The sequence below is a fragment of the Hyperolius riggenbachi genome, chromosome 6, assembly GCF_040937935.1.
Source record: "Hyperolius riggenbachi isolate aHypRig1 chromosome 6, aHypRig1.pri, whole genome shotgun sequence".
Lineage (NCBI taxonomy): Eukaryota > Metazoa > Chordata > Amphibia > Anura > Hyperoliidae > Hyperolius > Hyperolius riggenbachi.
In genome coordinates this window covers 79,562,589-79,634,677 of record NC_090651.1, presented here as the reverse complement: position 1 = coordinate 79,634,677, position 72,089 = coordinate 79,562,589, and the positions used below count along the sequence as shown (strand labels likewise).

At 45.8% G+C, this 72,089-nt stretch overlaps 1 protein-coding gene across 1 annotated transcript; it reads left to right on the top strand.

Moving 5' to 3' along the window:
• Positions 1-11,799: 11,799 nt before the first annotated feature.
• POMGNT1 (protein O-linked mannose N-acetylglucosaminyltransferase 1 (beta 1,2-)) lies at positions 11,800-67,212 on the top strand. The gene is made up of 21 exons (XM_068239580.1): positions 11,800-12,121; positions 15,019-15,121; positions 17,419-17,534; positions 17,988-18,053; positions 18,174-18,287; positions 20,217-20,334; positions 23,317-23,415; positions 30,568-30,695; positions 36,213-36,283; positions 37,410-37,485; positions 38,781-38,864; positions 38,985-39,026; positions 47,005-47,063; positions 49,479-49,551; positions 49,905-50,033; positions 50,116-50,241; positions 54,235-54,299; positions 55,106-55,150; positions 55,227-55,362; positions 57,650-57,759; positions 60,934-67,212. The coding sequence occupies exons 1-21, from the start codon at positions 11,939-11,941 to the stop codon at positions 61,019-61,021; spliced, it is 2,031 nt and encodes a 676-aa protein (XP_068095681.1). The 5' UTR covers positions 11,800-11,938; the 3' UTR covers positions 61,022-67,212.
• Positions 67,213-72,089: the final 4,877 nt, after the last annotated feature.

Here is a 72,089-nt window from a genome sequence, read left to right as displayed (position 1 = left end):
CGGAAAAGATATCCCACCCAGATCATTTGGGTTTTGTAGAAGGGAGCAGCGCAATTTGGCTCTGCCATTGTTCCAGATGAAGGCGAGCAACACCGACCTGAGGTGTTTAAAGAACCTCTGTGGGATGTATATGGGTGAATGATGTAGCATATATAAGATTTTTGGGAGCAGTACCATCTTAATTAGGTTTGTTCGACCAATCACAGAGGGGGGGGGGGGGGGAGTTTAGACCAGGCCTTGCACCGCGACTGCACAAGGGGGATTAGGCCGTAGATTTCGTGGGTAAGATCGTTTTTAGGGTCCCTATTTACTTGTACGCCTAAATATTTAAACGATTCTACTGTTTGTAAATGAAGGTGAGTTTGAGGGGAGGAGTTGGGGTGAGTGTCCAGTAGCATTATTACTGATTTAGACCTATTGACACACAGGCCAGAATAGTAGCTGGCCTCATCAATGATTTCTAGCGCAGAGGAAAAAGAGGCACCGCTATCTGCTAAGTATAAAATTGTGTCGTCTGTGTACATGCTGACTTTATCTTCCGTACACTGAGTTTGAAAGCCTATCACACCAGGGTGCATTCTAAGCCTGTGTGCCAAGGGTTCTGCTACTGGGGCGTATAGTAGAGGGGGATAAAGGGCAGCCCTGCCTAGTCCCACGTTCCAATACAAAGCATCTGATATCCAAGCGTTAGTGCATATGTGTGCAGTTGGGTTTGTATATAGAATTTTAACCCACATACAAAAATTTTCCACCTTTTAACGCTTTGCTCCAGGCAGAGCAATACATTTCTCTTATACACAGATACAGATATGCCTTGCCAGCACATCAGCCACTGTTTAAAGGAAATATGAAGCCAGGAACAAACATAAAAAAATAGATACCACAGGAGAGGGAAGTCTGTGGATGCTCCAGAGGCTTCCCACCCAGATTCTCATCGACCCCTCTTTATTGATTTGGAAGAGAAATCTTGCCACAACATGGCAGCCCAAAGGAGGTTTTAATTGATTTCCGTCCGAAATCAGTCCAATGAATCAATTGGGAATGGTGGAAAATGTCACAAGGGTGCACAGTGACCAGTGGACTGTTGGCTGGTGTCTTCCTTGGTGAATAAGGATCCTCATTCCACCCCCCCCCCCCCCCCCCCAACCCACGACCAGTGTATAGTCTCACTGCCATCACCGTGAGCACCTGTACCATGAGAGCCTGGTGCATGTGTGACATCACTACATGCGCCAAGTCACATGGTACCGGTACTTTCAGTGCAGGAGGCAAGGAGTGACGTTGGCAGACATGGGGGGGATTGGCCTGGCAGGAGGTGGTGGCATGGTGATTTCTCAGAGATTTCATGCTGAAATCTATTGTAAATTGCTATGCAGTATGTGGCCATGCAATAGATCAGATTTGATCAGAGAGGGATCTAATGATCAGTCACTCAATGTATGGTCAGCTAAAGGCTCTGAGAGAGAAATGCTGGGAGAAATACTGTGAATGAGGCCAAAGACATCCCAGTGGTTTCCCTTTTTGCTCTGGCAACTTGTGCTATTTATCCTGTACTAGAAAAAAAAACGAACAAGGGAGCCATCTACTGGACAAATTCTGTGATATCAATTTGCCTTTTTTGTGATAATTAGCACTGGGAAAATGATCATAAACCTGGAAAGGTTTCAGAGTTCTGCCCCAAACCCATACACAAGTATATCTGTCGTTTTACACTTCTATACATAGCAGAAGAGCTTAGGATGGATGTGATAGGCTGTCTCAGTAAGAGTGACATACACAGGGCCGGCCTTAGGTTTCACAGCGCCCTGAGCGAAACCTGATTTTTGTGCCCCCCTTCATCCTCTTCACGCATACGCACACACACACGCACTCACACAGGCCCATATGCAATTCACCTTTTCTCCTGAGATATCTCCTAGGACAGGGTTCCCAACCTTTTTGACGTCATGACACATCACGCCAAATGCTCAGATCTCTTTGACACGTCACATATGTATAATAGGAAAAATACTATTAACAACCACGAATGGATGGAAAGAGTGCATTATCCTGAATAGACTTAAAAATGAAGGCTAGAACCTTTCAGGAATATTAATAAAAATAATCAAACAATCAGTGGGAAAGTTAGCCCCCCCCCCCCCATTTAGAATGATAGCACAGCAACAACAATTTGCACCAGGCGTTATAGCCGCAGTGCGCCCCCCCCAAAAAACCGCCCCCCGATCTCATGTGTAGGTGGCCTTAATATAGGTTGCCAAGCTTAGGTGCCCCCAATATAGGAAGTCAGTTGAAGGTCTCCATCGCCCCCATAGGTAGCCAGGCATAGCTGCCTCCAGTATAGGTAGCCAGGTGTTGATGCTCTCAGTAAAGGTAACCAGCTATAGGTGCCCCCAGTATAGGAAATCAGGTGTAGATGCCCTCAGTATAGGTAACCAGCTATTAGGCGCCCCCTTAGAAGCCGTGCCCTGAGCGACCGCTCTGGTCGCACAGGTCAAAGGCCGGCTATGGACATACATGGCCTTTTTATTACATAGCAGTGGTGTAGGAATTACCATACTGACTAGTATGTGATGCATCAGTAAGGACTGTTTCACACCAAAAGCACATTTAAAGCTAACCTGAGACAAGGGGAGTAAAAGAAGTCATACTTACCTGGGGCTTCCTCCAGCCCCACAACCAACATTGCCTCGCTAGCCATCCTCTCAGGTGCCTCCATTCGCCTATCAAACCCAGTAATCCACCTTCAGTCAGGCTGCTCTGCACATGCGTGGCCCAACTACGCGTGCGCTACGCGTTTACGTTGCCAGGAGCATTCTGCGCAGGTAGTACTATGCAGGCACAGAGCACTCAAAAGGACATGACCACAGCAGGCGCATGCGCAGAAATGCCCATATGATGCGACTGAAGGCGGATTACCAGGACCGATAGCAGGCGAACGGAGGCAGCCGGGAGGGCAGTGAGAGGGGCAATGGTGGTCACGGGGCTGGAGGAAGCCCCAAGTATGAATTATTTTACCCTCCTCGTCTCAGGTTCTCTTTAACCGCTTTCTTGATTGCCATTGTTCTTGAAAAATGCTTAAAAATGAAATCCAATAGGCTTTTTCACACCAAAGAGAATTGTTTTTATCAAAACCTCAAAAGCCCTGCTTGTAACATTATCAGGGACTGCAAGTGAGTTATAAGTATAGAAAAGCAAAATTAACCCTCCTGGCGGTTTGTAAAAATCCGCCAGGGGGCAGCAAATACGTTTTTTTTTTTTAATTTTTTTTTTTTTTCATGTAGCGAGACGAGGTCTCGCTACATGATAGCCGCTGCTCGGCGGCATCCCCCCAGCCCCTCCGATCGCCGCCGGCGATCGGAGATCAAGAGATCCCGTTCAAAGAACGGGATCTCTTGGAGGGCTTCCCCCGTCGCCATGGCGACGGGGCGGGATGACGTCACCGACGTCATCGACGTCGTGACGTCAAAGGGGACTCCGATCCACCCCACGGCGCTGCCTGGCACTGATTGGCCAGGCAGCGCACTAGGTCTGGGAGGGGGGGCAGCTGCGGCGACGCGTATAGCGGCGGATCGGCGGGTAGCGGCGGCGATCGGACACTGCACGCAGCTAGCAAAGTGCTAGCTGCGTGCAGCAAAAAAAAAATTATGCAAATCGGCCCAGCGGGGCCTGAGCGGTGCCTCCCGGCGGCATAGCCCGTGCTCAGCACGGGCTTACCGCCAGGGAGGTTAATGGGAAAATCACCCTCACAACACTTAGCGATTATGATTACAGAAGCCCTAAAAGCCACTTCTGGAGATCTGGAACTGTGAGGATTCCTTGGGCTAGATTTGCAATGAATGTGCTGTGTCGGCGTAGGGCAGATGTGTCGCCGACACATATTGGCAACCCATCAGTTGCAGCACATTGCTGCATGCATTTTCAGAGTCTGTCCAGAAACAGATCTGCTGAAGCGCTTTTTAAAGCGCTAGTGCTATAAAACCCTATGGGCCTGTTCTTACTTGGGCGATTTACGTTAATCGCTGGTGATTAACGCAAATCGCCAAACGCAAACGTGTAGCCTGCACCATTTTCAGGCGATTTCCCGGCGATCGCATTTCAGTGCTATAGAAGCGCTAAACGTGATCACAGGAAAATCACTGCCGTGTCCATTTATTTTTCCGCTGCAAATCGCAGAAAAATCACTCCCGCAAAACGCCGGTGGTAATTGCCGGCGTTTTGCGCTTTCAAGTGTGAATGGGGCCTTACTCACCCCTACACACAGTTTTCCATCCTCCTGGTTTCTGCTCCAGCCCCCATGTCTGTGAATTCCTAGAGAGTGAGAGTGGCAGTGTATCCATACAGATGCACTACACCACTCCGGCAGTCTGTGGCAGTCCCACTACACTTGGGAGCTGTTGTGAAACATTCCTTCTTTCACCTAAGGAATATTGCAAAAATTAAGCACCTCATTCCTTCAGAGGATCCTCCAAACCTAGTTGACGTCTTCATCACATCATGGCTGGACTATTGCAATGCCCTCTATGCAGGCTTGCCACATAACACCAATCCTTTGCTCACTACACTGGCTACCCATAAAATGGAGAATCCTTTTCAAAATTGGGAATACACGATGCGTTTTTGCGGTCGATTTGCCGTTCGATCGTGTTTCAATTCATTTTTCCACTCGATTCTCTTATCAATTTCCATTCACTTCTATCAGAAATCGAGTGTTAAAACGATCGAAAGTGAGATCGGACATGTCAGAAATTATCTATCGAACCATCTATCTGCCTCAAAAACGTATTGTGTATTCCCAGCATTACATTCAAATCCCTACACGACCTAGGCCCAGGATACCTGAAAGGTTGTTTGCAACTGTGTCACATCTCCTACAACCTCAGATCAAAAGGATCCAATAACTTGACTACCCCCAGAGTCCAACTAAAAACTTTTGGAGTCAGAGCTTTCTGTCATGCTGCCCCTACCCTTTGGAATGCCTTGCCAAACTTAATCAAGACAGCTCCAACCCTGGACACATTTAAATCAAAACTAAAGCCACTTGTTTAGTCTGGCATTTATGATCACATCACTATGTACTGATCTAAGACAAGCTATTCGCTTTGGATCCTCGGGGAAAAAAGCACTTTACAAATGTTTTGTGGTTGTTGTTGTTGTTGTTGGAAGCAGCTACATAAATGTGTGCACAGGTCCATGCTTCCCATAGAGGAGTATGGGGTCTGTTCTGCATGTCCGTTGGTTCAGTAGCATTCAGTCTTGGACATGGTCCAGCAGTGGATCTAATGTGAACAGGGCATTATATTTCTAATCCTTTCCCATACATCCAGGGAGAACTAGGCCGAAAACGCCTTGAACTAGCCTTAGAAAACCTCTGCTAGTGGGTCAGAGGCCTTAGAAGAAATAGTGAGCTTCTAAGAGTAATTGACGGCAAGGTAGTCCTGATGGGCGGGGAGTAGTCACTGGGACCATTGGTCTGCACATGCGCGCCACGCTCCCATCTTGCACACTGTCTGTCTGCAGACTGCCTGATGTTGTCGTTGAGAATCCTCATGTATTGCTCTGTAAATAAAAGCTGAGAATTTTTTTTCCCACAATAATGCCTCTTGTACATTGTCTTTTTATCTATTGGGAGACACCTATGTCATTTCCCATCAAAAAATTACTTGCCGGTTAAATAAAAGTAACTTTAAGTCAAAATTTGCCGGGGTATGAATAATTATGGGCAGCACTGTAACCATTCACTTAAAGACACACTAAACCGAAAAAGAAAATGATATAATGAGTTGGTTGTGTAGTACAGATAATTACTAGAAGATTAGCAGCTAAGAAAATATTCTCATAGTTTTATTTTCAGTTATATAGTGTTTTTTATAACATTGCATCATTCTCTATATTTGCAGTTTACACCCTACTCAGCATTCGAAATATTTTTACACAGCAGTCTTGTGAACTATTGACCTGCCCTGTGGAGAGAAAAAGAAAATACTGCAAGGGCCCTTTTACACTTAATCAGTTGGGCTCAGTTATAACTGAAAGGAACCTGATTTTCAAAGTAATGTCCATTTTTCCCTATGGCCTCTTTTACACTATACGCCAGGGGTGCCCACACTTTTTCGGGTCGTGAGCTGCTTTACAATTTGCCAAGGCCAGGAGATCTACCAACGTTTCAAATGCTAAGCTTAGCGCCCCCCCCCCCCCCCCCTGTATAGGTTAGCCAGGTATATGTGCCTTCAGTATAGGTTAGCCAGGTATATGTGCCTGCAGTATAGGTTAGCCAGGTATATGTGCCCGCAGTATAGGTTAGCCAGGTATATGTGCCCGCAGTATAGGTTAGCCAGGTATATGTGCTTTCAGTATAGGTTAACCAGGTATATGTGCCCACAGTATAGGTTAGCCAGGTATATGTGCCTGCAGTATAGGTTAACCAGGTATATGTGCCCACAGTATAGGCTAGCCAGGTATATGTGCCTGCAGTATAGGTTAACCAGGTATATGTGCCCGCAGTATAGGTTTGCCAGGTATATGTGCCTGCAGTATAGGTTGGCCATGTACATGTGCCCGCAGTATAGGAGGTAGTATATAGCTACCTCAATCCGGCGGCTCAGGGTCCAGGAGCACTCTGGCAGGCTATGGGGCAGTGGGCAGTATGCTTGTAAGGTGCCCTCCAGCTGCTGAGGGTTCAGGGGTGCTCTGGCGGGCTAAGGGGCAGCGGGCAGCATCATCGCTGGGGGTGGTGCCGGTCACGTTACAAGCACGCACTGCTTGTAACGTGTGAGCTATGACGCAGCGGCCGCGCCGCCTCTCTCCCCTTTCTCTCCTTGCTGCCTCTCTCCTCCCCGCATCCTTATTGGCCAGCAGCCGGCAGCAAAACGTGATGATATACAGCTGCCGGCCGCAACATTTAATGAGACGCGGCCATGAGACCGCAATCTACCGGGAAGGCGGACGCGATCTACCGGTAGATCACAATCGACCTATTGGGCAGCCCTGCGGTACGTGTTTTAACTGAAAGCGTTTTCTTAATGCACTGCTATGGAAAAAAAAAATGCATACAAATCAGGGGAGTAGCTAGAAATGACTGGGCCCCATAGCAAAGAAAAAAAAAATTATGGACCCCCCCCCCCCCCCCGACCTTCCAACCCCACGGACCTCGGACCTCCCACCCAAACATTTTCTGGAGAAATCTGATTCCCCCACAAAATGCAACCAGATTGTCGGCAGATTTCCCAACAAAATGCAACCAGATTTTTGGCAGATTTCCCCACAAAATGCAACCAGATAGTCGGCAGATTTCCCTACAATATGCAACCAGATTGTCGGCAGATTTCCCTACAAATTGCAACCAGATTGTCGGCAGATTTCTCCACAAATTGCAACCAGATTGTCGGCAGATTTTCCCACAAAATGCAACCAGATTGTTGGCAGATTTCCCCACAAATTGGAATCAGATTGTCGCCAAATGTCCCCACAAAATGCAATCAGATTGTCACCAGATTTCCTCACAAAATGTAGTATATGTAGCCAGGTCTATAGTGGTCTAACATTAATTACCTGGAGGGAGGGAGGGTGGTTGGGCAGGCTGGCATACTATTTGCGGTGCAGGCACTGCACTAGGTAGGCAGTTAGGTAGCCGGGTGGGAGGGTAGGCAGATAGGTAGACGGGTGGGAGGGTAGGCAGATAGGTAGACGGGTGGGCAGATAGGTAGCTGGTGGCAGGGTAAGCAGATGGGTAGACGGGTGGGAGGGTAGGCAGATAGGTAGACGGGTGGAGGGTAGGCAGTTAGGTAGCAGGGTAGGGCAGATAGGTAGCTTGCTGGCAGGGTAGGCAGATAGGTAGCCAGGTGGGCAGCTAGGTAGCTGGGTAGATAGATAGGTAGACGGGTGGGAGGGTAGGCAGTTAGGAGCAGGATAGACAGTTAGGTAGCTGGGTGGGCAGTTAAGTAGCTGGATGGGAGGGTGAGCAGTTAGGTAGCTGGGTGGGAGGGTAGGAAGTTAGGTATCCGGGTGGGAGGGTGGGCAGTTAGGTAGCTGGGTGGGAGGGTAGGTAGCCGGGTAGTTTAGTGGGGTAGGGGCCCGACTCCTATCCCCCCTGCCTCACCTGGGGTCCCCCTTTCATCGGCGGCGGGAGAGCGGCATATACAGCAGGGGCCGGCGGGGTAATCAGGCGCTAGAGGTCCAGCTGCCTCCCAGGCTTGCTCGCAATAAACCAGGAAGCAGTGCGAGCAGCAATACAGAGGAGACAGCGTAGCCCGAAGGCAGCTGGACCTCTAGCGCCTGATTACCCCGCCGGAGCCTGCTGTATATGCCGCTCTCCCGCCGCTGATAAAGGGGGGGGGGCGCTGAGGTGAGGGAGAGGGGCCCGGGCCGGCATAATTAAAAAAAAAAAGTCCTCTCAGCTGCAGGCCCCCTGTGACGTAGGGCTGCCGTGTGCCCCATAGCAACACTATGGTTGCTATACCATTGCTACGCCGTTGATGTAGGAACCGGCCGCGGCACGCCTGCGTATACGGTTCCGACTGCGGGTTTGACCAGATTAAGCGGGGAACAGCCTTATTTAAGCTACAAGCAAGGCTGGAACCCCTCAACACTTCCCACTGCCACCACTAGCGTGCTAGACATGTCCCCTCAGCTGTCGAGGGCTAAACACGCAATCTGCGTTTTCGTATTTGGGTCAGCTTTGCGCTTAGGCCGAATACGAGAACGCCACGCACCACACACACAGTACAGTTGTACAGTAACACAGCACAATCAGACACTGACTTGTAATGCAAGTTACACTGTCCGTGCGGCAAAACCACTACAGTCGTTCCGAACGATACTGTTAGCTACTCGCACTGGCGTTTCGTAACGTTGGGTCAGCTGCGCGCTTTAGGCCAACGTATGACAAACGCCCCCCCCACACACAATACAATTACAACTTCATATGGTAGTGTTGCTCAAGCATACAATTAGGCACGGACTTATACACAGCTACACTGCAGTCTCCTCTAGGCTGTGAGTGTTAGTTTAGTACGGCAGAAGTCAAGCTTATTAAATAATAATTTAATATTCCAGAAAAACATGGAACAATGCAGAACAGAATATATACAAAAGATTACAAAAACAAAGTAAAAAAGTTACAAAATTAAGAGTTACAAAGATACACACAAAAGCGATTTGCTTACCAAATACAGGGATCCAGATAGAAGAATCTTGGACTTTTGTGGACGGACACAGTTCTGGCTTTGACCAGGAGTCCACTAGCTTGGGCCAGGAGACCGGCTGCCACTACCGTCAGGAGGGGACTGATTTGAGGTAGCTGTCCCTGGTTTTTATAATGAAATATTCGCCTCGAGGCTGAAAGCCTGTGTGGACGGGGGGGAAGCTAGATTTAATTACATCCTCAGTCATAATTGGATTTCCAGAGATCCAACATCCACTATAGTACACACACCCAACAAAAGTGGCTGGATAGTGTAATGGTTAAGGGCTCTGCCTCTGATGTAGGAGTCCTGGGTTCAAATCCTGGCTCTTCCTACTCAGTAAGCCAGCACCTATTCAGTAAGGAGTTCATTGGCAAGACTCCCTAACACTGCTACTGCCTACTGAGTGCGCTCTTGTGGCTGCCTCGCAAGCGCTTTGAGTCTGACAGGAGAAAGGCGCTATACAAAAAAGGGAATTATTATTATTAAAAGACTTCTTAGCCCAATTTCCCCAGGTTACAATGTCCTATACATCAAGAGATTGTTAAGTGAGGCTTTTCAACTCCACCAATAATTCAATTTCCACAGGTCTAGTCCATACATAACGCAGCGTCATATCCTTTCCTGTGATATGCCACTTCAAACCTTTCCTTGTCTCAGTTTCAGATCAGCAAAAAGGTCTCCCCCCCCCCCCCCCCCCCCCTCCAGGTGACAATTGATTAAGGCTTCCTCCACCTTCCAGCAGGCTTGCCAGATGTAAATTCTGGATTTTATGTTAGCTTTTGAAGTTCCCTGACTCTGGATTTGTATAATGGGACAATGGGGCTTCTAATAGCTCCCTGCCCCCAGAGGAACTGAGGGTAATTGTATTCCACACTGTCATACAGACAAGTACAGCTTCCCCAAAGCCAGATGACCACCCATACATACGCATCTGAAGTACCTAGCAGACAGGAAAATGGAAAATATTATCCTTACATCATAAGCACCCCAATATATCACCACAGTTGATACTAACGCCTACAAATACATAAGTGTAAAAGGACCGTTACTGACAGTTGAGATAATAAGCTTCAGAAGACAGAGCTCTCTGCGACTTGAAAGTCGTGGAGCTCAAAGCTTTTTTGCATAGATAATAACTGGAGTCCTTAAAGGGACTCCGAGCTCACCCAAAAAAAAGAAAGTTGTACTCACCAGGGCTTTCCTCCAGTCCAGTGCTGGTCGGGAGGTCCCACGCCGGCGTCCTGCTCTCTCCTTCTCCCCGCTCCGGAATGGCTGACAGGCCGCAGCCCGGGCGACACTCGGCAGAGTGTCGGGCTGCTCCTTCCGCGTATGACGCGGCTGACGTCACACGCCGGCCGCCTCGCGTCATCACGGCGGCCGGCGTGAAAGTACTGCGCATGCGTATTTCTGCTGAACTGTGCCCTAATTGCGTTTTATTTCTGCTGAACTGTGCCCTAATTGCATTTGATTTCTGCTGAAAATGTGGCCCTAATTGCGTGTGATTTCTGCTGAAAATGTGGTCCAAATTGCGTTTGATTTCTGCTGAAAATGTGCCCAAATTGCGTTTGATTTCTGCTGAAAATGTGCCGTAATTGCGTTTGATTTCTGCTGAAAATGTGCCCAAATTGCGTTTGATTTCTGCTGAAATGTGGCCCTAATTGCGTTTGATTTCTGCTGAAAATGTGCCATAATTGCGTTTGATTTCTGCTGAAAATGTGCCCAAATTGCGTTTGATTTCTGCTGAAATGTGGCCCAAATTGCATTTGATTTCTGCTGAAATGTGGCCCAAATTCTGTTTGTTTTCTGTTGAAATGTTGCACAAATTGCGTTTGTTTTCTGCTGAAATGTTGCACAAATTGCATTTTTATTTTCTGGTGTCTGGGGTAACTGTTGCTGCATTTATTATTTAATGATCATAGTTGGCTAGAATTGCTGTGCTACGGTTAAGCTCCGCCCATACAATGTCATGGCCAAATCCATCTTTCGCCTCAATCACCCTCACATCCATTTTCCCCGCAAACAGCCACGCCCCAATCCGCCCTCCAGCTCCACCCACATGCCATGGCCACACCCACTTATGCAGGATAGCCACACCCATTTTTCGCCGCGGATAGGGCCACTTCTTACAGTCCGCTTGGGGCCACAAAAACCTTAGCTGCACCCCTGGAGGCCGCGCATGTGCAGTTATGTACACTCCGTACAGCGAAAGTTGCAAAATCTGCTTGTGGTGCAGCTGTGGCTCTCATCTGTAGGTAGATTCTACCTGGTAGATAGATCAAGTTAAATCATATTGGTAGATCATTTTCAATTTGAAATGTATGGACTTAGCTCGCAAACTGAATGTGTGGGTACCACTATGCTAATAGCCTGGCTGTAGCTGCTCATTAACATGTGACTGTCTGCAAACCATAACTAGGCAAAGTGCCCTCCAAGTCATTGGTGTCAATAGGCACCTGGAAATAAAACCAACATCCCCCCGCCAAGCTTTCAGACCAGATAGCAAACTCTTGTCTGTATTCTGTAATGAATCTCCCGCGCCAGCCATCCAGGCTGAACTACAATATAGCGCCGGGAGATGCGGCTGCAGCACATATCACTCCGCCTCACCCCACACTCAGTCACTACAGACAGCCTGGCATGTGTGTGATCTCTCCGCCCCTCCACTTCCTCCAGCCCAGCTGACGGCATCACTACAGTGATGGCGACACCCGGTGCGACGCGCACCCCCCTAGGGACACCGCTGAGGGGCACTCTGGATGCCTATGACAAGAGGCCATAGACTAATGCAGCCTCCTGGGCCCCGGCCTGCCCACGGAAACATGGAGACGTGGGACCCTGGAAACCATGGGAAGCCCCCTCTGCCACAGATGAAGCGTAGTTGGTACTTAGCCTGGAAATACAAGCTGAGCAATCACAGGACTGTGCGGCGGATGTGCCAGGTAACCCAGCAGCATCTGGGGAGCCTTCTCTGTGCATGTATGGGATTCTATCCTCATGCAGCCCATGGAACACTGAGCTGTTATAGCAGACTGTGTGTGGATTATTGGGTACTGGGGACTTAGCTGATTTCTGGCAATAGGAGGAGAAGCAATGCCAAAGGATTGGACACCATATGCTTTATTAACTGCAAAAGCATTCTAGCCAAATACATGCATGTTACCAGTTTTAAAGGCGGTGTGTCTGATAATGTTGCTGGACACAAGTTGACAGTGGGCAATTCTGCACAGGAAAGCAGCTACTCTACCTAATGTGCAATATGGTACACAGTGGGCAGTCACAGCTTGGGGGCTATCTGCCATTTTAAAAGATTGAGACACTAGTCTAGTTTAGGTATCACAGTGTAGTGTCTGATTACGCTGCCTGCTGATTTGCGCTGCCCCACATGCGCAGTAGGAGACTGTGCGGCCACATTTCCTATAGAATGATGCTGCTGGAGGTAAAATACTACATATATCCGCTCCCACACCTCTTACACTCCCCAAATTTTCAGGGTAGGGAGGGAACCCCCAGAACTACCTCTATGCCAACTTGCAGCCCCCGAGACCCGCTGGTTCCCGAGATAGGTTTCTGTAATCTATCTCTTGAACCAGCGGGGCTCGGGGGCTGCAATTTGGCATAGAGGTAGTTCGGGGGGTCCTCTCCCTTCCCTGAAAATTTTGGGAGTGTGGGAGCGAAGACATTTAGTATTTTACCTCCAGCAGCATCATTAACTTCACACTGAGCATGCGTGCCACTCAGTGTGGAAGGGAGCTTCTGGGCAGTGCAATCAGACATTACACCGGCAAGAAAACTCATAGATAAACCCTGCTAATGTGATTGGGTGGACAGCACCCTCTCAAATTGCTAGGTTTATTGGTTGTTAAACTACGCCTTCACTATTCCGCCAATCACAACACTTTGTTCCGTAAAGGGTGCTGTGATTGGAGAATTGTTCCCTATGAGGTTTCTTGCTGGGTCCACTAAATTTAGACTAGCGCCAAGTTTGCTACCTGAAGTGAAGGGGCACAGAGTGGAGATTAGTGTTAGGCAGAGGAGATGGGAGGTTAGTGTTGGGCACAGGAAAAGGGGCGGTTAGTGTTAGGCAGAGATTAGGAGAGATTAGCGTGAAAGAGAAAAGATTAGCGTGAAAGAGAAACGCATACGGAGAGGGAAGCCTCTGCATCCTAATGAGGACGCTGTCTTCTGCTTCCCCGTTGCCGCTCACATACCCTCCAGCAGATCGGGGCAAAACTCCTCTTCTGTCATGAGCTCAGCCATGCCTGTGCCATGCAGAATTGCATGCTATATTGAGAATTGTGACCCCCCTGATCACCGTGATTAACCATCAAGAACTCCTGATCACTGATTTTATTAAGTCTTTAGACAGCTTCACAGGTGAAGTCATTAGACTTCATTTGAATTCCAATGTCAAGTAGTAAACTACTCGAAAGCCCATCCCTGACAGAGGCCTCCAACTACAGCTGAGCGACTGCCGAGAGCATTGTTCTCCCCACTCACCTTGCCTACTGTGTGAAGTCACTTGGCAGCCTTGGCCCTGCAAGGTTGCCTAATGCTAGGTACACACGATACAATTTTCTTGCAGATTTACCTGCCAGATCGAAAGTGCGGCCCATGCATGGCCACTGTACAGACACTAGATTCTTGGTAGAGTCAGCCGTTATTGGCCGCCCTGTCTTAATGTGATTTAGTGTATGTAAGAGGCTTAAAGCCCCGTCTACACGAAGCGATCCGGCGGATCGCCTCTTCCGCATCCCCGCTCGCTCGTGCGTCGGATTCGATCCCCCGCCGGTGCCGCTTATCTTCCGCTCGATTCCCTGCCATTGTCCCCTCGTGGGAACGAGCAGGTAATCGGCGGTGGTGAAATCCGACCTGACGGATCTTATCAATCGAGCCGCATCAGCGGCTCGATTGATAAGTCACATCGCCTCATCTTTATGTTGGGCATACACTGCTCGATTTTGCTGCTCGATTTCGCGGCCCCGATCGTTTTCTACGCTCCCTTCTGCAGTCGATTCATTTATCTTCCGCTCATTTTTCTTATCTTTTCCCATTGTCCTCTGTGCAGAATGAGTGCAGAAACGATCAGGCGGGAGATCAGACATATAAGAAATTATCTATCAAGCCATCTAAATGGCTCAGAATCGAGCCGTGTATTCCCAGCATTAGGCCCCTTTACCATGAGCAGTTGATAGGCAGGGAAAAGCCTCAAAACCCTAACAACTGCTTGCTGCTGCCTGGTAACTGCTTACTGAGCACACAGATCAACTGCTCGTGGCAATGATTCCTTAGGGGACACTGGTAATCAGAGGACAGCATGAACAGTTGTTCTCTGTGCACAAATAAATCCACTGTATTCATGGCTGGCAGAATGTGCAGACCAGTAGACAGTGCTGCTCTGTTACACTTTCTTTTCATTGTTCTGTAGGGTGTGGAAGGGGAATATCCCCTAATATGGAGTACAGGTGTCTCATAAGTCCTACCTTCAATACCTACCTCCCCTATTTAGGAATCTTGAGCAGCAAGTGGGGGAACATATTGGAGACAGACACTGGAATTAAAGCCTGGTACACCTATCCAACTTTGGCCAATATTACTGCTTCCATGTAGTAGAAGAGATCACCTGCATAAAGTCTGTTGGACCTCTTACTGCATGGAGGAAGTAAAGTTGATAAGTGATTGCCAGTCAAAATTGGATATGTGTATGCAGTTTAAGAAATGTGTAAGTTTCTTTATGAAAATGGTGTGTTTTTATTTTTTTATTTTTATTTAATTGTGGACATTTTGATTTGTGAACATCTATTTTCTGTATAAAAACGTTATGTCTCTTCTTCCACAGTCTGTAGCCGTTCTCTTTCTTCTTGTCACTGTCATTGTGAACATCAAGCTTATCTTAGACACACGACGAGCCGTGAATGAGGAAGAAACTGACCAGGACTATGGTGAGTGTAAAGCTATGTGCCCTATTTTTCGGACTATAAGACACTCCTGACCATAAGACGCACCTAGGTTTAGAGGACAAAAAAACAAGCATACATTTGAAATCGGCGCGGGAGACTTGGGCGCAGGACACAGCCGGTATATGGCTAATCCTGCTTCTGCACAAGTCCGGCCGTGTTAATTACTATTTCCCCCTCCAGGCCGTCATGGATAGTGGGGGAATTATTGTGTTTTAAAAGCAACTTCGGCTCCGTCTTCTGACGGAGTCTCTCTCTCTCTCTCTCTCTCTCTCTCTCTCTCTCTCTCCTCTCTCTCTCTCTCTCTCTCTCTCTCTCTCTCTCTCTCTCTCTCTCTCTCTCTCGAAAAAGTGAGTCTTATAGTCCAAAAAATACAGTACTCACTCTTCTTTATTTCTAAAACTAATGTTGGAGATCAGTTTCATCAGCAGTTTAGGGCACAAAAATATTCCATAGCTTTTGACAAAGCAGTGTTCTTTTACATCTAGAGGTGATGAGGGAGCTGTACCCCTCTGCATGAATGTCTACGGAAATTCCCACAGCAAGTATAGATGTTCAGTGAAAGTGATTGAGTTCTCTGGAGGGGAGTCCAACCAGTGTGTGTGTGTTACACACCTATGTGTACGTCAGGGGAGGATTGGCTCGCAGTGTGTGCACAATAGGTGTCTTTTTGGGCTTTCCAACAGTGTGGCGCAGCTAGGACATTGTGGGGCCATCACAATCTAGACACTCTTGATCAATGCTACCTGCCCTTACCCTGTGAATATGGGTTGATTGGTCAGTTTGCATTCCCATGCAATGCACACTGTACAGAGTCCATGAGCACTGGGACAAAAAGTCAGAGGGTGGGTGGAGCTACAAAGCAAAGTTAGTGCTCAATCCCACTAGCAGCTTGTTCTAAGCGCTAGTGATTTGAAAAGCTCTTGCTAATGCAATGCTATGGGGGATTTTTATAAAATCACATCGTTTAAGTGGGATCACACCTGCAGCATTACATTAGCAACAGCTTTTCAAATCTCAAGCGCTTAGAAACTTACTGCTAGTGAGTTCCAGGCCTTAATAGGGACCCATCTGGGCCCCCTCTTCTCCAAGGCCCCATAGCAGTTACTTTGGCTATTGTTACACCTTTTGCTTTGCAGTGTCTCCTTTGGCGTGTCCCTAGTTTCTCAGCGCCCATGTATAGTTTTTCCCAGAATTCCAACGTATTTTTCCATAGTTTACCCCAATATCGGTATCCTCCTAGTGTATTCCAGCTTTCCTGTGTTTCCTTAAAGAACAAGTGACACAGATGCTAACCTAGAAATAAAAATCGCATATATAAGTAGATAAATACTACTTCTACTTACATAACAGATGTATTGTGCTATCCACGTAATGATTCCTGTGAATTTTATAAAGGAATAGCAGAAAATCCTTTTCTAGGCAGTGGCCATCTTGCCAAGCTAATGCTGACATCATATGCTCCCTGACACTCCCCCCCCCCCCCCCCCCCCCTTTTCTCTTGCTCATTGTGTATTCATTAGCTGCCCTCCTTCCAGAGTCTTTTTTTTTTTTTTTTTTTTTTTTTCCAGCCTTGCTTGTAAACACAAGTGATAGCTAGGCAGGGAAATAAATGGAAGAGGAGGAATATATTATAGCTAAAAAGAACTCCCAGCATTCAACTTTTTGGCACTGTTTTGCACTAGGGCCAGTGCTCCTAAAGTATGTGATAACTCCAAACCATAACAGCAGAAAAAGTTTTGAATGCAGAATTAGCATCTTTATCACTTAATACACTCAGACCAGTTGCTGTTAAAATTTGATTTTTATGGTGACAATACCGCTTTAAAACCTTGACAGATACCATCGTAGTTTCAGGAGCAGGGTTCCTCCTGCTTATCTTACCGCTTCCCTCTCTATAGTATGTACTGTATGTAGGGGGGGGGGGGGGGGGGGGGGGTCAGGCTAAAGCTTGCAGAATAACAAGGATTCAGCCAAATATTGGATAGCAAGATTGCTGCAGCTCAGGACAATCCTATCCTGGCTTTTCCATTGCTCTGTGTCTTTCCCTGTGCAATCCCCTGACAGGTGTGATTGAGGTAGATACCTGCCAGATTGCTGAGTGTGGATGGCCAGCAGCTAGTGAACTGGAGAGAGCTCCACCTGCTGGACATGTAGGTTTTTAATGTGGCTTTTATCATTGTAGTGCAATAGAGGATTGTTATACTTTCCAATGTGCAACCAGTTTGATATTGCACGACATGCCTATTTTGCTTTACTTTCTCCCTTTCCTTTTCTTCTAGATGACACTGCGCAGAATGTTGAATTTCCTCGCCGAGCAGCCGGTAGTAAGAGAATATTGGATATTGAAGTTTACTCCAGTCGATCCAAGGTCTATATTGCAGTGGATGGGACAACAGTAAGTGGGGATAGGATTTTATGTTGCACCACTTTTTTCTGCTTCCTTCTAACCTGTCTCCATTAATAACTTAATGCAAACCTTTACTACAGAAATACATTTCTGCATATTGGGTAAACAACACAGCCATGCTTAGTACAGCATGATTGTTGTTTTAAAGGATAACTAAAGCAACTTGCTTTGTGGAAACGGAGAGAGCAGGCATTTATGTGCAGGAGTCCTCATGCCCACTGCTCACCTGCACCCCCTCTGTTTACTTGTAAAAGCCCCCGTAAGTATTCCAAGTCAACCAGGTCGTACACTACTGCAGAAGTGCTGGCTCGACAGCTTGCTTTCTTGAGTGCTTTGCTCATGTGCACTACGTAACAACAAATTCTTATATCCACTTTCTAAGTAGTGATTTTCCCAGCAGTGATTGTGTATCTGTGCTCATGTGATGTTTGTGTTTGATAGGTGCTGGAAGATGAGGTCAGAGAGCAAGGACGAGGAATCCACGTCATTGTGCTTAACCAAGCCACGGTAATTATTATGATGCCTGTTTTGATTGTGTCCTTGGTTGCCTTTAATCATTGTACAATATGTATTGTGACTTTAGCTACTGATAGTCAATGTAATGGAGTGTGGCTGTATTTTGTTAAGGGTCACGTTATGGCAAAGAGAGTATTCGACACATATTCCCCGCATGAGGATGAAGCGATGGTTCTCTTCCTGAACATGGTGGCACGTGGCCGAATCTTGATCTTTACTGTCAAGGTTTGTTCTGTTATAATGTGAATTAGAAACACACACACCACACACGTGTGTGTGTGTGTAAGGATGTTCCTGTTTTCTTAAATATCACTGTATGATTGGCTGTATGAAGCAAACTTAGCTTCCATTCACTGCATATCTTTTTTTTTTTTTTTTTAATAAAATTGTGTGTGTTGCCTTATAATTTACACATCCCCGACGAGCGTTTAACTGCCTCCTTAGCACATCTTTGTGCAGTGGTGTAGATGGCTTGCCAATGAAATGGGACCATGTTCTCTGACCACAGTTCAGCCTGCTGGAGGCTCTGACAGAAATGAATAGTAACATCTCCTGCTGTCCTGTTGAGTGAGCAGATTGTCATTGTCATGACTTTACACTGCCTTGGGGTGGATGGGTTTGCTCTGAGGCCTGGTGCACACAAGAGGAGTTTTTCTGAGCATTTTGAGTGTTTGAAACCTTCTGCTAATGTTATCCTATGTGTCTGTGCACACTGGAGCAATGAGGTTTTGTAAAAAAAAACAAAACCCATAGCATTACATTGGGAAGAGCTTTTGAAACCTAGCGTTTGGGGAGCTTTTCTGGTGTCTCAGCCCTGAGTCCTGCTTACTGTAATGAAGTGGCTTTACACACAGCCTAGAAAGAAAGGAATAGACATTTAAAGGGATACTGTAGGGGGGTCGGGGGAAAATGAGCTGAACTTACCCGGGGCTTCTAATGGTCCCCCGCAGACATCCTGTGTTGGCGCAGCCACTCCCCAATGCTCCGGCCCTGCCTCCGATTCACTTCTGGAATTTCTGACTTTAAAGTCAGAAAACCACTGCGCCTGCGTTGCCGTGTCCTCACTCCCGCTGATGTCACCAGGAGTGTACTGCGCAGACACAGACCATACTGGGCCTGCGCTGTGCGCTCTTGATGACATCAGCGGGATCGAGGACACAGCAACGCAGGCGCAGTGGTTTTCTGACTTTAAAGTCAGAAATTCCAGAAGTGAACTGGAGGTGGGGCCGGAGCATCAGTGAGCGGCTGCGCGGGCACAGGATGTCTGCGGGGGACCATTAGAAGCCCCGGGTAAGTTCAGCTCATTTTCCCCCGACCCCCCCCCCCCCCTACAGTATCCCTTTAAGCAGCAGTTGAATAAGTGAACAACAGATCTCTGAGAAGTAATCTATTCAGACTGATCTTCATTATGTCATGACTTACTGATTTGTTATGAATAAAAGTAAGAAACTTCAGTAGAAAAAAAGCTTCCTACCCTACAAAATGCAGCACAAATAATCGCCCTACAGTGATAAGCTACAATGCATAGTTTTAATATACACCCATCAACAGCCTAATCCTATCGTTTGCACTGATTCAGCTATGCAGCAAGAAAGTAGTCCTGAACTGGGTATATACTGCCATAAGGATCAGAGGCTCCGCCCAAATGAGATTATACGTACTATTTACATGAAATTCAAGTAGTAAAAAGCCTTAAGCCCCATCTACACAATACAAATGCAATCGATCGAATTCGATCAGATCGATTAAATCCAACATGTCTAATCGAGATTTGATCAATAGTGTGGTCAATTTGCATTGATAACCAAAATCGACCACACTATCGATCAAATCCCGATTGGACATGTTGGATTTAATCGATCTGATCGAATTCGGTCGATCGCACATTAAATTGTATTGTGTAGATGGGGCTTTATATAGACATGCCTATAGCTAATATACAGTCATGGTCTTTAATGGTGCCTTTTTACTTTTGATCGTGGAATACCACTTTAAATTATGCTGCTGCCGGTTTACAGACCGAATGGCGTAAAATGACCACCTTTTGCTTGTCAGCCGCACTGAGATGGCGGCATATGATATTTTGGGCCTCTTAGGGTCTGTCCAATGAGGAATGAAATGTGTGGACTGTTTTCTTCTTGTGATGTTTTCCAGGATGAGGGTTCCTTCCATCTTAAAGACACAGCAAAGAACCTGCTGAAGAGTTTGGGCAGCCAGGTTGCCCCTACGCTGAGCTGGAGGGACATGTGGACGTTTGTAGTGAAGAAAGGAGGTCATTATTTTCTGCTTTTCTGTCTGGAATAAACCAATAAACTTCTCTTCCCTGTACTGGCGTAGCTAGGGCTTTCAACGCCCGGGGACAAAGACAGGTTATGTGCCCCCCCATGGTGGCAAAGTGCAAAATAGGGGCGCGGCCCCGCATCAGAATAGGAGCGTGATCATCGGTGCTGCTATACAAATACATAATAATATGGGAGGACATTAGACTATGGCTATGGTAGGATTAGATTGTGAGCTCCTCTGAGGACAGTCAGTGACATGACTATGTACTCTGTAATGTGTTGCAGAAGATGTCAGTGCTGTATAAATACATAATAATGATATGGTAGGACATTAGACTATGACTATGGTAAGATTAGAGTGTGAGCTCCTCTGAGGACAGTCTGTGACATGACTGTGCACTCTGTAAAGTGCTGCAGAAGATGTCAGTGCTATATAAATACATAATAATAATATGGTAGGGCATTAGACTATGACTATGGTAGGATTATATTGTGAGCTCCTCTGAGGACAGTCAGTGACATGACTATGTACTCTGTAATGTGCTGCAGAAGATGTTAGTGCTATATAAATACATAATAATAATATGGTAGGACATTAGACTATGACTATGGTAGGATTAGAGTGTGAGCTTCTCTGAGAACAGTCAGTGACATGACCATGTACTCTATAAAGAGCTGCAGACGATGTCAGTGCTATATAAATACATTATAATAATATGGTAGGACATTAGACTATGATAGGGATTAGAGTGTGAGCTACTCTGAGGACAGTCAGTGACATGACTATGTACTCTGTAATGTGCTGCAGAAGATGTCAGTGCTATATAAATACATAATAATAATAATATGGTAGGACATTAGACTATGATAGGGATTAGAGTGTGAGCTCCTCTGAGGACAGTCAGTGACATGACTATGTACTCTGTAATGTGCTGCAGAAGATGTCAGTGCTATATAAATACATAATAATAATATGGTAGGACATTAGACTATGATAGGGATTAGAGTGTGAGCTCCTCTGAGGACAGTCAGTGACATGACTATGTACTCTGTAATGTGCTGCAGGAGATGTCAGTGCTATATAAAAACATAATAATAATAATATGGTAGGACATTAGACTATGGTAGGATTAGATTGTGAGCTCCTCTGAGGACAGTCAGTGACATGACTATGTACTCTGTAATGTGCTGCAGGAGATGTCAGTGCTATATAAATACATAATAATAATATGGAAGGACATTAGACTATGACTATGGTAGGATTAGATTGTGAGCTCCTCTGAGGACAGTCAGTGACATGATTATGTACTCTGTAATGTGCTGCAGAAGATGTCAGTGCTATATAAATACATAATAATAATATGGTAGGACATTAGACTATAACTATGGTAGGATTAGATTGTGAGCTCCTCTGAGGACAGTCAGTGACATGATTATGTACTCTGTAATGTGCTGCAGAAGATGTCAGTGCTATATAAATACATAATAATAATATGGTAGGACATTAGACTATGACTATGGTAGGATTAGAGTGTGAGCTCCTCTGAGGACAGTCAGTGACATGATTATGTACTCTGTAATGTGCTGCAGAAGATGTCAGTGCTATAGATACAGAGACATGACAGAGAACATTTATATGGCGCTTTTTCCTGTTGGACTCACAGCGACAGAGCTGCGACCCCTGGGACGCGTTCTATAGGTCTCCTACTGAATAGGTGCTGGCTTACTGAATAGGGGGAGGAAAGATTTATTTGAACCAAAGTCTCCTAGTAGCAGTGGGGTTAAGGGAATAGGAAGGTTCTTTGTGCTATTGAGATTGAATGATATGAATCCCCAGAGGGATACAAGTACTGCGCATGAGTCTACAGGGCATAAATATGTGCTAGGCATTATGCAATTGCAATAAAACAGTAAAATACACACTAAAAAAGTGCTAGTGCAAACTACTAAGTAACAAGATGACCAGTAGTGAAAGGGTTTCTGGTGAACGCTGCCCACATTACGATTTTCTGTCCCACATTACGATATTCTGGTGAACGCTGCGTAATATGTTGGCGCTTTATAAATACAATAAATAATAATAATAATAAAAAAGGGTTAGTGCCAAAGAATTAGGGACGCTGAACTAAGTCTTAATAGAAGAAGCAGGCCTGGCCTGGCATACCATAGCAGAGAAGAGGAGTGAAGGAAGGAGTTAACATCAGGAATGCTATAGAAGCAGGGAGAGTAAGGAGAGCCATCCTTCCGTGGCTGAAAGGGAAAGCAAGCAAGTGACAGTTAGGCAGCGAGCGGACAGCTTACTCTGGGAGGCAGCTGAAGTCAGTAAGAATATCCCAGGCTGTCCCGGACTTGCTCTACAGTTTGCGGTGCTTGTATAAGCCAATCATAAGAGATGCGGGGCCATTACACTTCCCGGGTCTCCACTCTCCAGCTGCAGCATCCAGCATGTGCACAACACTTCCCCAGCTCACATGCAAAAGCGCAGCTCCTCTCCCTCCCTCTTCACTTGTGTCTCCACACGCGGCTCCCTCTGACAGCTCCCGGGGCTCCCTCCAATCCATTCCACCACACAGCATACTCAGCTCCATCTGGATAGCATGCACGGCTCCCTCTGCTCTATGTGGATTCCGCACACAGCCCGATCAGCACTCCAGTGACAGTCCACACTGATAAGTCCCTGCGCGATCCAGCCAGGCCTCCACTACTGACTCAAACTTCCCGGGGCTCCAGTGACAGCATCCTGCACGTGGAAGTTGCGTGCACAGCACGTAATGACGTGCGCTGGCACCGCAGCTACTCTCTGCATAGTCTGCAGACTCGGGCAGAGAGGAGATTGAAAAAAAACAAAAGGCACATGGGCGCCCTTAGGGAGTCGGCGCCCGGGGGCATTTGTCCTACCCCGCCCACCCCTAGCTACGCCTCTGGTCACACTGCAAGGTGTTTATTCTCTGCCTGATCTTTTATTCCTGCAGGGCAAATCTATGGAGAAAAACACTCCAAGTCACCAGCACTGTCCACCTGGGGGGACCCGGTCCTGCTGAAGACAGATGTACAGCTGGTTCCACCAGAGGGTGAGTCGAGAAAGATGCTGATGCTACTCATTACTAGTTCATCAGTCATTGAATATAAGCAAAGCTTTTACCTAATTGGCTATTGGCTAATATAGGTAGTGGCTTCTCATCGTTTACTTTTTTAGGGCTCATTCACATGTATGTGCGGTGCTGTCTCTCATGACGCACAGCACATAATGTCCGCAAGGCATGTAACATGAAAGTCTTGAGACGTTTGTCACCATTCACACTACAGTGTGCATAGCCGTGCGCTGTGTTTTATTCTAGTGTATGATGCATGCATTTTCCCACCAGGTCAATATGTTCCAAGCTGCCGATGTATAAAATCTAGTGCACTGCATTATGTGCAACGCATGCATGATATCGCATTTGTGCATGCCTCGCCCAGTGTGAAAGAGCCCTTATGAAAGTATAGGTATTGCCTGTAATCTTGACTGATCTGTATGCTACTGACAGATGTGTGGTCTGTTAGGATGGTAGCTTCTTCTATGTGACACATCTTGTATGAATGGGGTGTATGAACATATTTTAACACATTTTCTTAGATTCTAGTGAAGGATGTAATTTATTCAGGGCATGGTATATCCAGAAAAACATGAGTTATGCTAGGTACACACAATGCAATTTTCTGGCTGATTTACCTGCCAGATTTATTTTTTTTCCCCAACATGTCCGTTCTGAATTTCAATCGTTTTTTTCCGATCGTTTTCCATAAAAGTGAATGGAAATCGACTGGAAAATCGATTAAAATTCAGATCGGACATGTTGGAAAATATCGATCTGGCTGGTAAGTCAGACAGAAAATCGTGTGTACCTAGAATTAGCCTCGGCTGGATGGCCTTTTCCTGTGCTAAAAACTCCTTCGAAAACTTCTTAAATTTACTCTACATGTCGTTGTCCTGCTTTTTGGAAGGAGCCGGGTCGCATCATTTGTAGCAGCACCTGTGCAGCTGTGAATCCGAATACCCCCTGCTGTGGCAACTGGGATTCAGACACTGACCAAAAAAAAGCAGCAGATGTGTGGTTCTTTTTTTCCTGCACGCAAATCGGATGCAGCCCATTGCTTTCAGTAGGTTGCCATCTCGTCTTTCATGTATGGGAAAACAGAGTAATTCGCCTAATGGAAATGAGCTGTAATTGGTGGTGCTTGGGGGGAAGAGTTTGGACAGCTCATAGACTGCAGTATTATCACCCAGGCAATATCTTTTTGGTAGAAGAAACTTGTTTTGCAAACCCAGCCAAAAATCAGTGGCGTGCCTACCATAAGGCTGCAGGTGCTCACAGCATTGGGTGTTGCCATGGCTACGGGTGCCGCTGCGGTGCTCAGTCACTGTGTTCTTCCACCTGGGACCTTTTCTCATAGTTTGAGCAACATTCAAGAAAAATGCAGCAGACAGTGCATGAGATTGTACTACTTCCTGCACTACATGTATCAGAATCAGAATCAGAATCTTTATTATCGCCAAGCACGACTGGGTCGTGCCCGGAATTGGTCTTGGCACGTACAGGGTACTGATACAGGATATAGGTACAGATAACAGGACAAGTCAAGTAGTCAGAAAGGAACAGAACATTATACCAGATGCAGAGAAAAGACAATGTAGCATAAGTTATAACACAAAGAAACACTCAAAAAGCGCCCAAAAAAGAGTCAGCTTGAGCTAGGGCGCGTCTATCCACGTGCAGAGTGCCTCAGTGCAGACATGGTGTTGTGGTGTGGGGATGGGCAGTTACGTGGAGAGAGTTCAGAAGGTTGACAGCCGAGGGAAAGAAACTGTTTTTATGCCTTGAGGTCTTGGTGAAGATGGACCGGAACCGGAGCCTCCGGCTCGAAGGGAGCTGACTAAAGAAGCGGTGGCCTGGGTGTGAGGGATCGCTGGTGATCTTTAATGCTCTGGAGTACAGCCTGGAGTGGTAAAGGAGGTCCAGTGAGGGAAGGGATCTCCCGATGATCCTCTCCGCTGATCTGATGACCCTCTGCAGTTTGAGTCTGTCGCTGGCAGAGGAGCTGGCGTACCAGACCAGGATGGAAGAGCATAGGACAGATTCGATTGTAGCAGAGTAGAAGTTTGTCAGAAGTTTTTGGGCCATACCAAACTTTTTTAGTTGGCGGAGAAAGAAAGTTCTCTGTTGGGCTTTCCTCTGTGTGGAGGCAGTGTTGGCCTTCCACCTCAGGTCATTGGAGATGGTTGTGCCCAGAAGGCGGACGCTGGTGACTCTTTCCACCTCCTTGCCATCGATGCAGATTGGGGGCGGGGTGGGGGCGCATCTCCTGAAATCAACAATCATCTCCACAGTTTTCGCTGTATTTAGAACCAATCTGTTCTCTCTGCACCAGTGACAGACGCCTTCGACCTGGTGGCGGTACTCCTTCTCATCGTTATTGGTGATGAGACCGACAATGGTCGTGTCGTCAGCGAATTTGATTACTTTTACAGAGTCCGACGTGGATTTGCAGTTGTTCGTATATAGAGAGAACAGAAATGGCGACAGGACGCAGCCTTGTGGGGCTCCTGTGTTGGTGATCCTAGGTTGTGAGGAGATAGTGCCCAGCCTGACAACCTGGGACCTGTTGGAGAGGAAGTCTGTGATCCACAGGCGTAGGGTGGGGTGGACTCCTAGCGCGGCAAGATTGTCTTGCAGTATTTTGGGGCTGATGGTATTGAATGCCGAGCTGAAGTCCAGTAGGAGGATCCTGGCGTAGGAGTCCGGTCTGTCCAGGTGATCATAGACTAGCTCCAGGCAGATGTTAATGGCATCGTCAGTGGACCTGTTCGCTCTGTACGCGAACTGGTGTGGGTCTAGCAGTCCCACTGTGGAGTGCTTAAGGAGGGGTAACACCATGCTTTCAAAGGCTTTCATGATCACGGATGTAAGTGCCACGGGCCTGAAGTTGTTGAGGTCGAGGATTCCCTGCTTTTTGGGGACAGGGATAATGGTGGACCTTTTGAAGCACGCGGGTACTTTGCCTCCCTGGAGGGACCTCGTGAAGATGGAAGAGAGGGTGGGAGCAAGCTGACGAGCGCAAGTTTTCAGGCAGGCTGGTGACACTCCGTCCGGACCAGAGGCTTTCCTAGCATTTAATCTTAGCAAGTGTTTCAGCACATCTGCCTCTCTCACTGATGGTGGGGGCGAGTTTGGGCCCAGGGCGTCAATGTCAGAGGATTGTGCAGGCGGCTGTGGGAGTCCTGCAGGTGTTGGCTGGTTCTCAAATCTGCAGTAGAAGTCGCTGAGACTCTCTGCAAGCTCATTGCTGGGTGTAGCATGCTGAGGGGGAGGCTTGTAGTTGGTGGCAGCCTTAAGCCCTTTCCATACAGCTCGTGAGTCATTTGAGGAGAGGTTTTGTTCCAGCTTTTCCGCGTAGTCTTTCTTTGCGGACCTCAGTGCCCTGTTTAGGTCGTTTCTTGCCCTCTTGTAGTCCTCCTGGTTGCCAGACTTGTGTGCGGCTTCTTTGCTGCGTCGCAGTTGTCGTAGTCTTTTTGAGAACCACGGTTTGTCGTTTGGATATAGTTTGAAGGATTTTGTAGGGATGCAGGAATTCTCGCAGAAGCCAATGTACGACGATACGTTGTCTGCCCACTCGTCCAGGTTAGGCGATTCCAGAGCCTCCCAGTCTGTGCAGTCAAAGCAGGCCTGAAGTTGAAGTTTAGCCTCACTTGACCACACTTTGGAGGACTTAGTGACCGGTTTTGAGGTTTCCAGGCGCCTTTTATAAGTAGGTACCAGGTGGATGATGCAGTGGTCAGATGAGCCTAGGGCTGCCCACGGTGTCGCTTTGTACGCATCTTTCAGGACCGTGTAGCAATGGTCGAGGGTGTTGGCACTCCTGGTGGGGCAGGTGATGTGCTGATGGAAGCGGGGCAGCTCTTGGCGGAGGTTGGCCTTGTTAAAATCCCCCAAGATAATGAACAGCGAGTCCGGGAGGGCCGTCTCCCACTGCATGATAGTGTCACTGAGAACACGCAGAGCAGCATTTACCTCTGCATCAGGAGGGATATACACACCCGCGAGGACGTAGGAGGAGAACTCCCTGGGCGAGTAGGTTGGCCTGCAATTGATGAGGAGGAGTTCTAGTTCTGGGGTGCATTTCTTGGCCAGTACAGAGGTGTTTGAGCACCAGGCGGAGCTGATGTAGAAGCAGATGCCTCCCCCTTTCTTTTTCCCAGAGAGGGTGCTGTCACGGTCTGCTCGGATGAGGCTGAAGCCTGGGAGCTGGAGGGCACTCTCAGGGATGTCGTCATGGAGCCACGTTTCAGTAAAGCAAAAGACTGGGGTGTTGTTACCGAGTTCCCTCTTGTCGCTGAGGAGTCTCAGTTCATCTAGCTTGTTGGGGAGGGAGCGGACGTTAGCGAGGAGGACCGCAGGGATGGCTGACCGCAGGCCCCTCCTCTTCAGCCTCGCCCGGACGCCTGACCGACAGCCCCTGCGGCGATGGTTAGTGCGAGGCCAGGGCGTAGAAGCGGTGATTTCTTGGATGTGGTTCCAGACAGAGTTGGTCAGGAACCTGTCCTCCGGGTGTAGGGCTGAGATATGTTCCCATTTGAGGAGCTGTGCTCTGGAGTAGGAGGTACGAGGGGGGTGGAGTAGCGTGGGAGGCATGGATGGTAGCCCAGCACAGTGCGACACAGATGCAGAAGCATGTGCAATAACAGTCCATCCGTAGTGTGACACAGATGTAAGGGGCATGTGCAATAACAGTCCATCAGCAGTGTGACTCGGGTGCAAACAGCATGTGCAATAACAGTTCATCTGCAGTGCGACACAGATGTAAGGGGCATGTGCAATAACAGTCCATCAGCAGCGTGACGCAGGTGTAAGGAGCATGTGCAGTAAACAGTCCATCAGCAGTGTGACACAGGTGTAAGGGGCATGTGCAATAACAGTCTATCCGCAGTGTGACACAGATGTAAGGGGCATGTGCAATAAAAGTCCATCAGCAGCGTGACGCAGGTGTAAGGGGCATGTGCAATAACAGTCCATAAGCAGTGTGACACAGGTGTAAGGGGCATGTGCAATAACAGTCTATCCGCAGAGTGACACAGATGTAGGGGGCATGTGCAATAAAAGACCATCCGCAGTGTGACACAGATGCAAAAAGCATGTGCAATAACAGTCCATCAGCAGTGTGACTTGGGTGCGAACAGCATGTGCAATAACAGTCCATCAGCAGTGTGACACGGACGTAAGGGGCATGTGCAATAATAGTCCATCCGCAGTGTGACACAGATGTAAGGGGCATGTGCAGTAACAGTCTATCAGTACTGTGACACAATGTACAATACAGTCCATCCGCGGTGTAGAAAACAAAGCCTGTGCAGTAGACAGTCCATCTGCGGTGTGACCCAGATGCAAGATGCATGTGCAGCAGACATTCAGCAGTGTGGCGCAGGCACAATAACAGGCCATCAGTAGCGGTGTAAAGCAGGCCGCAAGCTGGAAGCGAAAGGCATTTTATGCGCAAGGCAGACTAAAAAACATCAGCAGTGCTCAGCCAGTGCAAGGGCTCCAGGTAGTGCACACATTTCCCAGGGCAGTGAGAGTGTCCTAGGCCGTAACCCTGTATCAATATGGCTCCGGCACCCAGCAGCATCAGCAAGGCCATGTGGCAGAGGCCAGAAAAATAGGGATCTCACCTGGTGGAAGATGGAGGGTGGGATCGGAGTCCTGGTTCAGTGGAAGAACTGGATCTGGTGTGGGGCAGCCTCCATTTCTACTCAGCAGCCTCCGAGCAGTGCTGTGGCCATGTCCTTGGGACTAGCAGGCTGCGGGAAACAGAGGGCCGTTAGGATGGCCCGATGTCGGCTGAGGTGCAGTCCAGGGCTGGGGCACTGCGTTCGCAACTAGAGCGGTGACGTCTGGCTGCGGCTGAGCTCTGCGCTGTGGATCCGGCAGAGGCAGCCGCCGTCCGTGGTGCAGGGCCCTGCAGGTGGGAGCCGGTCTACTGCAGGCGAGCGTGGCTGGTGCGGGAATGCGGCCGGGGATGCGCATCTGGCTTGAGTTATCTCACGTGGGCTCTGGGGTACTGGCGGAGGGAGCAGATCCGCAGTGCCTGCAGTGGATCCGATCCAGGGCTGAGGCACACGTGCCTGTGCGGGTTGTTTCTCCACGTGGGTGGCCCTCCTCTGTTCCGAGCCGGCTCTGCTCGGGGTCGCTGGGGCACTCTGCACGCTGGGCTAGAGAAACCAGCCCTCACTCTAAGCTCTAGCTCACTCTCAGCTAAAGTTGAACATAAAGAAAAAAACTAAAAAAACGAGCGCTAAAAAGGAGAAGAAAACTGAAAAAATACAGAATAGCATCAGAGCCCTGTGTGCCGAGGCAGCCTAGTCAGCGCCATCTCTGTGTGCCAGTTGCGGCGGTGTAGCACCCCTTCCTGTCCCGTGGGTAATGTCGCTCGCGCGATCTCTCTCTATCTCTCTCTATCTCTATCTCTCTCTATCTCTATCTCTCTCTCTCTATCTCTCTCTCTCTATCTATCTATCTCTCTATCTCTCGCTCTCGCTCTCTCTCTCTCTCTCTCTCTCTCTCTCTCTCTCTCTCTCTCTCTCTCTCCACCTCTCTCTCTCTCTCCACATAGCCTGCAGTGAGTGAATGTGCAGAGCAGCAGGGTGAGTTGAGAGAATGATTGCTGTGCTGCATCTGGGACAGAGGTGGCAAGATGTGTTTAGTGCTTCAGAAGTTGCCTGTCATTAGTAGCCATGTGCACTGGCTGCTGTAATACCCGAGTGCCCTGGACTATTGATTATTTACCCTAATCAGAGTAATCAATAATACTGGGCAGTCTACTGTTGCAGAAGCCAGTGATACAGTTTTTTTTTGTTTGTTCGTTTTTGTTTTGTTTTGTTTTTTTTGGGGGGGGGGGGGGGGGGGGAATTTGTCTGTTAATAATCAGCACTGGGTGTCAAATTCCCTGGGTACGCCACTGCCAAACATACAAAAAGATGCTTTATGTGCAATGTAAAAACTTAATTGAAAATTATGATCTATTCCACACAGTGTGCGTTAAAAAAAACGCATAAGTCAAAACTGAGGCAATTATAGGGAATTGATAATCACTGTTTTAGACACATCACAATATTTGCTTGCTGTAGGGAATAATAAAGAGGTCTTTTTATGTTAGTTTCTATTGACTTAGAAAGCGTGCCTTCTCTTCAGACGCAGAATGCCACTGGCCAGATACAGAGCTGAACAGGAGGAGGAAACGCTTCTGCAGTAAAGTGGAGGGATACGGCAGTGTCTGCAGCTGTAAGGATCCTACTCCTATTGAGTTTAACCCCATGCCTGTGAGTATTGCCCTGATGTATCCAGCTCTAGAGGGCAGCAAGTTTTCTGTAGTCAAAGATCAGTGTTGTGCCTGTAAAATTCTGCTGTTAAGTCGACCAAAACTTGAAGGCTACCTTAAACCATGAAGTTGATTATAAGATCCTAGATTAGGGCGATGTAACCTTTAATGGAGGGTTCACACATTTCATTGTGAAAAACGAAACCTTTTACGCTTGCGGATTTCGCGTTAACACTTGCATTTGTATGTGTGACGTACCTCCAGAGTAGGATACCGTTGAGCTGAGAGCAGCAACCCTTGCAACTAGTCAACTGTTCACCCTGGAGTTGGAACAGGGATTCCCAGTAGACAAGGGGCAGGAGTGCTCGCGACACTGATGGCGTGGCGCCGAAACGCGTGACCAAGTTAGCGACGTGGCACTCCCGCGGACCAAGTCGGGTGGTGCAATGACTTGGTGATCCGAGGAACCTGTAAGTGAGGCAAGCAGAGAGGTTAGTTCCACCGGCGAAGGTCGGCAACAAGACAGGTCTTGGGACAGGCAGAGAGTCGGCAACAGGACAGGTTCTCAGACAAGCAGTGGTCGGCAACAGAGCGGGTAGTCGTACGGAGCAATAGTCGGCAACAGAGCGGGCAGTCAGACAAGCCAGGATCAGCATCCAAGAGGTTAACGGGCAGAACAAAGTTCACACACAGGAGTACATACAACAAGCTGCAATACTACAGCACTGGTCGCTTGCACTCTCCAGACTGAAATAGGCCGTTTGGCGCGAATGGCATGACGCGTCACGCACGCACGCGCACACGCAAGCGTGCCCGCGCGCATGCGCAACGCACCCGCAACCCGGAAATGCACATAACAGACCCCTAATGCGCGCGCGAGCCTTCGCCGCCAACGCTTGCGCCGCGCCACGCAACGCACATAGGCACTGAACGCCAGACCCCCATTCCTGGGACCCCGACGACCCCCGCCAGGATGTCTGCCGGCATTCGTGTGTACCAGCCGCCACGTCTGGACAGGTAACTGACCGTGACAGTATGTGAATTTTCACACACGTTTTTTACAACAGTTAATGAAAGTCGATGTGAATTTGATTCCCCAATGACTTTCATGCGATATGCAGCAAATGTGTGAACCCTGCCTTTTATATATGCAGTAACAATCTCTTGCCACTTTAAGCGCCTTGTTTCACTAGTGCGGAAATCGGGCAGAATCCGCATAGTTTCCCAGATAATCGCACGAGGGAAACTGTCATGGAGATAACGCTGCCGCCGTCCGAATCGCTTGCCATAGTGATTTGGCCGACATGGCAGCGAATCCCATAGCCGTGCATGGCACGGCTTCCGGGATTCGGTTGAGTACTTGCACAACAGGAAGTGCCCCCACATCTCGTATGGTGAGTGGTGGCTAGTGGAAACAAACCTTTACAGTGGTATTCTGCATTGCTTCATTTCCTGTTCTAACCCTTAGGGCCCGTTTCCACTAGAGCGAATCTACATGCGTTTCCTGCATGCAGATTCGCATAGACAACACAAGTGGATGGGCCTGTTTCCACTTGTACGGTTTGTCGTACAGAAAAAATCTGCACAGCAGACCCATCAGAATTCGCACGCCGTACACCCGCACGCGATTCGTCGGTAATGTAACTAAATAGGAAAACCACAAGCATTTTAGTCTTGCGGTTTTCCCGGCGTTTCCGCTTAAAAACCCATTGACATGGTTAAAATCGCGTCGTGCAAACCGCGAGCGATTCCGCATGAAAATCCGCATAGAAACTGCAACAAAACTGCAACCGCATGCGGGTTCGTTGCTGCGATTTTCCTGTCGAAATCGCGCCGCATTAGTGGAAACTGGCCCTTAGGCTCCCTGCACACTGCAAATCCGTTTTCCGATTCCGATTTGCAATTCTGACTTTCCCTGAATGCAATCAACAGAAAAACGGAGGAAAAAACGCGGCATGCAGTAACGATTAAAAATCAAAATCTGATGTAAAAACCGATTAAATATCGGAATCGTGTGCAGTAACTCCTTGCACTGTTGTCAGCACAGAGAATGCAAATTGAATTTCTGTTGATTGAAATTTAATTGAAGCAGGAAATTGAGTACTTCTGAATTGTTCTGACTTCCTTTTACACTTAGGGTTGCCAGGTGTCCGGTTTTACACCGGACAGTCCGGTTTTTGTGCGCTGTGTCCGGTGCAAAAAGGCATGCTAAACCGGACAATTAAGTTGTCCGGTTTAGAGCCCCCCCCCCCGCAGCGCAGGAGGAGAACAGCGCAGCAGAGAGAGAGCTGGGAGCAGCGGTGGAGAAGGGGGGCAATCTCCCCCCCCCCCCTTCCCTCACCTTAGGGTGCTCTCTCTCCCCCGCTGTCTCCTCCAGGATGATGTGCAGGCTGGCGAGTGGCTGCAGGCGGAACTTACCTCTGTGTCGCTCCAGCGCCGGAAGTTCGGGTCCCGCAGCCGCTGAGATTCGACTCAAAAAAGATCTGGATCAAAGATCCGAATCATTCATGAGCCGGACAACACTAATCAGACTGAATAGTGTTGTCCGGCTCATGAATGATTCGAATCTTTGATCCGGATCTTTTTTGAGTCGAATCTCAGCGGCTGCGGGACCCGAACTTCCGGCGCCTGCGACACAGAGGTAAGTTCCGCCCGCAGCCACCCGCCAGCCTGCACATCATATTGGAGGAGACAGCGGGGGAGAGAGAGCACCCTAAGGTGAGGGAAGGGGGGGGAGATTGCCCCCCTTCTCCACCGCTGCTCCCAGCTCTCTCTCTGCTGCACTGTTCTCCTCCTGCTGGGGGGTGGGGGGGGGGGTCACCTGGCTACCTATTCTGGGCACATATAGCCCCTGGCTACCTATTCCGGGCACATATACCCCCTGGCTACCTATTCTGGGCACATATACCCCCTGGCTACCTATTCTGGGCACATATACCCCCTGGCTACCTATTCCGGGCACATATAGCCCCTGGCTACCTATTCCGGGCACATATAGCCCCTGGCTACCTATTCTGGGCACATATAGCCCCTGGCTACCTATTCTGGGCACATATAGCCCCTGGCTACCTATTCTGGGCACATATAGCCCCTGGCTACCTATTCTGGGCACATATAGCCCCTGGCTACCTATTCTGGGCACATATAGCTCCTGGCTACCTATTCTGGGCACATATACCCCCTGGCTACCTATTCTGGGCACATATACCCCCTGGCTACCTATTCTGGGCACATATACCCCCTGGCTACCTATTCTGGGACATTTACACCCCTGCCTACATATACTGGGACATATATACCCCCTGGCTACATATACTGGGCACATATATCCCTGGCTACATATACTGGGAACACTGGCTGTTTGTCATTATGTGCATTTAGTGGTGAAAAGCTGTCTCTTTTGTGCATTTACTGGTGAAAAGCTGTCTCTTATTATGTGCATTTACTGGTGAAAAGCTGTGTCTTATTATGTGCATTTACTGGTGAAAAGCTGTCTCTTGTGCATTTACTGGGGAAAAGCTGTCTCTTATTATGTGCATTTACTGGCGAAAAGGTGTCTCTTATAATGTGCATTTACTGGTGAAAAGCTGTCTCTTATGTGCAGTTACTGGTGAAAAACTGTCTCTTATGTGCACTGGACCAGTACTACTGGTGAGGACAGTTAGTGACATGGCTATGTACTCTGTAATGTGCTGCACAAGATGTCAGTGCGATATAAATACTATAATTTTTTTTTTTAAAAAAGCCCATTGCTTAGCCCCACTCTACATAAAAGTGCGCTTCTGACTCCGCCCCTAACTCCACCCCCTGTCCGGTTTTCTCCATCAGCCGACCTGGCAACCCTATTTACACTTGGTTTCCAACTAAAAATGCCATGAACAGGGTAGAGAAAACTACTTAATGCTAATGGACCAAGTTAAAAAAAAAAAAAAAATTGCTGCAAAAAATCTTCGGAGATCTGCGATAGCAGTCATGTGTACACTTGCTTGAGCCTTCTGTGCAGGAGTACAAAGCAATTCAGTTTTGTTTTTTTGTTTTTTTTTGTTTTTTTATGTGGGTTTCTTTGAGTGTCTTTAATCCAAGTGGGTTAGTATTCTAAATGTCCTAGTTTAGTGAGGCAAGCAGTAAAGGACTTGGGCTAACTTTTATTAGACAAGGGTTGTAAGAAGATAGGTTAGGGTTACACGTCTCTTAAAGAGACTCTGAAGTGAGAATAAATCTCGCTTCAGAGCTCAAAGTTAGCAGGGGCACGTGTGCCCCTGCTAAACCGCCGCTATTGCGCCGCTAAACGGGGGTCCCTTCACCCCAAACCCCCCACTGCAACACTTGGTCGCAGACTTGGTCGCTCCTGGAGGCAGGGCTAACCGCCGCAGCCCTGCCTCCAGTCGCGTCTATCAGCGGCACATCGCCGCCTCTCCCCCGCCCCTCTCAGTGAAGGAAGACTGAGAGGGGCGGGGGAGAGGCGGAGATACGCACTGACAGACCGGCGTGGGGCAGGGCTGCGGCGGTTAGCCCTGCCCCAACCAGGAAGCGCTCCCCCGCTGCACCGAGGGGGTTTGGGGGATCAGGGACCCCCGTTAAGCCGCGGGATAGCGGCGGTTTAGCAGGGGCACACATACCCCTGCTATTTATGAGGTCTGAAGCGAGATTTATTCTCACTTCAGACTCTCTTTAAAGGGGAACTTCAGCCTAAACAAACATACTGTCATCAAGTTACATTAGTTATGTTAAATAGAATTGATAGGTAATATAATCTCTTACCCACCCTGTTTTAAAAGAACAGGCAAATGTTTGTGATTTTATGGGGGCTGCCATCTTTGTCATGGGGGCAGCCATCTTTTTGGTTGAAAGGAGGTGACAGGGAGCAGCAGACACAGTTCCAACTGTCCTGTGTCCTGATCACCCCTCCCAGCTACATGCACTAGGCTTCAAATGTCAAATTCAAAATGTAAAAAAATTGCACCAAAACAGCAGAACGAGAACAACAACATCAGCAATCCCATCATGCTTTGCACAGCATCAGGGGAAAAAAGCCCGGGCAGTTTTCTTCTGTGCAGCTAAAAATGAGGCTTGTATAAGAGAAACAAAGTTTTGATGCTGTGAAACTGTTAAAGAAACACCAGGTCTTTTCAGTGCTGCCGAGTCGATTTTTAGTCCGGAGGTTCACTTTAAGTAGTGGAGGTGATGGTTAGTTGTGCGGTAGTAATAATCCTGGCATTCAAACACTGTAAATTTTGGTTCCATAGGGACCAGTGTTTGTGGGGATTGACGGGCTACACTGGGATGTGATTTGGGGCTAATAATATTTCAGAGCTGCCAAATAATTATTGAAGCTGCCAGTTAAGGAACTGTTTTCATGTTCCCTTTTCTTGATAGAATTCGGGTATGAATATTTTAGATCTCATTACACCACCCTTCCTCATCCTCCCTTAGGTGTTTAAGCCTTCTAGGGAAAAAAATCTTAAGTAAAATATGGTTTGTTGTACAGATAATTTCCAATGCAGTTTTTTCTGTTTAGTTAAAGGATAATAAAGTGTGGAATGTACCAGTGGCAGTGATAGCTGGGAACAGACCAAATTATCTTTACAGGTAAGCTGTGGTGTGTTCATGTACCCATTAATGTTATGCTGTTATGTAACCATTGTAACATATGCATTTCATTTTCTGAAATACTGTCTTCAACCTAACAAAAAGGGGATCACTGCCTTCCAAATTCCTCAGCTATTTGAGGAAGGATTATACTGCTCTCCAAGTACACCGTGCTGCTTCTGCCACATCTGTGCTGCTTTCCTGTGTCCAGACGCTGCCCCAGACCCCCAGGCCACTCTTTCCGCCTTTTCTGACTTTGTGTCCAGACCCCCTCGCCATTCTTTTCTTCCATGATGTGCAAGGAGGAATAGATTTAGTGGTAGACCAGCTTTGCCCCTTTCCATAATACCCCCCTATGCTGCATTCAATATACTCCCGTGTTGCTTCCAACAAGGCTGTATTACCTCCACCTTAGTCATTTTACTTCCGCATACTAGATTGGAAGAGGGTTAGAAGCGGAAGCAGCCAAACAGCTCCTTGTCAGTATTGCATAGGTTGGGGGACACATGTGCCATACTGCTTTCCAAAAGCATTGTGGGGTGATGTTGTTGAACAGCTCTTATCTGCAAGACATTGGAAAGCCTGCCAGAATATAAGGTAGATTTGATAAGCATATGGGGGGGGGGGGGATTGGAGGTGTTGGGTTGGTGGTCCCCCTTTGTGGTAAGGTGTAGGTTGTAAGAAAATGTACATGGTATAGCCTTCATTACTTGTGTCAGTTGAGGGATCTGAGGCCCTGTATGATGAGCTGCAGCTACAAGTCATAAATACAAATTGTAATTTATGAATTTAAAATGTATCTTTCTGCACAGAAAAATAGTTTTTAAATGTTTTGTACTGTGTTGGCTCTTTATCACAGAATCATCATGGAGATTATATGTGCAATAAAGTGTTATTAACTTCTGTATCACTTAAAGAGGAAGGGCGTAGACCTAATTTTTTCAGATTTTTGAACATTGCTATGACACAGTTGCACTGAAGCTGGTGAGCAAAGAAGTATTGTATCATAAAATAGCACTTGATATTTGCCTGACCATTAGATGTTCACAAATTCTTGATTTCATATATACAAATTGTGTCTGTCCTGGGATTGGATGCTGAGCTGACCACAAAGTCTGTCTTGCAGAATGCTGAGATCGGTTCTGTCAGCGCAAGGTGTCAGCCCACAGATGATCACAGTCTTTATTGATGGCTACTATGAGGTAAGGTTTCTATGCTACTGGATGAGCAATGTTTTATGTGCAAGGTGCTGTTCTCAGCAGCTGTGTTTAAAAAATTGATTGTGAAGGACCTTTGTTTTTGCTTTGTACTGCATTGATTGGTACAAAGCTAGTGGCTGTGGTATTTACATGAGTTTTTAAATAGATTTCTGGTGAAATCTGATGAATTAATTCTTAGGGCTGGTTTACTGTTATGCATTGCTGAGAGTTTTAAGGGCTAGTTCACAGTGCTCAGTTGCGTTGCGGATCATTCTGCATGTCAACTCACTGCCCATACCATCCTATGGGCCTGTTCACAATACTGTGTTGTAAAGGAGTGTGTTATTTTAACTCGCTGCATGCAGGATTTGAATTAACATCCATGTCCAGTCTCCATTGCAGTTCACACACATTTTAACACGTACATTATGCAACTGACCGCTGTGAATCCAGTCTAATGCAAAACACAACTGATACGCAGTGCAAGTGAAGGAAATGTCTGTGTTTCCCTATGGGTCATTTTACATCTATGCATCAGAATGCACTGCTGCATGCATTTTTAGTGCTATGGAACTAGTACATACAAAAGTGCATGGCAACTAGTGCAGTAAAGCTCATGCATTAAAGGGAATCTGAAGTGAAAATAAACTTATGATATTTGTATGTGTAGTACATCTAAGAAATAAAACAATAGCAGCAAAGATATGAGTCTAATATTGTTTCCAGTACTGGAAGAGTTTAAAAAAAAAATCTCCACTTATCTATGCAAAAGAGCTTATCTGAGCTCCAGGACTTTCAAAGTACCAGAGAGCTCTGTTTTCCATAGCTTATTATCTCATAGTCTGTCACTGTATTTTTGTTTTTCTGCAGATTAAAGTTCAAAAGTTCACTAGCCTGCTCTGTGACATCATTTAGAATGCTGAGTAGTGTGTAAACTGCAAATATTAGAGAATTACGCAATGTTATAAAGAAAAAAACGATATAACTGAAAACAAAAATGAGACTATTTTCTTTGCTGCTTATGTTCTATTAATTATCCGTACTACACATACATAGCTTTTTTTTTGCCTAACAGTTACTCTTTAAGTAAAAATGGAATAGCATATGCCAATATTAAGTGCTGCCTCCGTGGTTTGTTTGAAGCAGCAAATCGGGCATTTATTCAGCAACCTATTGGTAAAGTTCTTTTTGGGAGCTTTTTTTAAATGTTGGCAAATTTGGATTGACTGTGGCAGTCCAAGTGAGTAGGAGTTATTTCCACTAGATGTCATGTGTTTCCCTCATTTTTCTCTCTTCAGGAGCCAATGGACGTGGTGGAGTTGTATGGACTGAAGGGGATCCAGCACACACCAATTAGTATAAAGAATGCTCGGGTAGCACAGGTAATATTAACCAAGATGGTGTTCTTCCAAAATGTGCCTACTGTTCAGATCATAGGACTGTTGTGGTAATTCTGCGCTGTATTAGTACTGCTTGATGACAATCAATTTGCTTTTTCACAGCATTATAAAGCCAGCCTGACTGCCAGCTTCAACCTGCACCCGGTGAGTCCTCCTCATCTAATGACTTTCCAGCATGCACCAGTGCTTCTACTATATTCTGGTAGTGTAACAACTTCTAAACGTAGGAAGTGAAATGTACTAAAGTAAAATCTTGCTATAGTAAACTCTGATGTACTAAACCTCTGGCTATAGTAAACTCAGTCCCCAGGTCCCAGCAAATGCAGTTGTGTAAATATACAATGTATGACCAATTCTGATATAGTAAACTGCTTTTCATGTTCCTTTGGAGTTTACTATAAAGGGATTCTACTGTATATGTACTAAAAGTAGTAAATTGATTATTTTTTCTTTTGTAATGAAAAATGGCATAGTGTATTAAGTTACTTACATACGTAGAGCACGGTAACACTAAAACTCTTCAACAGTTCTCATTTATACTTCAGTGTGTTAGTTTTTTAGTTGGAGTGGATTCTTGCCTGGGAAGCCAGCGATCTTTATTTAAAAGGGAGAAGTTTGGGTTCTGTAAGACAGTTCCTGCTAACTTGACCACAGTTGCTGCATGTAAATACAAGCATTTTAAAATAGCAAGGCTAGTGCTGATGCTTCGGCACTGCTCTGCAAGTCTTATTTGTCAGAGCTGTCAATTTCCTGAGCATAGTCAGTAAAGGTGTGACTTCCTCCCCTCTCCCATCTAACACAGAGGTTGATTCTTTAAAGGGAACCTAAACCGTATGCAGGAGGAAGAGTTTCACTTACCTGGGGTTCTGCCAGACCCCTGCAGCCATCCTGTGTCGGTCCTCTATGATCTTCCAGTACTGCGCCTGGGTGGCTTTGGCCACACGCATCCTCATTTGCACTCCTGTCGGCAAGAGCGTCCTACGCAGGTGCAGTAAGAGAAAACATCGTACTGCAGTAGGAGAAAACATCGTACTGCGCTGTACGCTCATGCTGACGGGAGTGTGAACGAGCACATGCGCGGCTCCTTCCAAATTACTGTTGCTCCAATGATCCTTCCCCGAGCCCCGTTGGGTCCAGTGTGCGTAAGATGCCAGCACACGCTATGCTGTACTACCACACGTAGCATGCGCACAACTCGCCCTGCTCACATTAGCAGTGCAGCTTAATGAATCAACCTCAAAGGGCACTGCATATACTGTATGTTCACCACCTGTTGTTAACCTTAGGGAGATCTGACTGGCTAGCTAGATATGGTAGTAGCTGCAATCAGAACTCCAAGCTGGTCAATCGCTTGCACGGCAGTACCTGCATGCGTTACCTTGACAAGTGATGGACCCCAAGCTGCTGCCCATCCCCCCCCCCCATGTAAATCTCCCCACCCCGGGGTCGCACGTATTGTAAATCTCAGCTGCCACGGCTCCTGGTTTCCTCCGCTGTCGCCCCGAGTGGCAACAGGTGTATGTGATGGGGGAGGCAGCGAAACTGGGCTGGACAGGTGAATGGTACAATGCACGGAGGGGGTGAAATTGGTGGTGTTACAAGGCCGATTCCTGATAGCCTGACAGTTTTAGTGCTGAATTCTATCAGTAGTTGAGTTGTGGTGTATGGGCGGCCAACAAGTCTCTTTCCGATCGGATTTGTTCAGAGAGAGATCTGTTTCTTGCTGTGTTTTATGTATGGACACCATAAGTCTCATCGGGAGCAACTATGCAGATCAGATTTTTTCCAGTAACCCTCCAGGACAGGTATACTACGAGATTTGGCCCCTCCCAGGAAACAGGAAACATCCACTTGGTCTCTCTATAAGTTTAGACCCACCGCAGGTGTCCGGCAGTATGGATGTTTCCTGTTCCCTGGAACAGGTCTCTCTGTAAGGTGTCCGAGTCCTGGAGAGCCTGGGTGGCTAAGGGCTTTGGGCATGCTGCTGGGGATTTATGCTGGCCGATAAATGCGGAGATCAGTAGTGTGGAACCAGTGGCTTACCTCCCTCAAACACATGGTGTTCAGGTGATGGCGGCAGGGGGAAGGCTGTAGCGAAGACGCTCTTTTGGCAGAGGCCGCTGGCACGGTTGTTGGACGCTGGGGGAGACAAAGCGGTAGGCAGAGGCCGTGCGCATGGTTTCCCTCAACCAAGATGGCGGCACGGACGTTTCCGGTGTCGCCGTGACGTTACTTCCGCACGCCAGAATTGAAGAGCTACAGCGGTTCGGCGTTCACTCTCACTATCCATTAAACTGTGTGAGAGATGAACGCTGCTCAGGAGGCTGGGATTCAAGGCAGGAGGCCAAGAAGGATACCAAAGCCGACAAGCCTGAGACTGATCCAAACAAACAAGACGCAGGAGCGGTGAGATAAAACTGATTTGGATTCGTTTTTACAGCTAGCCTTAGCTGTTGGGGCAAAGTTTGGCTAATAATTGTTTGTTTTAGCTAAAATGGCTTCTTTGACTAGGGTTGTTTTGTCTGTTTTTCTTTCAGAGTAAATACTGCTGTTTAAACTGACAGGCCCAGGTCCAAACGTTGCCCTATATGCAATATTAAATTGCCACATGTATGTGCTAAAACTTTGTTAAGCATGCACAATTACACTGCTTAATCAGGAGTCGATTAATTCATATAAATACTTAATGAATGCAATGAGAAGTGAAATGACTGAGTTAATTAAGGCTTTCAGAGAAGCAATGGTGGCTTTAGCTACACAAGCACCTGTTAATGTTGTTACAGATAAAAATTCCTGTGCCAATTAATGTTGAAACTACTTTTTTTGCACAGGCTGGGGTGATTATAACTCCGCCAGTTATTGACAATATACCTGCTTCCGTATCAGAGGAAATTGTTAGTAATGTATCTGTTGGACCTTTGTACATAAAAAAGCTACAGCTAATAGACAGGTTTTGTCTGATTCTGAACCAGAGTAATTAGAAATGGAGGATGTTTTTGATTCTGATGGTGAAGAGGAGTATGCAAAGCAAACCTGCAATAGTTAAATTTGCATCAAGTGAAACTGAAAAGCTTTATATAATGCATTAGTTTAAAAAACTGACAAGCCACAAAGGTCTTCTGTACATGAGGAATTGTATGCAGGAGTAGAAGGGGACCAACCACTTGTATTTTCTGTACATACTTCAAAGGAAAAGTGTTTTTTGTCTAGGTTTAAGGGAAGGTTTCCTTTTTCAGAAGAGCATAGCAAATACTGGGACAAGTGTCCTAATTTGTATTGCAAAAAGGGTGTGTGCATCAAACACCAGGTGAACCCTTATATACCTGACTTTGCAGGTAAGGCCTAATTAGCTTGTTCATGAGACACTGCTCAAGCTAATCTGCTTTCGCTTTTGCATGCCAGGATAGGTAGGGTTTTGCCAACTAACTCACCAAAGGGCCCCAGGATCCCAAGTGTCCTAAGTTGGATGCTGTCTTTTCTTAAATTAAAATTAATTAGCTTTTGAAGGTGTTGATAATATAAAGGAGCCTTAAAAAAAAAAAAAAAAAAAAAAGTTTGCTTTAAAGAAAACTTGGACAGCTATTGGTAAAAATTTTCGCCCTGCTGCAGCAACTACAGTAGTCGCTCGCACTTTAAATTTGGGAATGCGGCAGGTGGAAAGGCACATAAAAATTGGTGCAAGTAAAGAGGTGATCTTAAATTCTTTTACTGTGATGTTTAAAGCTATTTGCTTTATGATTGATGCGACTTCTGAATCACATTGATGACAGAGCTGCAGTGTTAGCCAATGTAGCTAGAAGGAATCTTTGGATAAAGACATGGGAAGTACTTTACCCAAAAATAAAGTGTGTACAATTCCACATTCAAGAGATCGATTATTTGGGCCAGATTTGGTACAGATTCTCGAACGAGGCCAATATCACAGCTTCAATAGAGCAGAGCAAACCGAACGCCTTGTTCAGAAGCTCTGATGCACCGTCTAAACAAAAGGGACGAAAACCAGGTGTGAGGAAGGATCAGCAATTCCTTCCACTCTTTAAATTTGCGAAATGACTAGTACCCGTAAATGGAAAGGGTTGTAGGCAAAGATATCCCTGGTCAAAAAACCGACAGGAAAAATTCGATTGATATGGAATCGGAAGCCAATAAATACATTCATAAAACATGTAAAGTTTCTGAATGGAGTCAATTTACACAGTCTGGAATCTTCTGATTCCAGGAGGATACAGCATAAGCATCGGTCTGAAAGATGCTTATTGACATGTACTGATTGAATCGAAATCCCAGGCATTTCTGAGGTTGCAGTGAGAAACGGGAACGGAATGTATCACTTTCAATTCCGTTGCCTCTCCTTTGGAATAAAATCGGCACCCAGAATATTTACAAAAATTATTTCGTAAATAGTTGCCGAACTTCACAGGAAAGAAATTGTGTTAATTCCTTACCAGTTAATGCATCATCATAGAGGGAGTGATTACAGAACTGAAAAAAGATGGATGAGTAATAACCATAGAAAGATTTCAAATACAACCATCTCGGATAAGTCGGTGCCTAGGATTTGTGATAAATTCGATGGAAAATCGTCTTAGGGGAACAAAATTGTTCAAGTTGATGAATTTAGCGTTTTGCCGGGCATACATGGCTCGGTTATTGCGCCGGATCGAGCCAGCGGCTCGATGCCAGCGCATCCTCGCTCGTGCGCGCAGATCGATTGCCGCTCGTCCCCTTCCTTATAAGCGCTCGATTCCCTGCCATTGTCCGCAGGCGGGGGTCGAGCGTCTTGATCGGGCCAGCTGAATATTATCAGCTGGCCGGATCAGCTGCTCGATACACAGTACATAAACGTACCGTGTATCCCCAGCATTAGAGAGTCTAGTGTTAGCAGAGGACAATCTGAAGTCATTCACAGTTGTACACCTAAAGGGCTCAACAAACAATCTAGCAGACGTCGATTGTGAAGTGGACTTTGAATATAGCAGGTGGATAACCCAGATGTGGGGAATACCAGAGGTAGAGTTGTTTTCATGAAGATAATGAATTCAGAGATGACTGTAATTTTAGCTGCACCCAGTTGGGACAAGAGATTGTGGTTTCCGCTATTGTTGAATATGAAGTTTGCAGGACCGATATTGTTACCAATAATGGACAATCTAATCACAGTTCAAGAGGTGAACATTCCTCAAGTAATACATTTGAATCTAGCGGACTTGCTAGTGAAAAGTCTATCCTCAGGAAAAAGACTATCTAACAGAGTGATAGAATCTTTACTGAATAGTTAGAAAGCGAACTTATATAAAATGTATGACCTGTGCTTACAGGAGTCTGTTTGTTTTTTAAAGGTAGCCATACACTGTTTAGATTAGCAGCAGACAGATTATCAGATACATTTCTGATCTATCTGATGTGTTTAGGTGCATTGGGGTCAATGCAGAGTAATAAGCAATCTCTTCAGATCGATTTTAATTTTCCAGCTTGTCAGAAAGATTGCAGTTGATCCTTCGATCGCAATCAGGCAATCGATTTGCGATCGATAGATCGATTTCGATCGATCGGCCGAAAATCGACTGGGTATTGGCTTTTTAAGTCTGCTGAAATAGGGACAATTTGGAAGTTTTTTGCAAAACTATGTTAATGGTCTGACCCTAAACACTATTAGGGTTCAGATCTCTGCATTATCAGGATTTTTTTACACAAGCAGTTGGCTAATGATCCTTTAATTATTAGATTTTGAAGTCTGTGGAGCGGAAAAGGCCGGTTGTGGTGAAACCGTTTCCGAAATAGGATTTATCGACTGTACTAAAAGCTTTGACATTTTCGCCTTTTGTACCAGCGGAAGACTTAGGCTTAGGACCTATAACGCTAAAAGCGGTCTTTTTAGTGGCCATAACTTCTGCAAGATGCATAAGTGAATTAGAGGCACTGTTATGTAAAGAACTGTCCTGCACAATATATGATGATAGAGTTGTTCTCAGAACTAGTGAAGATTTCTTGCCAAGGTCAGAGATAGGTTTACAGAGGTCAAGAAATTATATCTCCTTCCTTTTATACTAATCCATTGAATGAAAAAGAAAAGAAATAAAGTATGTTAGATGTAAGGAAAAATCTGATAGAATAGCTAAAGAAAGTAAAAATATCAGAAAGTTTATTTGTTAATTTTTCTGCCAAGTTAGTAGTCCAAAAGGTATCGGAAAAAAAAATAAAATAAAAAATAAAATAAAATAAAAAAAATAAAAATAAAAATAGATGATCCAGTATCCAGTACACAATGCACAGATTGATCCAATCTGTGCATTGTGGAAGCGTATAAAACCATGAATTTAGAAATTCCTGGTGAAGTAAAGGCTCATTATACCAGGGCCACGGCTACGACCTGGGCTTGCAGAGCTGGAGTGTCTCCAATGGAGATATATAAAGCGGCGACATGAAAGAATATCAACACATTCATGCGCCACTACAAGTTGAATCGGATGACTGCAAGGGAGTTTGGAAGAGAAATCCTGCAAGCGGTCAGCCCGCCCTAAGGTTGGTGAGGTTTATTTCTTGCTCATCATCTCGTAGTATACCTGTCCTGGAGGGTTACTGGAAAAACCCTAAGCTAGCTAACGGGTAGATTTATTTTAGGTAACCCTCCAGGACAGGTTGCGAACCCACCCATTTTAAAATTATGTATATGTAATACTGTATACGTTATGTGTATATATGATAAACTGCAATGTATAATTAGGGTAGTCTGGTGTGTAGACCATGTTCAGGGTTTCTTGAATACATACTGCCGGACACCTGCGGTGGGTCTAAACTTATAGAGAGACCAAGTGGATGTTTCCTGTTTCCTGGGAGGGGCCAAATCTCGTAGTATACCTGTCCTGGAGGGTTACCTAAAATAAATCTACCCGTTAGCTAGCTTAGGGTTTCTGGCTTTAACCACGTAATCCACCGCTACAGTATATCTACATCATCTGTGGCATCCTCCAAGCCACAATGACGTAGCTATACGATTTTAACTTAAAACCCTGCAATGCACCATTGGAGTGCTTCCAAGCGCACCCTCTGCCACTCTCAGCTGCTTTACTAATTGGTGAAAGGGAACATGTTCCCTTGTAGCCAGTTAGTGATACCCCCCGTGGATGAATGATCACCGCTGTAGCCAACAGTGTGATCCTTCATCTCCCCCCTCCTCCGTGCACAAGCCGGGACCCGGGTGCAGAGTCGGGATCGGAGGCTCGGGCTGCAGGCTCATCACTGGAATGAGGTAAGGTGAGAGAGGCAGCTCGATTTACATTTTTTGGGGCAATCTGTGCACAGAGGGGCTGCCTGATGGGGGGGGGGGGAGGGGGTGCCCATCTGGCTATCCACACTGGAGGGGATGGTTATAGGGGGTGGTAAAAACCTGCCAGGTAACTGGGGAACATCTGACAATGGGGGGCTCATTTGGTTACCTGGGGGGGTGGGTAACCTAATACTGGGGGCACATTTGACTATAATTGGGGGGGGGGGCAATTCTAGGGGATACATCTGCCTATAATGAGGAGTGCCAATCCTGGTGGCGTTACTGTTTCTGTACTGGGGGGTGGTACATAGAAGGGACACATCTGACTATACCGGGGGTGCTGATATTGGGGTCACATCTGGCTATACTGGGAAGGTTGGGCTGATACTCGGGACACATCTGACTATATTAGGGGGGACATAAAACTGGTGGCATCGTTATCACTGTGGCACTTTTTATTTTTAAACTGGAATTGTTAAAAACTGGGAAATGATGCATTTTTTTATCTTTGTTCCTTTTTTTTCCATTAAAATGCCTAGAAAACAAAATTGTTCTTTGGACTAAATACCCCCCATTGAAAGCCTGGTTTGTCTTGAAAAAAACGATATATAGATCATTTAGGTGTAGTGAGTAGGGGTAAAGTTATTGCTGATTGAATAGGGACATAGCTAAAATGTCAAAACTGCTCTGGTCCATAAGGGGAAAACAAGGTCTGGATGCGAAGTGGTTAAAGAGCTTCTCTGGGAAAGGATTAAAGATTGATTACCAAAAATGTAGCCAGGTAATAAGGATTTTCTTAAAAGCGGGTTAAATTTCTGTGTACTAATCTGCTGCCACCTCTGGCTTCATTTTCAGGATGCAAAGTTTGTTATTGTTCTGGAAGAAGATCTGGACATCTCCGTGGACTTCTTCAGGTTTGCCATCTTTACCCCATACAGGCTGTCTGATTTTGACATAAGAGACGTTCTGGATATTGACTGATATTGGCTTTATAAATATGGGCAATTTCTCAGTAGTTAAAATATATGTGGGTAATACCGAGTGAATCTGGTGTGGAAACTCCTGGCTATCTGTTCTTTGCACATACTTTGTTTTTAGCAGCAGCCTGTACACCATACGCAGCATAGCTGCTTCCTGTGCTCATTTATTATTTTATTTTAAATATTTATATAGCGCCGGCATATTACACAGCGCTGTACAGAGTATATATAGTCTTGTCACTAACTGTCCCTCAGAGGGGCTCACAATCTAGTCCCTACCATAGTCGTATGTCTGTGTATGTATTGTGTGGTGTATGTATTGTAGTCTAGGGCCAATTTAGGGGAAAGCCAATTAACTTATCTGTAGGTTTTTTTGGATGTGGGACGAAACCGGAGTGCCCGGGGGAAACCCATGCAGACATGGATAGAACATACACACTTCTTGCAGATGCTGACGGGCTGGGCACTAACCACTACGCCACTGTGCTGCCCACAGCTCACCCACATCTCTATCCGCTCCAGCAGCATTTCCTATTGGCGTAACAACTACTCTTGTATTTGTGACAGGCAGATCCTGTCTGATCAGTGTTTTCTACAGGCCTGTTTTGCTGCCAGTCTGTGCACAAGAGAAGCCAGAGGGATACTCGGGAACAGGGTGGATATGCTGAAAGCACTGATAAGATTTGATCTCCAGATTTCAGTATTTGAGAAAAGCTTGATACAAACAACCGGGTTTCATTGGCCGTAACTAAGAAATGGTGCAACATTTAAAAGGACCTGCGCTCAAAACTCACAGATCACCAGTCGCTAACGCAGCAGCCCAAAATAAAATTGTTAGCGCCACATATCCATCAGGCTTGTGGGTTAAGACTCTCTGCGGCCGTCAAAGCCAATCTCCTAGAGGGGTCCCTGCGCTAAGGGCCCTTTTACACTTAATCAGTTAGTATGCGTTGGTACGTGGTTTTTCCATAGCAGTGCATTGTGAAAGATTTCAGTTAAAACACGAATAATAACTGCCATAGGAAAACATGGGCATTATTTTGAAAATAATTTATAGAGAGCAACTGATTAAGTGTAAAAGGGGCCTAACAGTGGGTGCACCTGCATCCTACACATACAATGAGCATATCCAAGATTGGACACATGTCTGATATAGGATAAAAAGCCTAAGAGCAAACTTACCTGAGGTCACCCACAGGGCCATGAGCCCCTAACCACATAGGGTGCAATCTGACCTCAGGGGGGACCACCAGCAGATTCCTCCTGGGCCTATGCACACACGAAACAAAACACAGCAAAACAAATTGGTAGTCGATCAGTCAGGCTGATAACAATTGTTCGTAACAGAGTAAAGAACCATCTGTTTATCTGTCAGTTTAATTAACAGATGACTGCGTTTACTTGCGTTTTTGATGCATATTTTTATAAAATAAATATGATGCTGTATTTTTTTTTTTTTATTTGAAAAAGGGAAACTTTTTGAATAAACACATACAAGAATGTACCCAAATATTTAGAAATGCAAAATGCAGGGAACGTATAGATTACTGCACTGCCTAGTTTGCTCCTAGCCTCCAGGTTTTGATCCAGTGGTGCTCACTTCCTGGTCACAGCTACAGATTAATCTGCTGTCACTTTTTATACTTCTGACCCATCCACTCTAATGCGAAGGAATGGCACCTGTGACTGGTAACCAGTTACACTTTTATGAAGAAGATAAAGTACACCAGTGCTGTGTATGTGTACAGGCGCTTGCACAGAGGAATAGGCAGCCAGGGTGTTCTCAGTGCTTCAGGGGAAATAATTGTTGGTCAAGGGGCAATTTAGTAGAGCTTTTCTGTACTTGATGCTGTGTGAACTCCTTAACATCCTTCTATATTGCATTCCATCTTTCATCCATAGAACACTCTATAGGAAAAGCCTTCTTTAAACAGATCAGCAGCCACACAGACCATGAGTGCTCAGAGGTAACTTCATGCGGTCCCCCAATCTCTTATTATTGCGAGCATTGCTAGTGGCATACTGCCGTGAGCAGATTGCCCTGATAAAGAGACCCTGCGAAGTGTCGAAACATTGGCTCATAATTTGACTTTACTGGATACAATAAAGTTTTGATCTGTTTAAAGAAGGTGCTGGATTGGTTGGCTACATGGACAGTGTCATCCTTCTATGATACATCCTTGTGCACTCCAAAGACTAGAATTGGCTCGGCTGTAAGGAGTAAAGACATATTGTGGTGTTAATCCAGAGGACAGTCACAAATTATATATTGGCTTGTTACCATGGGTAATACTGTAACACTCCATTTACTTTAGTAAACGAGATTCATTATTTTTGGTGTATCCACAGCTTTCTAAGTCAGACAATCCACCTGCTGGAGGAAGATGAGACTTTATACTGCATCTCCGCCTGGAATGACCAGGTACATGCTTCCCCCTTTGTTTCCCCTCCAAACCCCATATGTTCTCTCCACTCTGCCCCTCCTTCTTTATTCTTCTGCCACTGTGCCAATTTCTCTCTCTCCCCCCCCCCCCCCCAAAAAAAGAAAATAAATATATATTTTCTTACTATTCTAGTTCTTCTATGTGCCCCCTCTCCATTCATTTGTGCTCTACTCCTTCCTCGTGCTGCTCCTCTGTGCTCCCTCCACTGTCCCCTGCTCTTTCATCCCTCCTACCCCTTCTCTGTGCCTGTTCTCCATATGACCTTTCTGGATACATAAAGAGTGAGGACCCATACAGTGGTCTGTAATTCAAGGCACTGTTTTCTGTACAGGGCTATGAACACACTGCAGAAGACTCCTCCCTCCTCTATAGAGTGGAGACTATGCCTGGTCTTGGCTGGGTTCTTCGCAGAAACCTTTACAAAGATGAACTGGAGCCAAAGTGGCCGACTCCAGAAAAGGCAAGTACCTGACTGATGGTGTGTTCTAGTTGGGTAACCACACTGTGAGCCATTCTCATTATTCCTTGTCTTCCTGCACCAGCTTTGGGACTGGGACATGTGGATGAGAATGCCGGAGCAGAGGAAAGGGAGGGAGTGTCTCATTCCGGATGTGTCCAGGTCCTATCACTTCGGCATCGTGGGCCTCAACATGAATGGCTATTTCCATGTGAGTCCATTGTTCGTCCTCTAACATTTATATGAAACACTGAGGTTGGCATTTGCTACAGAAGATGTGCTGGCTGAGCTGCATCTTTATTTTCGTGGGAGAGGGGAGGGGCTTGATACCTGCCATTGCAGTGAATACAGCAATGATCACCCGAGAAAGTCCAACCTGATCACAAATATCCTGATCGGTTCAGTTCCAGATAATTCAGATGGATCCACTAGACTGTACCCCGATCCAACGGAAGGTATTTGAGTAAAGTACCGTTATCTGATGTCTGTAGCAGACACAGTTTTCCTGATTGCACATCTCCGCTAGTAGATTGCCACTAAGCCCTCATTGCCATCTACGCGTTGCTGATCGCGTTTCAGCAAGGCGCAGTGTTCGTGATCCGCAGGGACATCAGAAGTACATAGACTGCACTGTCTGACGTCCTCATCCATGCATGGTTTACCATAGAATCGCAAAGCATGGTTGCATGCACTCCTGTGCTTTTGCACTGCGATCCCATTCATTATAAAAGAACGGGATTGCAAACACATCGGGGAGAATCGCGTTGCAGCACAGTACCGATAGAAACGGCCTTCTAACATGAGACACTGCGGTATATGTCTTGGCACTAGAGCTTATCAGTGACCTGTAATGTATCTGACTTGCAAGCAGCTTTCATTAGGTCGAGTTAAAGCGGACCTGAACTCAGAACTTACTCTCTGCTCTAAATGATATGCAACAGCATAATAACCTTTAAAGGAAAACAGTTGTGTTATGCTGGGGATACACGGTACGTTTCCCCATTATCAGTTGAGCCGCTGATGGCTCGATTGATAATTTCCGACAGGTCCAAAGACCCGCCGGATCGATTCCCCCGCTCGATCCTCGCAGGCGGACAATAGCGGGGAGTCCAGCGGTAGATAAGGAAGCGCCCGCGGGGCAAGCGGGAATCGATCCGGACGCGGTGGGAGTCGATCCGGCGGCTAAACAAGACGCCGGGTCGACCCGTGTATTCCTAGCTTTACAGCTGATACAAATCCTGCAATAAATCTGCAGTGTCTACTTCCTGCTTTCATGGAAGCAGACATGTTGTTAACATCCTGTGTTTACAAATTAGCTGCTTTCACGTAGCAGGCAGCTGAGGGATCAAATTACACTTGTGATTAGTCACATATGAGGGGGAATTAGACAGGCTAAACTCTCTAAATACATACAGGGTGCATTTCTCTGTTTTCCTTCTGTCCTGCGCAAGAGTTCAGGTCCACTTTAAATGCAGTTGCTGCAATATTTGGTTAGCCCAGTTCCAAGCTACATGTAACTTGCATGCAAGCTGGAACAATTAGCATCTCATTGGTCATCTCAGCCTGCCACTAGAGTTGGGCAATCAGATGCTCATAATTCTTGCTTGCATGTATATTGAATGTAAGTTTGTATGCAGCTAGGAATTGGGCCAATCAAAATAAACAAGCTGCATGGCATTTGCATTACTATGAACCTGAACTAGGAAAAGGTCAAATGTAATGATGCAGCACTGTCCGTGTAATGGTACTTGCCTTCTTGTGCTCTCAGTTTCCTCCTGTGTCACTCCAGGTCCCCATTATGAGTGATTGTATTCCATACGTGTCAAACTTCAGCCCGTTGGCTATATCTGGCCCTCGGAGCATTCAGAGTTGGCCCTCAGGTGATTTCCCCACTTTGCATTATGTTTGGCCCACTCTGGACCACCAGAGAAGCTATACTGGAGGATAAGCCTTAGATCACCAGACCAGGGAAGCCACGTGGGGTGGGGGAAAGCACTTAGATATCAGGGAACTGTATAGGGCAGGGAGGGGGGGCTACCACACACCAGGGAACTGTATAGGAGAGGGAGGGGGGCTACCACACACCAGGGAACTGTATAGGAGAGGGAGGGGGGCCACCACACACCAGGGCAGGGACGGATCAAGACCAAGTTGCGCCTGGGGCAAGGTCAGGTTTTGGCGCATAAAGATCAGGTTTTGGCGCCTAAACTGCAATTCATTTAACCGCCTTTTTAAGAATTCAACAAACTGCGCCTGGGGCAAGATACCCGCTTGCCCCCCCCCCCCCCCCTAGATCCGTCCCTGCACCAGGGAACTGTATGGGGGGGCTACTACACACTATGGAACTGTATAGGAGAGGGAGGGGGGCTACTACACACCAGGGTGCTGTATAGGGGAAGGAGGGGGGCTACCACACACCAGGGAACTGTATAGGAGAGGGAGGGGGGCTACTACACACCAGAGTGCTGTATAGGGCAGGGAGGGGGGGCTACCACACACCAGGGAACTGTATAGGAGAGGGAGGGGGGCTACTACACACCAGGGTGCTGTATAGGGGAGGGAGGGGGGCTACCACACACCAGGGAACTGTATAGGAGAGGGAGGGGGGCTACCACACACCAGAGAACTGTATGGGGGGGGGGCTACTACACACTATGGAACTGTATAGGAGAGGGAGGGGGGCTACTACACACCAGGGTGCTGTATAGGGGAAGGAGGGGGCTACCACACACCAGGAACCTGTATGGGGGGGGGGCTACTACACACTATGGAACTGTATAGGAGAGGGAGGGGGGCTACTACACACCAGGGTGCTGTATAGGGGAAGGAGGGAAGGCTACCACACACCAGGGAACTGTATAGGAGAGGGAGGGGGCCACTAGACTCCAGGATACTGTATAGGGGGAGAGAGGGAGGACGCTAAACTCTAGTGAACTGTACAGGGGATAGAGGGAAGCTATTTGGATATCAGGGAGAGAGGTAGCCACTAGATTTAAAGTTAGCCCGCAACCTGGTCCTAGAGTTTAATTTTCGTCCCACTTGGGATTTGAGCTTGACACTCCTGTTCTAATCAGTTTGCCTGAATGTGACCCCATCTTCTGCCGCACTCCACCGGCAAAAAAAGTGGCCCTGCATAAGTGCATTTATACTGAGCATGCACAAGTTCATGAACTATGCATGCCCAGGAACTTCTCATGCATGCCATCTTTGTGCACAAATCGTTCCTTGTACTACACATGCACAGTTCTTGAATTCTGCACATGCTCAATACAATTAATTCAGTCACAGCTAAATGTGAGGACACTTTTGGGCGAATGAATTTGACTAACCCAGAGTCAAATAAAAGGACTATCAATAATGGAGAAAGGAAGCAATGCTGGAGGAAACGGGAAAAGAAGGAATATAAATACAACTAATGAACACCACCACATAATTCCATTTAGCACCTTCTTCTAAGTTCAGCTACCCTTTAAATTTGCATACAAGCCGGAATTGTTTACATCTCGTTGACCATCTCTGCCTGCCACCAGTCACACAGCTGTACCGTGTTTCCCCAAAAAAAGGACTTCCACCGAAAATAAGGCCAGCTTATATTTTAAGCATGCTTGAAATATAAGACATCCCCCAAAAATAAGACCTAGCTGGCCGCCCAATGTGACCCCCACAGCGGAGCATTAACGTCCGTTACAGCAGAAGAAACTCACCGGCTTCCGATGTGCCATCGTTAACATCTCTCCTCAGCAGCATTCAGCTTCCTCTCTTTGACAACGGCGGCTCTTTTCATGTGACGCATGCACGTCCCGCCACGTCACATGACAAGTACCACCATTGTCAACCAGAGGAACCCGGGCGCTGCTGAGGAGAGAAGTTATCACTGCCACGTCGGAAGCCGGTGAGTGTCTTCTGCTGTAATGCTCCACCTGCCACTCTGCGGAGGGAGGGAGTGAAGGGCTATACTGGGCTGGGCTGCCATTGTGGACCAGGTCCCCAGGGAGGACACATACGGGAATCACTACATGGCAGCTCATCAGGGAGGGAAAGAAGGGCTTTACTGGGGACCAAAATTATAAGCCCTCCCCGAAAATAAGACCTAGCACATTAATTGCGAGTAAAATTAATATAAGACAGTGTCTTATTTTAGAGGAAACATTGTACTCTGAAGACACTATTTCATATGTAACTGATGTTTGTGTTTCTTCTTCAGGAAGCTTACTTTAAAAAACACAAATTCAACACTGTTCCAAATGTGCAGATGTCAAACGTGGAGAGGTGAGCCATTCCCCATTACTGGAAAGTCCTGCATTGTAAAGACAGGGATTCATCCTAGGTGTCCTCTCTGTAGCTCTCAAATGTCCCTGTTCAAAGAGCAGTTCCTCTTTGGGAGTTAAACTCCTCTTTCCCACTTTCGACTTCATCTGTCCCTCTTTCACGACTCATGTAGGGACCTATGGATAAATATATGTATTTTTCTACTGAAAAATAAGTGGTTTAATAGACTCTAAGGGCTCAGACACAGTATAAGCGCTTTTTTGAATGCTTGCGATTGATTAGCGCTTTCTGATTCGCTTTTTAAAAATCGCTCCCATTCACCATCATTAAAATCGCTGTAAAAATCACCGCGATTGTGCATGCGTAAAAAAAATTATGGACTGGCATGCCATAATCTGCTAATCAATCGCAAGCGCTCAGAGAAGCACGTATAGTGTGTCTGAGCCCTAAATGTTATTTCTATCATTTAAATGTATCTATTTTTTTATCTTTTAAATGGTAAAATGAAGGATAACTAATGATGATAGAAAGGACCAGTGTGGTCTGAATTATAAAACTGTTATTGCTTCTGAATTCTTTCTGGTATCTGTGACTGTGTGTGTGTGTGTGTGGGGGGGGGGGGGGTGTTGGCGGAGGAATGATTAGGATTACAAAGAAATGTACACATGCTTATTTTTACAACTTGCAAAATAATGTTCTCTAGTGTTGTGGAAGTAGTAAGAGTAACTCGAACTGATGGAGGAACTGATTTATGACATGTATAACTCACTGTCTTTGTTGATCTCTTCTTGTTCTCTATTGGGCAGCCTGAGGAGCGATGCCTATGAGATAGAGATCCAGCGAATTCTTGGGTAGGTCCTCTCCAGCCACTAGATGTATTGTGCTGGTTTGTGGTGGCTTTGCCTTACACCTTTATTCCTTTTCCAGTGAGGCTGAGGTTTTGGATCACAGCAAGAACCCCTGTGAAGACTCCTTTATCCCAGACACAGAAGGAAAAACATACATTATGTACATCCGAATGGAACAGGAGGCTGATTTTACCACGTGGACCCAGCTGGCAAAGGTGGTTTATCTGCAGAATAACACGTATCCCTCTGGAGATAAGCCAATTCATCTGGTTGTTTTCTCTCTCTCACATTCACTCTCAGGGCCCATTCACACTAGGGTGATTAGCGGCCATCTACTGCACTAGTGCTACATGCATTTTTTTTTTTTTTTTTGCCATTTTAGAGTGATCACTATTGCATTGTATGTTGAATGCAAATTGCGATCACTCAAAAATCGCAAAAATGTACAGGGATTTTTTTTTTTGCGTTTTGCGATCGTCAGTGTAAACGGGGCCTCACTCTGCACTTAGATTCTCCTCACATCTGCCCTCACAGTTCTTTCATGAATGGGATATATACAGTGGCTTGCAAAAGTATTCGGCCCCCTTGAAGTTTTCCACATTTTGTCACATTACTGCCACAAATATGAATCAATTTTATCAGAGTTCCACGTGAAAGACCAATACAAAGTGGTGTACACGTGAGAAGTGGAACGAAAATCTTACATGATTCCAAACATTTTTTACAAATAAATAACTGCAAAATGGGGTGTGCGTAATTATTCAGCCCCCCGAGTCAATGCTTTATAGAACCACCTTTTTCTGCAATTACAGCTGCCAGTCTATTAGGGAATGTCTCTACCAGCTTTGCACATCTAGAGACTGAAATCCTTGCCCATTCTTCTTTGCAAAACAGCTCCAGCTCAGTCAGATTAGATGGACAGCGTTTGTGAACAGCAGTTTTCAGATCTTGCCACAGATTCTCGATTGGATTTAAATCTGGACTTTGACTGGGCCATTCTAACACATGGATATGTTTTGTTTTAAACCATTCCATTGTTGGCCTGACTTTATGTTTAGGGTCGTTGTCCTGCTGGAAGGAGAACCTCCACCCCAGTCTCAAGTCTTTTGCCGACTCCAAGAGGTTTTCTTCCAAGATTGCCCTGTATTTGACTCCATCCATCTTCCCTTCAACTCTGACCAGCTTCCCTGTCTCTGCTGAAGAGAAGCACCCCCAGAGCATGATGCCGCCACCACCATATTTGATAGTGGGGATGGTGTGTTCAGAGTGATGTGCAGTGTTAGTCTTCTGCCATACATAGCATTTTGCATTTTGGCCAAAAAGTTCCATTTTAGTCTAATCTGACCAGAGCACCTTCTTCTACATGTTTGCTGTGTCCCCCACATGACTTGTGGCAAACTGCAATCGGGACTTCTTATGATTTTCTGTTAACAATGGCTTTCTTCTTGCCACTCTTCCATAAAGGCCAACTTTGTGCAGTGCATGACTAATAGTTGTCCTATGGACAGATTACCCCACCTGAGCTGGAGATCTCTGCAGCTCGTCCAGAGTCACCATGGGCCTCTTGACTGCATTTCTGATCAGCGCTCTCCTTGTTCGGCCTGTGAGTTTAGGTGGACGGCCTTGTCTTGGTAGGTTTACAGTTGTGCCATACTCCTTTCATTTCCGAATGATCGCTTGAACAGTGCTCTGTGGGAAGTTCAAGGCTTTGGAAATCCTTTTTGTAGCATAAGCCTGCTTTAAATTTCTCAATAACTTTATCCCTGACCTGCCTGGTGTGTTCTTTGGACTCCATGGTGTTGTTGCTCCCAATATTCTCTTAGGCAACCTCTGAGGCCGTCGCAGAGCAGCTGTATTTGTACTGACATTCGATTACACACAGGTGCACTCTATTTAGTCATTAGCCCTCATCAGGCAATGTCTATGGGCAACTGGCTGCACTCAGACCAAAGGGGGCTGAATAATTACGCACACCCCACTTTGCAGTTATTTATTTGCAAAAAATGTTTGGAATCATGTATGATTTTCTTTCCACTTCTCACGTGTACACCACTTTGTATTGGTCTTTCACGTGGAATTCCAATAAAATGTATTCATGTTTGTGGCAGTAATATTACAAAATGTGGAAAACGTCAAGGGGCCGAATACTTTTGCAAGCCACTGTATTGTGTGGGATCACTGGATTGTACACTCTCCACCTCTGTCGACACAGTGTCTCTATTTATGGGATCTTTACAGTGTGGTATCAATGGAAACTTCACTAAAATCCTTCTCACCTCTGTCCTCACAGTGCCTTCATGTATTGCATCTGTACTGTGCGGTATCAGTGGCTACTGCACTGAGATTGCTACATTATCCTCACCTCTGCACTGTTTAGTATTGGTGGACACTGCACTGACATTCTCCTTAACGCTGTCCTCACAGAGGCTCCATATATGGCATGTGTACTGAGTGGTATTGGTGGACACTGCACTGATATTCTCCTTACCTCTGTCCTCACAGTGCCTCCATATATGGGATCTGGATGTTCGAGGGAACCACAAGGGTCTATGGCGTTTGTTCAGAAAGAGAAACCACTTTTTGGTAGTTGGCTTTCCGTCCTCTCCATATTCGTAAGTAACTTTGTTGAATTTTTTTTTTTTTAATAGTTTAGATATATTCCCTTTTCCTCTTATTTGCATCAATTTAATACTACCTTTTGTAATACGTATAAAAGTATATGCCACATTTCAACTGGGACCTTTAGGGTAAACTATAATTACACACAGCCATCTATTCTAGTTCTGAAACAGGAAATCCAGAGGAGTAGAACAGGGCGCTTACAAGCAGACACAGTGCTAGGGTATCTGTCAGGAAAAAAATTAAAGGGGACCCAAACCAAACATTTTTTAAATTCAAAATATTTAGTTGCACCACTGACACATACAAAGCTAAATAAACACTCCTTCAAGCCTATGAGCATTTCAGTGCATGCTTTTCACCCTTCTCTTTTCATAACTAGGGTTATACAGGTGGCAGCCATTAGCCTCCTTTGCCGGACACCACCTATTTCACCACTTTGCCGCATTCTGTCCCGGCAATATGAAAGGAAGGGAGGGGTTTCTCCAGTAAATGTAAAATATTTTATATTTGGCATCATGCAGCCGAAAAAAGGCTATTTATTATTATAAGTTAGAATATAGATTTTATTTCTGAAATCTTGTACTTTTAATTTGGGTCGACTTTAAAGGGAACCTGAACCGAGTAAAATTATTTAAAATAAACACATTATGTACCGGCAAATGAATATTACATACTTACCTCGCGGTCAGTTCCTCTCAAAATTTTGTCAGAACTGAAATATATCAGTTGCTGTCAGTTAAAACTGAAAGGACAACTGGTGAGCAAGGTAATGTGCATGTTTCACTAAGTGTGCTGACCAGGAATCTGTTATGGGATAATGACCATTTTATAATGGAGGATGGAGAATTCAATTGATCAGTGGACAAACAGGATGCAGGAGAGGAGAAAAAGATTGAAGAGTAGACTACACAGGTGTAAAGTCTGATGTGTGTATGTTTATTTTGACTTATAATTTTCGGTTCAGGTTTGCTTTAAACAAAATTGCCCCTGGTTGTGTACGACACTTTCTATTGCCCTGACAAATCCACACAGAATTAAATACCCTACAACAGTGTCTGTCTGGGAGCTGGAAAAGCTGAGGAAATCCACTTGCTGGCCAAGCAGCAGTATCCCTGTGTTATCCATCCCAATAGAAACCTGCAGCAAGTCATCACTGTGAGCAGCAACTGCTGTGAGCAGCATTACTGCTGCTTGGCCAGCAAGTGGATTTCCTCAGCTTTCCCACCTCCCAGTCCGACACTGCCCTACAATGATGATGACAGGGTGCTGTGGCTGATGGCACTACTCAGAATTGCTCCTCGCTTTCTCCTCTGGCACGATTTATCACTCAGCATGGTTGCCCCTCTTCACAGCTACAGAGCGGATAAGGAGAAAGTTTGAGTGGTGCTGCCAGGCATGGCACTCTGAGCATTGGAAACGGGTGTCTTTGTAGGTCCTCATGTTCCTCTCAGCTGCGTGTTTGTTTTAATAAGTAGTCCTTCACATTCGGAGGCACGTCTACTGCTTACATTTCTACAGTATTGCTCGTTATTGAAGCTGCCTGGATTGCAGTGGACACTGCATTTCTTTGTTGTGAAAGATAATACTGTCCACATGCTTCCTATGCTGGGAGCAGCAGTGATTTATACAGTATGTAGCAGGAGCTCCCTCTCACATCCATTTTTGAGTTGGCAGCACTAAGCAATACTCCTCGCTTTCCCATGTCTGGAGTTACAGATCGCCCAGCAAGCTTATGGTGAACCAGAGCGAAGCCTCCTTAATAAAATGCTCTGTAAAACTGAAGTTTGCCTTGTTAAAATAGAAGGCATTTGTGATTATTCAGGTTGGAGTGAACTATGAGATGCCCCACAATGCATCACTGCTGAAATTGCAAAACATCTTTGTTGTCCCAGATAGATAAACACACCTCCAGAACTGCTGGAATGCAATGATAACAAGCTGACACATTGCATTTCAGCGGTTCTGGAGGTGTGTTTCTTTCTGGGACAACAAAGATGATTTGCATACTCAGCAGTGATGCACTATGGGACATCTCAGAGCTCATGCTAACCTGAATAATCGCAAATACCTTCTATTTTAAAGATGCTCTGTAATAAAAAAAAAGTTCCCCTGGGGGGTACTCACCTCAGTAGAGGGGAAGCCTCTGGATCCTATCGAGGCTTTCCCCGTCCTCCTGTGTCCCACGGTGGTCTCGCTGCAGCCCACTGAATGCACAGCCGACAATTTGTCAGGCTGTGCAATATTTACCTTTCCCTGTTCCATCGGGGGTGCTGTTGTGGCTCTCCGCTCGGAAATAGGTGGAAATAGTCTATCTCAGTCGGGTCCGATCTACTGCGCAGGCGGCTTGTGCTTGCGCAGTAGATCGGACCCATCTGGGATCGGCTATTTCTGCCTATTTCCAAGCCGAGAGCCACTACTGCGCCTGCAGTGGAGCAGGGAAGGTAAATATTTACATGCCCGCTGTTCGAAGGGTCACAGCGAAACCACCGTAGGACGGTGGGACACAGGAGGATGGGGGAAGCCTTGATGGGATCCAGAGGCTTCCCCCTCCTGAGGTGAGTACCCCCCAGGGGAATTTTTTGGTTTTCAAAACATTTTATTAGAAGGTATAACAAATTACAGTAGTCAGTAAAGAATCACAAACCAGGGGAATTTTTTAATGTTACAGACCCTCTTTAACCTTGGCGGTAATCCTGAGTTAGGTTTGGGGCGGAAAACCGCAGCTCAGAGCGGTAATCCCGACCTCTGCTCGGGGTAGCCGCCAGAGGCTGTGTGCAGAGCAATGCGCGCAGCGGGCGTCATTACATACTTCGCAGGGGATCCCGACGTCAGCTGCCATTCTTCTTCTGCTCCGCTGAGGCTCTGCTTCCTCACTCTAGAGTTGCAGCGCCACCTGGAGGATGGAGGTAAAACTGCATCGCTAGAGCCAGTGAGGTGAGTCATTGTTGGACTGCTGCAGATATCCCTGGCAGCATGATTTTTTTTCCAGGTTTTAGGGTCTGAAAGGGTGCAAAAAAATTGCACCGCTTTTAGACCCTAAAATCTAGAAAGAATCAGAACACCAAGAGGGTTAAGAAGGCAAACTTCAGTTTCCTGTTCACTAATTTACTGAAAATGTATATAACATTAAATGTATAATTTTGCCCATTCCTTCTGTCACCCAGGAGTAAGAAGCCTTCATCGGTGACCCCCATCTACCTTGAACCACCTCCCAAAGATGAAGCTGCTGTGGCTGGAATGGACCAGTCTTGACGACGGGACCTTTATACAAACTGTCCTGTGACCCCACACCGGTCTGCACCACCAGCCGAGACCACAACTGGACACCCAGATCTGCCTGTAGCTTTTTATGCTCGGAGAAGTGGATTCTGATTTGGTATGGGGCTGATCCAGTGACATTAGAACACTAATCCCGCTCTCTGCACAGGCAGTTAGAGGTTTCAGACCTTGGTGTAGCTACAGATGGTGTCTGGTTTGCTGCCATTTTCTGGGACATATCAATGTGCCGTGTCTTGTTTTATTTATTGATGAACGTTATGAATGTCTGTGTGTGAGAACTGCTGCTGTAGACGATGCAGAACCTTACTTTTGGATGTTTTTTGCCTATATTGGAAATCGCTGAGGATGACACGATCTCTGACGACCTACAGTGCCTTATTTTTGAGTACCTGTCTACTCGTCGGACTGCATTCATGCTCTGAAAACTTTATTTTTATTGTCTACTATTTCACAGCATGGCTACTGATGATTGGTTGTCAGTCACTTTAGTCTGTCGGGAAAATGGTAAACGGGGAGACCCTGTGCAAAGGATTAAAGAGAGCCTGTCATCAAAGCAAGGCACCTGCCAGATGCCTTAGCCCAGTCATACAACACTAGCCAATACAAGCACAATAATGTCATGTGCAGTAAAACTGAATTGTCAGTTTTACTATCCTGGAATGACTTCTACCAGAGGCTCCTCAGACAGCTGTTTTGCTTTTTAACAGATTTCAATCACAGTAACCCTGCCTTGTAATGTATTCGTCACTGGCAGTGGTGATTGCATTGAGTCTGCATAGATCACCAACTCCACTTTTTTTTTTTTTGTAGATATTGAGGTCTTGTACTGAAACTTGCTTCTCCATGTTGTCTTCTCCAGCTGGTTATTGCCACCTTCTCAATACCTGAACCTTCTAGCAGGGTGTGATGGAAGATTTTCCAGCACCAGAGTCATAAATTATTGTGCCGATGTAGTTTGGTTATGTCACACATTGTCTGCTATTAACCTTCTTGCCGGTTATCCTGCGCTGAAGGATTTCTCCGGCCACGCTGGGCCAATTTTTCACAATTTTTTTTAATTTTTTTTATACTGCACGCAGCTAGCACTTTGCTAGCTGCGTGCATATCCCGATGGTTCTTTACGGAGGTGGCTGTTTAGGTGTGTATGTACGGTGGCCCCCTATGCCCCTAAAAACGGTGAGTGATCTGCATGGTGGAATGACTTTGCCTTGTTCTCCTACTCACCCCACCCATTCTTTCAGCCTCCCCCCACCACCACCCCCACTCACACACACATATCAACAGAACGCGTCATTAGTCTACAGGCTAGAGTCCTGTTTGTGTTTCAACCCTGAACTGTCACCTGAAGGATCGAGTCTCGATCCCTCCCAAATTAGTCTTAGGATGTGTGTACAAGACTTAATGCTAAGGACATACATTGCTTTAAATGGGGCAGTGTACAAGAATACACACTGTAGTAGACTAAAACCATGTTAGTGGGTATGTCAGCCATGACTTTCCATGTCCTTGCATATTGCACACTGTGTGGTCCAATGTAATAATCCGACCATTTGTACAGTGCTTTTCTCCTATTGGATGCAAATTGCTCAAGAGCTGCAGCCACTGGGATGCGCTCAAGAAACAACCCTGCAGTGTTAGGAAGTCTTGCCAAAGGACTTCTTACTGAATACTTGTCAGTAATTCTAGCAGGTGTTAAGGTTTTGCCACCTAGTAGACAGCTTTCACCTCCTTGGGAGAACCTTAGATATGGCCCGTAATCTTCACATAGACTATATTTGTATTTTCCATCTCTTGTAGCAGCAGATTATTGTACTGTTTCAGCTTTGACTTAATGCAGAAATTTAGAGTAAGGACAACACTATAGATTGGCCAAGTCAACAAATTGAACAGCAAGATTTTGGATAAAAAGGCATGTGTGCCAAGCCTAATGAAGCATGTGAACGGACATTAAGGCTCGCATTTTCTGTCTCTGGGGTTAGGCTTGGTTCACACCATGTTTGCTGCTTGTATTTCGATAGACCAGGCAGCAGACTTAAAGGCTTGCGGCTGCCCACAACAGCAGATTGCATTGAAGTTTATTTGATGAATGGAATGCCTCCACTTCATAGTGACAGGAAACCCTGCAAAACTGGGTATGACCTTGCTCTGGTGTAGCGTGACACCAGCTTTAGCCAATGAATGCTGTAATACATGTCATCCAAAGAGCCAGGACTTCTTTTGTTTTTCTATATACCCACAGCTCCACCCTGGCTGATGAGTCTACTTTGCAGTGGAAAGTAGGCATCCTCTCCACTGAAATGAATAGTGGGGCCATCTGTTTCCTACCCAACTGCACCTACTAGTAGCTGGAGGTAGTTGTGGTGCTTGATGTAGTTAAACAACTCTCAACTTTGTAGATCACATGGACCACCTTTGCCTGTGGGAGGAGGGGTGAGATGGGAGCAGGTACTGTGGATCACTGGGGGATTTTAAATAACTGTACTTTTTATGTACAGTGTTCCTCTAATCCAGAGGTTTTATTGCCCCTGATGTAGAGCGTAAAATTCTGAATGTGCTGAATAACCACTATAAATGCAGTTGTGAATAGTTGCTAACCCCTGATTAAACTGAGAATTGGTTGGCAATGCACCTCCAGATCTCAATAACTTGTGTACTTGACTGTACCTCAGCTATGCACTAGAGAAATTGTCCCACAATACTGTATTTTATCACAACATTTGTAAACTGACGCTGCTGCTTAAAGGGAACCTAAACTGAGAAGGATATGGATTTTTCCTTTTTAAAGTAATACCAGATGTCTGACTCTCCTACTGATCCTGTGTCTCTAATGCTTTTAGCCACAGCCCCTGAACAAGCATGCAGATCCGGTGCTCTGACTGAAGTCAGACTGGATTAGCTGCATGCTTGTTTCAGGTGTGTGATTCAGCCACTACTGCAGCCAAAGAGATCAGCAAGACTGTTAAGCAACTGGTATTGTTTAACCTCCTGGGCGATAATCCCGAGCTGAGCTCGGGGTATGTCGCGCAGGAGGATTTCTCAGGCGCGACATATTTGCATAATTTTTTTCTTTGTTACACGTGTAACTTCCGATCGCTGCCGATCCGCCGTGCCGCGCAGCCCCCCCCCCCCCCCCCAGACCCCTTGCACAGCCTGGTCAATCAGTGCCAGGCAGCGCTGAGAGGTGGATCGGGACTCCCTCTGACGTCGGTGACGTCATCGCGAACATCGCCATGGCGACGGGGGAAGCCAAGCAGGAGATCCCGTTCTGAACGGAATCTCCTGCTTGCGCTGATCGCCAGAGGCGATCGGAGGGGGTGGGGGGATGCTGCTGCACAGCGGCTATCATGTAGCTAGCACTAGGCTAGCTACATGATTTAAAAAAAAAAAAAGTGCTGCGCCCCCTCCTGGGCGATGTAATTGTATCGCCCAGAGGGTTAAAAGGAAATATCCCTCTCCGGTAAGGTTTCCTTTCAAGGAATGTATAGTGATTTTTTTTTTTTTCTGAATCATTTTAATACAGAAATGTTTTAAATTATTTTAAGCCAGAAAGATGAAATGAGTCTTAATATTTCATCTAGTGTAGTATGAATTGGATAGTGGATACAGAGGCGCCAAAAGGATAAAAGTGCCTAAAAAGTTTAAAACGTGGGGAGGCAGTGGTGGACTTGCCTCCTCCAAGCAGACACAAAAATTGCCAATGTGTTTGTCAAATATAACAAGTTTATTTACATACTCCGGGGGACAATGCAACGAGTTTCACAGATTTGATCCTGCTTCATCAGGCAGTAACAACAGATCAATAGCGTATGTGGTCAATAGAAGAGCCAGGCACCTCTGTTTTGCAGACCTGTTGCCTGGCAGTCCTGCTGATCTACAGTATTTGGCTGCAGTAGTGTCTGAATAACATCAGAAACAGGCATGCAGCTAATCTTGTCAGATCTAACAATGTCAGAAACACCTGATCTGCTGCATGCTTGTTCAGAGTCTATGGCTGACCGTATTGGAGGCAGAGGATCAGCTATATAGTCAGGCAACTGGTATTGCTTGAAAGGAAATAAATATGGCAGCCTCCATATCCTTCTTGCTTCAGTTGTCCTTAAACAAAGATTTTATACATACCTGAGGCTTTCTGCAGCCCCATCCGCTCACTCCCACACCGCCGTCCTCCGCTGCTTGCAGCTACAAGAACCAGGTCTCATCATTGAACCTTGTCGCGGCCAGCTACACAGGAGAAGTGCGCTCTTTGCGCATCTCTCCAGCAGCTTGCTGGAGAAATACGTAGAGTGCGCACTTCTCTTATGCCACATTGACGGAAGTGCGGGGACCCGGTTTCCGAAGCTGCGGGCAACGGAGGATGGCGGCATGGGAGTGAGCGGATGGGGCTGCAGGAAGGTATGTATAAAATCTGTATTTTACAGCTCTGGTACACTAAGGTTTAAGCCTAGGACTAATTTCACTGAGTGGGAGGGATTTCTCCTTTTCAGCTGGATTTCCATTGGCTGTGAAACTTTACTCTCTGAGAACTGTTTTTTTTTTTTTTTGTGTCACACTGATGGTTCAGTTCATTTCTCCCTTCAGTTTTTTTTAAATGAATTGGAGAGTCATGTGAACTACTGTACAGAAATGGTGCTATGTTATGTGATGTTAAAGCAACTTTCCACATCTGGCCACCACAAGGAGTTTCTTTACATCAATTAATTGGCTACATTACCCACTTTACCATTTCAGAGCTGAACAGTCACCCGCACATTTTTATAAAGGAATCCCATTATAAACATGGGCTGATTTGCAATTAAAACTGTAAATCTGAAGTGCAATGATGTAGTTAAATACCGATATTTGTAATCATTTCTGTTTTGGTGCAACTTCTGTAAAGTTTAAATTTGCTGGCACTTCATTTATTTACAGATCATTCCCTGACCCATATGTGACCGTGTGGTGTTGGGTGATATTTACTGCAGAAAGAAGCTGTCCTGCATCCATTTCCACCAGTAGGTGGAGCTCTACACAAAGGGGAAAAAGTAATGGCAATTTCAGATCTATTTTTTTAAGTAGTTACAGCGCTGACATCTTCGGCTAGTAGCTCTCTCTCAGAGGAGCTCACAATCTAATCCCCACCATAGTTATATATCTATTGTAGTTTAGGGCCAATATAGGGGGAAGCTAATGAAATTATTTGTATGATTTTGAGATGTGGGAATAAATAAATCCTCACAGATGGTGCCCTGACTGGGATTTGTCTGATTTGAAGATAGTCTATTTTTATAAGTCTAGAAAACACTACATTTCCTTCTAAAGCTAAACGAAACCCAAAATAGAGAAGTGCAGTCTCCATGCAGTCATGTATTTTTTTTTTTTGGGGGGGGGCGGGTTGGAAAAGCAAGGCAATACTTATCTTTAAACCACACCGCCCCTCCCCACCCCCCCCACCCCCAGATGCCTAACCTTAACGACCACATACACACAAGTACATCCCCCCAGCCTAACCTTAACCACCCCCTGCACACCCTCCTAACTAGAATTTTCACGTCGCCATAGCTGCCTTTTATAAATAGCGACAGTAGTTGTAAATTTGGGTGCCTGGTAAATAGGGCGCAATGCAAATTATGGCTGCAAACAGTAAGTGCAAGCGCCTGCTATTTGTAGTGGTATTTTCGTATTGCAGGTGGCCCTGGTGGCTGCTATTTATCGTGCACCCAAATTTCCCACTATTGCTGCTATTTATACAGGCACCATCCAAAGCACTCTTATTAGCTTGTCAGCAGGATTTGGTAAGCAGCACTCTGTTCAGAGGCGTCCATGCGGTTCAATGTGAACCAGAGATTGAGGTCCCTCAGCACCTCTCTGGTAGTAGAAAATAAAATGGTAGCACACATTCTATTAGGCTTGGTGCTCTTTCGTCTATCCCTGAGGCAGCTGTCACTGTAATATACTGAGGATGGGCTGAAGTGTCTGGATCAGTTTGCACTACTGGTGGCCCTGTGGTAGATGAATGGTACCGTCCCTGCTCTGGTGACATAGCAGGATATTGTGGTGTGATTCTGTGTTGCAGTATGCATGTAGTGTGGTGTTGGTGACATCAGTATCTAATGGTTTCATTCATTTCAAGAACTTTTTAATGTGTGCTAAATAACACCAAACAATAAAAGATTTTTTAAAATATATCTCGCCTGTCCAGCATCTCTCGATTAAACTAGTGGTGTAGAAATTTTTTCTTTTCTTTATAAAAAATCTACAAGGTAAAGTATAGAGGCTGCCATTACTGACCTCCTAAAATAAAGTTTGGGTAGCAATTTTGTAGATCCTTCAGGACTGAAGACAAGTCACCTGACTTGCATACTTGCAAACATATTTGCACACTTGTTTTGTCCACTGACTCAGGAAGCATTATGGGGAAGAGGGTCAACATGCTAGTCAACCATTTCAAAGTGGTAGTGTCCTAATAAGCATGCTTAAAGGGGCACTATGGCAAAGAATGGTAAAATTTTAAATTTGTGCAAGCATAGACAAATAAGTACTTTTTTCCAGAGTAAAATGAGCCAAAAATTACTTTTCTCCTATGTTGCTGTCACTTACAGCAGGTAGTAGAAATCTGACAGGTTTTGAACTAGTCCATCTCTTCATAGGGGATTCTCAGCAAGGCTTTTATTCTTTATAAAGACATTCCCTAAAAAGGATTTAAACCATGGTGCTAGCCAGCTTCCCTGCTCGCTACACAGTTTTTTGGCAGTTGGACAGAGCAACTGCCATTCACTAAGTGCTTTTGAAAATAAATAAATCCCTGAGAATCCCCCATGAGGAGATGGGCTAGTCCAAAACCTGTTGCTTCTGTCAGATTTCTACTACCTACTGTAAGTGAAAGCGACATAGGAGAAAAGTAATGGCTCTTTGCACATATTTTAAATTTTAAAAATTTTCGCCATAGTGCCCCCTTAAAGTATATGATTATTTCTTCCTTGAGATACAATGAGAGCAGCCATATTCTGCTAGTCATCATTACACACAGACAAGCTGCTCTGCATCTCCACCCCTCAGCCTGTGAAATCTCCAATTCTCTCTCCGCCCCCTTGCCTCTGAAATCTCTGGCTGGTAGCGCCTTCTGCCTTGGGGAAAAACCTCCTCCCCAGACTGAGCTCCCATGAGCACTTGCTCCATGGGTCTCAGAATGCCTAGGTGCTGGAGGAGCTATGGGCAGCGCTTGTTTAGTTTATAGGGAATTAAAACAAAAAAAAGGAATGCCCTGTAAACTATATGTAAGGGGCACAATAATGCAATGAGTAAAAGTTTATCTTGGTTCCATTTCAAAATGATCTATAATGCAGTATGCTTGCATTATTTTTACACTAGATCCAGATAAGTGAATCCTACCATATACACCGTGAAATCCATAAAGAGGTCATTATTAAGTCAAAGGTAGATAGAACTACAGAGGCAATGAGTAGTTGGCATAAATGTATGCTTATGCTAGACTGCAGTTCTGCTTAAAAAAAAAAAAAAAAAAAAGCGGTGCGTGCCACCATATTTATTTGAATAGGCTACCTTCAAGTTCAATATCTGTGATTAGTGTTATGCTCTAGACTAGATTAGGTAAAATCTCAGGCAGAATCACAGAACCATTCTTACAATCTTTTCTGTATTGACGTCCGCTGAAGTGAAGTCACGATGGGCTGGCTGCAGGTAGATTTTACATGGACTGAAATGTTTTTGTTTTTTTTTCATCTCTCCCTCCTCCTCCTTTCCCATCTTGGACAGCTGTGGAGGAAGAGTCTTGTACATGAATAGTACATTTTCCTGCTGGGCAAGCATTTATGGCCTGTATCAGGGGCATAACAATTACCCCAGCAGTGGATGCAACTGCGGGGGAAGGGGGGCCTGTGGCTCCGGGGCCAGCACAGGGCCATACTTGTGGATGGGGTGCAGCACAAGAGGGAGGAGCAGCAGTCACACAGCTGGGGGGGGGGGGTGTAGGACAGACTCTCTCCCCCCCCGCCACCACCTTATCCCTGGTCCTTCAGCGCTCTCCCCTAGAGCAGGGAGGCTCACCTTACTTCCACTTTCCATGTTCTGAATCTTCATGCGTGACTTCTTTATTTCCGCCGCTCACTCTCTATTTCTGCTAATCAGGAAGTAGAGAGTGAGCAGTGGAGACAGAAGACCAGCACCGCATGAACCTCCAGCGCATGGAACGCCGAAGTGAGGTAGAGCCTCCCTGTCTGGCCGGAGCTCTAATTCTGGAGGAGGGAGCGCTAAAGGGCCCAAGGTGAGGGAGGGGAGTCGGGCTCCCCGCGGCTGTGTGTGCCTGCTGCTCCTTCGTCCAGGCTACCTATACTGGGGCACCTATATTTGGCAACCTATACTGGGGGCACACATACCTGGATACCTATAATGAGGGCACCAATGCCTGGCTAACTATGCCTGGCTGCCTATACTGGGCGCACCTGTAACTGGCTACCTATACCAGGCTGTCTATACTTGAAGTGTGTGGTGTTTTTTAAATATATATCTTGCCTGGCCTGCCTTTCCAATTTCTGTTTTGAGGGGGGGAGGAATAGATGCGAATGGAACCGTTCCGCTGAACAGACCGCAACTTTCTTGCACCATCAAATTTTCCAGACTGCGCATCCCAGTGGACCTGAAATGGAAGCTGAAGTGTTGCATTGGGGGCAATGAAAAAAATGGAATGTTTCTTCACACTAGTGAAGAAACGGGAACCGTTCTAAATAGAAAAAACACTTTGGGGGTCTGGGGGATGTGGGGAGAATGAACTCAAGCAGTGAAACAGAAATGGAATGGCAACGGAGTGAAAACAGATCCGATCGGCCGGTCACCAGATCAGTTTTCACGGATCCATTTGCCAGTCCAACGCAAGTGTGAACCGGGCCTTAGCAAGTCATAGAATCCTCTCTAGACGGATATGATTTCTTTGTTCTGTGCGGTCCTTGTCATTCCATGAGTTTATACAAATGCCTTATAAATAGCACTAATTGTTCTCCTTAAGCTGTCTTTTCTTTCAATTATCCCTATTACAAAACCACCAAACAATCATAAGGAAGCTGGGCAGGGGAATTTAACCACTTAGCAACTTCTGCCACGCTTTTCTACGTCCTTGTTTACAAACACCTATAAATACATCTAAATATTTGGTTCTGTTTTCTATTTTTAGAAAACTGAGTACGTATAGCACCATCTTGTGGCCAAGAAGTAAAACTACTTCCAAATACACCATTATTCACTTACCATAGAAAAATTAAATACATTTTCATTATTTTTGAAACTCCTTCACCCCTAACCCAAAATAAAATATTATCGCCATACTTTGTACTAGGGACACAATTTAAACATTGTAATTACTGGGACAAATTGGCAAATAAAAGGTGTCTGTTTTATCTACAATAGCACATTTTATTTTTAAGCTACAATGGTTGAAAGCTGAGAAATGGTGATTTTTTCATTTTTTTCTTCTTCTTCCCTGTCAAATGCATATAAAATAATATAATTCTTAGCATAAAGTACTGCCCAAAGAAAGCCTAGTTTTTTCTGCAAAAAATAATGTATAGATCATCTCAGGGTGATAATTAGTGATAAAGTTATTACTGAATGAATGGGAAGAGCATTTGAAGGGGAAAAAACCTGTGGTAGAGAAGTGGTTAAAGCTTACAATGCTTCCTTTTAATACACATAAGCTGGCCAAACACATTTTTCAGATCAATTTCTTACAGATTTACTCACTTGGATCAAATTTGCAAGTATTCTATTGCCCCAACATATACTGTTGCATATAATGCAGAACTACTGCGCCTGGGCAGTACTGTGCGGATGATGTCAGTGCGACTCTGGGAGCTGCTAGCGCAAGTGCAGTGGACATCCTAAGCCGGAGGGGACCCCGCACCACTGGCGGTGAGGGCACAGGATGGCTGGCAGGGGCTGAAGGAAGCCCCAGGCAAGTGGATTTTTTTTATTTTAATAGAGCTCGGATGTGTCCTTTAACCACTTGAGGACCGTGGGCTTTACCCCCCTTAAGGACCGGCCACTTTTTTTCCATTCAGACCACTGCAGCTTTCACGGTTTATTGCTCGCTCATACAACCTACCACCTAAATGAATTTTGGCTCCTTTTCTTGTCACTAATAAAGCTTTCTTTTGGTGCTATTTGATTGCTCCTGCGATTTTTACTTTTTATTATATTCATCAAAAAAGACATGAATTTTGGCAAAAAAAGATTTTTTTAACTTTCTGTGCTGACATTTTTCAAATAAAGTAAAATTTCTGTATACATGCAGCGCGAAAAATGTGGACAAACATGTTTTTGATTAAAAAAAAACCCATTCAGTGTATATTTATTTGTTTGGGTAAAAGTTATAGCGTTTACAAACTATGGTGCAAAAAGTGAATTTTCCCATTTTCAAGCATCTATGACTTTTCTGACCACCTGACATGTTTCATGAGGGGCTAAAATTCCAGGATAGTACAAATACCCCCCAAATGACCCCATTTTGGAAAGAAGACATCCCAAAGTATTCACTGAGAGGCATAGTGAGTTCATAGAAGATATTAATTTTTGTCACAAGTAAGCGGAAAATGACACTTTGTGACAAAAAAACAACAACAAAAAAGTTTCCATTTCTTCTAACTTGCGACAAAAAAAAAATGAAATCTCTGAATACCTTGAAGTGTCTACTTTCCAAAATGGGGTCATTTGTGGGGTGTGTTTACTGTCCTCGCATTTTGGGGGGTGCTAATTTGTAAGCACCCCTGTAAAGTCTAAAGGTGCTCATTGGACTTTGGGCCCCTTAGCGCAGTTAGGCTGCAAAAAAGTGCCACACATGTGGTATTGCCGTACTCAGGAGAAGTAGTATAATGTGTTTTGGGGTGTATTTTTACACATACCGATGCTGGGTGGGAGAAATATCTCTGTAAATAACAATTTTTTAATTTTTTTTACACACAATTGTCCATTTACAGAGATATTTCTCCCACTCAGCATGGGTATGTGTACAAATACACCCCAAAACACATTATACTACTTCTCCTGAGTACGGCGA

Excerpts from the sequence above, each read along its gene's own strand:
- POMGNT1 (XM_068239580.1), top strand. The coding sequence starts at position 11,939 with ATGCCTATGACAAGAGGCCATAGACTAATGCAGCCTCCTGGGCCCCGG. Across the intron at positions 15,122-17,418 it reads AGAAACTGACCAGGACTATG|ATGACACTGCGCAGAATGTT; the intron begins GTGAGTGTAAAG and ends CTTTTCTTCTAG. Across the intron at positions 55,363-57,649 it reads CGTGGACCCAGCTGGCAAAG|TGCCTCCATATATGGGATCT; the intron begins GTGGTTTATCTG and ends CTGTCCTCACAG.